This window comes from Brugia malayi (genome assembly GCF_000002995.4).
Source record: "Brugia malayi strain FR3 genome assembly, contig: Bm_v4_ChrX_scaffold_001, whole genome shotgun sequence".
NCBI classification, from domain to species: Eukaryota; Metazoa; Nematoda; class Chromadorea; order Rhabditida; family Onchocercidae; genus Brugia; species Brugia malayi.
The window spans coordinates 22,861,418-22,922,766 of NW_025062479.1; the positions used below are offsets into that span (position 1 = coordinate 22,861,418).

General features: G+C 22.6%; 3 protein-coding genes and 1 non-coding gene across 8 annotated transcripts; 3 read left to right on the forward strand and 1 right to left on the reverse strand.

The window, feature by feature from the left end:
• Positions 1-2,958: 2,958 nt before the first annotated feature.
• On the forward strand, positions 2,959-3,507 carry Bm16201 (the record flags this gene model as incomplete). Its single annotated transcript, XR_006228051.1, has 1 exon — positions 2,959-3,507. It is a non-coding gene; the product is annotated as a Eukaryotic small subunit ribosomal RNA (ribosomal RNA).
• An 18,541-nt stretch (positions 3,508-22,048) lies between these two features.
• On the forward strand, positions 22,049-37,153 carry Bma-tmc-2 (Uncharacterized protein; the record flags this gene model as incomplete). 4 transcript variants are annotated; one of them, XM_043075822.1, is made up of 29 exons in its annotated part: positions 22,049-22,249; positions 22,466-22,548; positions 23,254-23,397; positions 23,649-23,806; positions 24,124-24,230; positions 24,683-24,799; positions 25,998-26,143; positions 26,407-26,557; positions 26,716-26,759; positions 27,291-27,411; positions 27,651-27,766; positions 28,196-28,381; positions 29,511-29,622; positions 30,214-30,456; positions 31,012-31,140; positions 31,264-31,460; positions 31,831-31,941; positions 32,290-32,494; positions 32,750-32,893; positions 33,150-33,223; positions 33,539-33,700; positions 33,947-34,084; positions 34,330-34,407; positions 34,858-34,974; positions 35,289-35,441; positions 35,563-35,697; positions 35,834-36,242; positions 36,394-36,450; positions 36,899-37,153. In XM_043075822.1, the coding sequence occupies 29 exons, from the start codon at positions 22,049-22,051 to the stop codon at positions 37,151-37,153; spliced, it is 4,293 nt and encodes a 1,430-aa protein (XP_042931756.1). The 4 variants fall into 4 exon arrangements, with proteins under 4 accessions (XP_042931756.1, XP_042931755.1, XP_042931757.1 ...); XM_043075821.1 differs by having other exon boundaries at positions 36,929-37,153; XM_043075823.1 differs by lacking the exons at positions 22,049-22,249; positions 22,466-22,548; positions 23,254-23,397; ... (6 more) ...; positions 27,291-27,411; positions 27,651-27,766 and having other exon boundaries at positions 28,245-28,381.
• Positions 37,154-39,134: 1,981 nt separating this feature from the next.
• Positions 39,135-40,333, forward strand: Bm541 (Uncharacterized protein; the record flags this gene model as incomplete). Of its 2 annotated transcripts, XM_043075825.1 has the most annotated exons (3): positions 39,135-39,137; positions 39,791-39,888; positions 40,195-40,333. In XM_043075825.1, the coding sequence occupies 3 exons, from the start codon at positions 39,135-39,137 to the stop codon at positions 40,331-40,333; spliced, it is 240 nt and encodes a 79-aa protein (XP_042931759.1). The 2 variants fall into 2 exon arrangements, with proteins under 2 accessions (XP_042931759.1, XP_042931760.1); XM_043075826.1 differs by lacking the exon at positions 39,135-39,137 and having other exon boundaries at positions 39,813-39,888; positions 40,195-40,232.
• A 5,998-nt stretch (positions 40,334-46,331) lies between these two features.
• Positions 46,332-49,473, reverse strand: Bm3367 (Mechanosensory protein 2, putative; the record flags this gene model as incomplete). Its single annotated transcript, XM_043075827.1, has 8 exons — positions 46,332-46,407; positions 46,698-46,816; positions 47,085-47,219; positions 47,615-47,818; positions 48,186-48,268; positions 48,371-48,443; positions 48,726-48,829; positions 49,395-49,473. 8 exons carry the CDS (start codon positions 49,471-49,473, stop codon positions 46,332-46,334), a joined length of 873 nt encoding a protein of 290 aa, XP_042931761.1.
• Positions 49,474-61,349: the final 11,876 nt, after the last annotated feature.

Genomic DNA, 61,349 nt, shown 5'->3' on the forward strand with positions numbered 1-61,349 from the left:
AAAATTTACTAAAATGTCATAAAGTATGTTTTCTTGCATGCATACGCTATTAGTTATTATAGCAAAATTTTAACTTCAACTTCAAACATGATTTTTTTTTTTTTTTTAAATTTTAAAATTTTATTTGATATAAACACCATGAATAAAATCAATGAATGTGGTAAAATTCAACGGTAACAGAGCAAAATCACCACCAGCAATGAACAGAGTACCTGAAATATCCTTGAAAAATCCTTGTGATTAGAAACTTTTTGCTAATTCCATTTGGTAAATATATTCCATAATTCCTATTACTTCCAAATCCCTGAAACAGTGGATTTCACTACGATTAACCTTCGTTCTGCGATAATTCTCCTCACCTATTATCCACCGTTTTATCCTATAACAATGGGTTACTAACTTTTCAGCATAGCATTTCCATCTAAAGCTATCTTTGAGAATTAAAATTTAATATTCATTAAGTATTCACCAGTTATAGCATACCCTATCATGCGATGAAATCCGGAAACCATTCATGTGATCTATGTAGTTTATATACTGCAAGATGTGAATTGATCGGTCACATCAAAGCACGTTATCGAAAAAAGGTAATTCCACCTCATTCCTGAACTGGAGTTTTGATAGACTGTTGCGGAACACTGGTCGTAAGACCTGTAAAATAAATCCTATTATTATTTCTAGCCTGCTAAAGTTCATTGTTATGTTTGACTTGCATAGAGCCGGGTTAAATATCAAATTAACAAATAATGAATGACTTCCCATCGTGGTTAGAAATGCTAAAACACAACAAATGAAAATTGCGAAGAGTTATTCATCCTAACTTATACAACATAATCATCTATAGCTTTTAGCCAAATTTCAATTTTTTTTGCAATACTTTTCTACTAACTGAATAACTCTAATGGATACCTGAATGTAGCAGAAGCATTCTTCATTTGAAGCAACATTTTCAACTGATGTTGAAAATCTTATAAATGTTTAATCATCAGTTAACTATTGAAATAATCAACAGGTAGAGAAAGTAAAGAATTATTAATAAACAAGGTTTTAGTTAACATTAACTTATGCTTTTCTCCCCATTGATCTTGCACTCACTCCACATTTCAAAAAATGATCTACTTTAAAGGGATGCTGGAGAAGTTTGATGATTTTGACCTTTTTTATACAAATCATTCATTCATTCTCATAATACCACTATGACAAACCAATTATTAAAATAATACCGGGATGATAAATCAATCATTATTACATAACACGAAACTATATCAAATGATTTTTTTGGAAAACTTTAACACAAATTTAATACCATGTGATATATTCATAAACATACACATAACTGACTCATACATATACACCTAACATACACAAAGTGTAAATGCACCTTATGTACAGGAAAGTATACCTGAAGATATATGGCAAATATTAGCCATTCCAATTGGTGACCTCCTCATCCCTCAAATCTAAATCGAGGAACCATTTTAGTAATATTGTGTAACATTCTCAAGACATATAATGTAATATTCTCGAGAGATTTAATAACATCTTTCAAATTATGGCCTTCAATTGGCGTATAAATATGTTCTATTTTAATTTAGGCGAGTAAATATTGCAGGTTGTATGGAATGTTTTGCTCATAACGATGATTCATTGGTGTCGAGGATATATAAAATCCGATTCGGGAATGGGAGATCTCTTGAAATTTTCACTGTAAACATTATTGGGAACAGGTCATATAGTCTGACAGAACTAATATTCTTAAAAATGCAATATAACCTATGACAACTTCATCGCAACTAATCCAGCAAATGCAATCTTCCATAAGATAGTTGCTTATTTGACTCATCATCATCGTTATGAGCAAAACATTCCATACAAACATAATTTGAAAGATGTTATTAAATCTCTCGAGAATGTTACATTATATGTCTTGAGAATGTTATACAATATTACTATAATGGTTCCTCGATTTAGATTTGAGGGATGAGGAGGTCACCAATTGGAATGGCTAATATTTGCCATATATCTTCAGGTATACTTTCCTGTACATAAGGTGCATTTACACTTTGTGTATGTTAGGTGTATATCCATTTTTGTTGAAACAAATTACATAAAATTAATGCTTAAATTTTAAGCTACTGCCAAGTCCAAAACTTATTTCAACTCTAGTGGGAACTACTTCAAGTCATCTACTATCATAAGATTTTACTGAATAATTTTAAGTTTTTGTGCAATTCTGTAGAGAATTGAAAATTTAATTTTTTCTTAAAATTAAATTTTCGTAATAGGATTTTTTATCAAATTTTAATTAAAATATTCATTAAAGTATTACAATAGAAAAATTGCTACATGCCACAATTGTAAATATGCTTGACTTTACCATAACTTTCTGAAATCATATGAAATGATTTTGGGTAAGTTTATATATTATCTTCTTTAATTAACTGTCATAATACAATGAAATAAATGATTTGTAACTTCGAGTCATTGGTTGAAAATGAAATTTAACTAAACTACAATCAGAAAAAACTATCATCATGTTACACGTCATTACCGCTTTCCTGTATACAATGAAAAAATTTCTCAAATACGGAAGCCACTACTCGCACATGTCACATCTTAAATTGTTGACAGTATCATAATACCGCAATCAGAAAATAGCAGCATTGAATAACACAAATCAACTAATCTTATTTATCCATCAAAATAACATTTGTCACTGACATAATTAACTTTATTAGGTAAGTCAAAATTTAATTAAATGTCATGCACATTAGCTAAGCGTAAAATGGAAATTTAAAAATTACTTTTAAATTTTGCTAATAAGCGAAGAAAATCATATATGAATGAAATTTTGAAATATAGATGAATGAATGAAAGAAAACATAGTACAACAATTTTTATGCATGATATAATGCATAATGTTTGTATGTGTTTTCTTATTCTTTTCATACATCTCCCCGATTGATTGATTCTGTCGGCGGTTATATGCTTGTCTCAAAGGCTAAGCCATGCATGTCTAAGTTCAAATAAACCTATAATGGTGAAACCGCGAACGGCTCATTATAACAGCTATAATGTACTTGATGTTGATTATCCAACGTGGATAACTGTGGCAATTCTAGAGCTAATACATGCACCAAAGCTCCGAATTTTAAACGAGCGCATCTATTAGATTAAAACCAATCGGATTATTAATTTTAATCCGTTAATTGGTGACTCTGAATAGCTATGGCTGATCGCATGGTCTTGTACCGGCGACGTATCTATCAAGTGTCTGCCTTATCAACTTTCGATGGTAGTTTATGTGCCTACCCATGGTTGTAACGGGTAACGGAGAATAAGGGTTCGACTCCGGAGAGGGAACCTGAGAAATGGCTACCACATCCAAGGAAGGCAGAGGCACCCACTCTCAGAATGTGGAGGTAGTGACGAAAAATAACGAGACCGTTCTCTTTGAGGATCGTTCTCTCACACAATCATCCAATCATTTATCAATTTTTATCAACTAACTATCATTCTTCCAATCATTTATCAATCGTTATCAACTAAATGCCATTATTCTCAATCATTTATTAATTTTTATCAACTATCTATCCATTTTCCAATCATTTATCAATTAACTATCGTTCTTTTCAATCATTTATTAATTTTTATCAACTAATCATCTATCTTCCAATCATTTATCAATTTTTATCAACTAACTATCATTCATTTCAATCATTCATCAATTTTTATTAACTAACTGTCATTTATTAATTTTTATCAATTAACTATCACTTTTCCAACCATTTATCAAATTTTATCAACTTATTATCATTCTTTTCCATCATTTATTAGTTTCTATCAACTGATCACTTATCTGCCAATCATTTATCAGTTTTTATCAACTAACTATCACTTACGTTATATTTTAAGTAAATAATGAATCAAAAAAAAAAAAAGGACAGAAAAAGCTGAAATTAGAATTACTGTTTGATGGAATGATTTTTCTAATTAGTGAACTTACAATTCCGAATGAATTTAAGAAAATAAAATGGTTGAATCAAACTTAAACTTTCTTAATATTCCTTCCTGATAACTTCCGGAGTATTTCACTTAAGTTTTCCCAATGAATTTCGAACTGTTTTTGAAAAAAAATTTGTTTACTGAGACAAAATAAACATTTTGAGAACATTTTAATGAATATAATAATAGCTTATCACTTAAATTAACTCAAATTTCATCTATTTAAGGTCATGCAATTTTGCATGCCTTGAAATGCAGTTGTGCTGCATGCACGCTGCATAATCTTTTTTTTTAAAGTTTCTCATCTGATTTTTTAACCAAAGAACTACTTCACTTTAATACAATCATTTGCGAAATGTTTTGAAAACGAAAAAAAAACTACTGAATAACTTAAAATGTTTCTTAAATTGTGTTCCATTGATTAATAATCTATGGAACACAATTTAATTGAATTTAATTAAATTATAAAAAATATAATTTATATGTTTCAATAATTAATGAACAAATGGAAAATTGAAAAAAAAATTTTTGAATTGAAAATTATACAATGCATATTTCAAATACAAATTGCAAGAATTTTCCTTTTGTAATAAAACGTTTGAATTTTTATATTTGATAAATTTAAATTTGTTTTTAATCAATTTTGAAAAAAAATAATCTAACTGAATATAAAGAATAAAACTTCTACGATTTAAAGTAAAACTATAATAATTTTTCAAACAACTTAATCAGTTATTGAGTGATTAAAATTTTGATAAAATTTGTGATAGTTTAAAAAATTAATTTTACAAAAGATACCAATGAGAATGGCAGTAAATTATTTGGTTCAAAATATTATTCGACTAATATTTTAACAAAATTCAAAATTGTTTCTACTTTCATTGTCATATTATATATTAAGATTGAATTCAAATTAAATTTAAAAAGAATGAATTAATATTTTTAAAAAATTTTATTAAAGACGGAAAGAAAATGCATATTCATTTCAATGATATGCCACCTTCCAAGACTTTCTCAAAATAATTATTTAAATTTAATTTTGCATAAAACATAATTACTATCAAATTTCAGTATTATTTGTCGTTTAGTCACTTTAATTGTCACTTAAGCTATTTGAATTCAATTCAATTAGTCTTCCAATTATCATTTCGAACTATTTCATTTATCATTCTAATTTGATTGTGGAAAGCTTTAAATTTGATAAATTTTAAATTTTAATCAACGTTTTTTTTTTTGTAAAATGCCTTTGTGAAGTCGTTTTTTGCCATATTATATTATAGCACAGATAAAATTAAATTTTTTTTTTTTAATTTCTTATTTTACTTCAATAATTGAATTTTGAAAAGATTTCTTATTTTCTATCTTTGAGCAGTATATTTCATTTGTTATTAATATTTTAATTGTTGTTAGATTTGTTCCTTATTTACTTGATCCAATTGTTATTACTTTTTTTTTAAATTTTAATTTGATTTTTTTGTGTTGCAGAAGAATTTGAAAGATCGATTAGAATGCAATTATTTTGGATTTATATTTTAATTTTTATTTAGATGTATCTGCATTCATCTCAAAACATATTGAATTTAGTTCGATTTGTATGAATTTTTAAGCAGTTAAATTTTTGTTATAAGTTTACATCGTTTTTGGTTCGTATGAAATTTTGTTACAATTTCAAAAATTTATTTTATCCCAGCAAATCGATGCTGTATTTTTTTTTTTTTTTAATATTTTTTTCAGCACTGAATAAAACATTAATGCATAAATATTAGTTATAAAATACATATTTACAAAAAGTTAACCCATAATCAAGAACCTGTTGTTCACGCATATACGTTTTTCTTACGTCTAAGCAATCACGTTTAACTAATCGTTTCCACTTAATTAATATTTTCATATGCATTGCAGCATTATTATTTATGTTTATGTTTACTGTTTTGCAAACATTATTTATGTTTATGTTTTACTGTCATTTTTCTCTTTTCAAACGCTTATGTATTCATATTTTACTGTTTAAAATTAATTTGAAATTCGAAAATTAACTAAAACTGAAAGTTGTATTAATTTTAAATTGAATGGAAAAACATTGCATAAAAATAATTTAATAAATAATTCAGAAAACGATAAGTTTGAATTTAGGAAAATACAACAATTTTCAAAAATCAATAATGCATACATTCATAAAAGTACTGAAAATACCAAAAAATTGAATAAAACACTTAGAAATGCAAAATGGAACTAAATTTTATTTTATTGCTAGAAAAAGTGGAAAAATAGAGAAAAATGTAAAAAGCTTGACCTTTGAACCTGGCTATAGTTTTCTAATAGATGAAAAAGTCTCATATAAAGAATAAACAAATAGTTTTTGTTTTGCTAAAGTTAAAAGTAATTTGATATAAAAGTTCTTCAACTTTTATATATGATTGTCTTAATTATCCTTTCTATATTCAATAATTTGACAACAAATGAAAGATTAGTATAAATTTGTAAATTGTTTACATTCACATTAATACTGACATTAATACTGCATATTTTATCAAATTATCACTTTTACTATCTTTTATCAAATTATCACTTTTACTATGTTTTATCAACTTATCACTTTTACCTATTTGCCTTTATAATCTATTTCAGTAATATCAAAAAACAAATAAACTTTTCATTTATTAAATCTTAAATAATTATTAATCAATTTTAATTAGTACTGAAAACATCAAAACGACAAGCCAAACGAGACCATTTTTTTTTTTAAATTAATTAAAATTTTGGGTTAATTTGAAAAGTAAAAAAATATATGATTAAATGAATTTATTCCATCAATTAAAACAAGCATTTTTGCCTAAATTGAAAATATTCAATTCCAAATATTTCCATTCAAATATGCAAATTTTAATTCTGAAATTTCAAAATAAATTTAGAAAGTAAAAATACATTCCGTTCATAAAGGTACGAATAAATTTCCAAAAGGATAGAAAAAAGTTTTCGCTGAAAAGTAACAAAGAAATTTGCATTAGAAATTGTATTATTTATTTCTTTTATGAAATTGTGATTTTTAATTCTTTCTATCGTATCAGATGATAACTATCCAAATTAATTAAATATAAGACAAAAGTTAAAAAATTGTAAAAAGTTTCAGAAAAAATCCCAAAAATTTAAAAAAACAAATTCCCTTCAAAAAAAAAAAAAATTATTCTTGCAAAAGTTAATAAAATAAATTTTTTAGCACCGAGAAAAAAAGACCAATTAAAAAAAGCTTACAAGATAAAATAAAATTTCAAATTTTCCAAATAATATTAGATAAAAATAAGTTAGAAAACTGTGCATTTAAAAAGATTTTCGAAATTTATAAAATGAAAAAGAATGTAAATTTAAGTTGAAAAAAAAAAATTAAATTGAAACTTTTTTTAACAGAATAAAAATGTGCAAATAATTGAATTATATGCGCCCAAAATCAAAAATTCCTTCCAAAATGATTTATTCGAGAAAGAATTATTACCGCCAAAGTCTATCAGAAATTTTAGATTAATTAAAACTATTATATTTTCTTTTTAAACATTTAAATTTTATACTTTCACTAAACATTAAACTATTACAAAGTGATCGTAGTACGTTAAGTATTAAAAAAAAAAAAAAGAAAAACTAATTATGCAAAATTTTAGAAAAATAAATTGAATTTAACTAAAGTATTAATCTTCGACGTATTCTTAGCTAAAAAAAAAAAAGTTAAAAATAAAAGTATTGAAATTTGTCTTTAAAAAAAAAAAAAAGAAAAATGTAGTGAAAAATTTAGAAAGGAAATTGAATTGTAAACTTTTTATTGCAAATTTGTTGAAATAAATCTTCGTTTCAAAAAAAGAAAAAAAAAAAAAAAAAAAAAAACTGATTTTGTTGCTAACTGAATGTGAAAGCTTTAAAAATTGTTTGCATAGCAACCGGAAGTAATAAATATATTTTTATGAATTCTCAATTTCTCAATCAATTTCTAATTTTCAAAGTGATAAAATTTAATAATATGATAAGTTAGCTTACATTAAAATGCAAATGTGAAAGTTTAAGTAAATTTGTTGTCATTCTTTCAATTACTGATATTAAAATTTGAATATGAAAAATTATGCATGAATACTAATTAATTAGTATTTCAATTCTTCTATTTTCCATATTTCGTTTCACTTTTTGCTTAATTTAAAATTGTTGTATATTTGTCTATTCCAGCTTATTTCACATTTTTTAATTTAATTTGCTAAAATTTTTTAGATAATCAATGAATTCCGGTTTTTTTTATTTCGTATCGATTTACTTAATTATCTAAAAAATAATGGAAATTAATCTAATGTAAACTTAAATGAATTATAATTAGTAATATCTTTCTTAATGATAATTTTTCCAGTTCTGTCTTTTTTTTTTAAAGTATTTTGGAGAAATTTTGAATTTAAAGTTTCAGATTTTTAATTTTGTTTTTTTTTTGTTTTTTTTGTTTTTTTTTTTTAGTTTTCATAAATTATAAAATCTTTTATATTATTTGAATTTTGTATATTGTTGATAAATTAGTGAAGTAGAAAATTATTACACAAATATTTAGCATAGTTTGAGAATCTTATGTGATCTATTTTAATATAAATTAAAATTATCAAGTTTAAAAGAAGTTAATTGCAAACTTTAAAATGCTAAATAATTATCGTTCATCTTAAAATTAATTAAATTAATAATTTAATTTAATCTGTAATAGATAATATTATTGTTTTACTAACAAAATTATCCCAATTTAATTTGAAAAAAAAGAATTATCTAAATTTAATTTTTTTTTTTGAAAAAAGAGCCATTTAAATAATTTAATAATAAGAAAAATAATTTGTTGAATAATTATATATGAATTATTTCATAAGCGACAATTATTTTTGAAATAAGTTAGAAACTTAAAAAGTTAAAAATATGTCAATTTTCTTGTTGATTAGTAATTAATAAACTGCTTCTAATGAATTACAGTATAATTCAAATTTATCAAATCAAAGTCCAAATTAAAAAATTAAAGTAAATTAGAAGTAAAATTCAAAATTATTCAAATTAAAGTGATAAGTGAATGTTCTCTAAATTATCATAAACAAACTGCAACAAAATTGATAAAAATGATATAGAAAGTTTCATTTTATAATTCAAAAAACAAAAAAAAAAAAAATGCAGTTTTTAAAAAACCAAAATTTTGTTTTAAAAATTTTATAACTTCATTTTATTATTTTAAAAATGGTTTTTTATAATCACATTACAACATAACTTCTCGAATTTCAGAAAATTTCAGAAACAATCGCTAATAATAAATGATATAATGGAAAAAATAAACAAAAGAAAAAATGTTTTGAGAAAAAAAAAAAAAGAAAAAAAAAATTTGTTAAATTTCGTTATCCGTCAGCACTGATAATTTTGATTATCAGTATGGATTAGCTAGTTGCAAATATATTTTAAATATATTCAATATGAATTAATACAGTTCTCAACATCACTTTACTTTTCATTTACATATAAAAGTGCTTATCATAAATTATATTTTTTTTAATTCTACTAAAGCTTATTTGTTCATAACATGACCAATGTTTAATTATCACTTATCATATCATTCATTTTATCATCAATGACCTTTTGTGATCATTAAAAATTTTTAAATTAAAATAAATTCATTTAATACCACAAAAAATTTTTTGCTTCTTCTAACATTAGTAACATTTTTATTTTTGATTACAAACAAAGTTTCTGTTTTTTTTTTTTTTTGAAAATAATTTTAAAAAAAAAATTTGTCATGCAAAAAAATTTTTTTCTTTTTGATTTTTTAAAATGAACCAAACATTATAAAATCATTAATCGTTTGATAATAGCGTAAAGTTATTTCTAAGCTTAATATTTCACTTTTTAAAATCTTTCTGTTCATTTAACAAAAAAATTATTGCTAATTGTTATTTTTCATTCCTTTTTTTTTTCTCTTTTTTTTTTTATGCATTTAAATTACAACAAAAGTACGAAGCATCAAAATTGATTTTACATTATTGAAATGGAATGTTGTTGATAGTAAAATATTTTAAAAAAAAAGAAAACAAAAAAAAAAAAAGCAAAAAAAAAAACAAAAATGCTTTTCATATATTACATGAAATAGAAATTATTTATTTAATTATTATAATTTTACAATTTCAATTATAAATAAAACTTTTAAACTTTGCATATAAAAATTGCTACAAACAATAATAGTTCAATTTATTATTTTATTAATTCTTTTCAGCAATATTTTTCCTACATTTTATCTTAACTTTTTTTTTTTTTTTTCAATTTCAAAAATTTATTTTTCAATGAAGCAAAATGTTGAAGTACATCGTAGAAGTATGTATGATACGTAAGTATTTTTGCCGTTGTAATTTGTTATTTATCTTTTTCTCATTCTTTCATAAATTATTATACTTTTTTCTATTTTGTTTTTTTTTTTTTTTTTTTTTTTTAAATTATTGTTTATTTTAGTTTGAAATTACTTTTGACTTACTAATGTTCAAATATGATAAAATAGAAAATGAAAATGTTGCAGGAAAAAAAGTGAAAAAATTCTATGATATCATTTCTATCTCTGCCGTATCTTTTGCTAATTTCATGTATTTCTCAATCTTTTCCTATCATCGCTTTCGTTTCTTTTGTTTGTTTGTTTATTTGTTTACTTTTCTGCTTTTCAACAGATGTCAAATTCAATCTCTTCATTCTTTTTTTTTGATCAACAAATTGATAAATATGTGTTAAATGTTATAAATAATAAATTTATGAATTTTAGCAATCTTTTTTTCCTTTTTTTTTTTTTTTGCTTCTTCCATTAGCATTATAATTTGTTTCTAAAAATGTTTGATTTCGACTAATTTTTACACTTAGAAATTTTAGTATGGCTTTTAAAAAAAAAATAGGTTTTATAAATATACAAAAAAAGAAAAAGAAAATAAAATAAAAAAGATAGCAAAATAAATTGAGAAGCAATAGCAAATAAAAATAGCAAATTTGCTTTTTTTTTCCTTTCAATCCTCTTGAAATTGCCTTTTTTTTGACATTTGCTATAAAAAGTTAAATTGAAAGTTAAAAAAAAAAAAGTTAAATGTGCAAAAGAAAGAAGCGCAAATGGCATTCTTCGAAAAAGAATTAGTGTATATAGAATCCATTATAGTTTTAAAACATTTTTATCAAAAAACTCCGTTAATATTATGAATTTTATAAAAGCAAAGGTAAATTTTGAAAAGAGAAAAAAAGAACAAACAAATTTAAATTTTATGTCAAATATAATAAACGTTTTTTTTTTTAAAATATTTTACTACTTTTAAATAATAGTTAGCTAGAAATTAAATTGTTTTAATTAAATGTATGATCAACGTTAATATTTTTCGTTTATCTTACAATTTCGACACTTCAAAATGATATTTGTACTGATAATATTTGATAAAATGAACTTGTTATGACTAAATATATGAGTAACTTTGATATTTCTTATTTATTTAAAAATTTAGATACCTAAAATTGATATTTACTTAGATAACTTTTGATAAAATGATTGTTTAAATCAATCCAAAGAGACTGATGTTACATTTTTATACGCAAAATATAACTTTTGAATAGTATGAAAAATTTTTTAAAAATAATAAAAATTTTAAGTTTTGTCATCTCCTCGTTCATTTCTTTTTTTTTTTTTTTTGTCAGTTTTAATCACAAAAGTTTGTTTATTTCTTTTTGCATTTTTTGCATTTAATTGCAAATGAAACAAACGATGTTGACGTGAATAACGTGTTAAGAAAAGCACACGTAAAGATCACGTAAATCATTTTCAGTATAACGTTTATAACATTCTAATGTATACATCCTAATGCAAAAAGCTATACATTTGTTAATCAATAATTTTAAAACTGTTGAAAAAGTGTAACAGTTGGCTAAATTTTCAGCTTTAAAGTTTCTTAACAGATGCTAATCATTAAGGCAAGCTTGATGAGTTTGTCGCTCATTGATAATGCAAAGATGAATAGAAATTGTTGAAATATATGAATTTTTGTTTGAAATATTTTGAGTAATAATAAAATAATCAAATTTAGAAATTTATGCCTTAATTTCTTCGATCATTTTCATTTGTTTACTTCGTTTTATTTTCTTTCTCTTATTTTTGTTTTTTTGTTTTTTGAATTTTTTCCATTTCATTATGATTAATATTGATAAAATTTAATGAATGTAACTAATCTAACTAATTTAAGAAATATAGTTGTATTGAAAAAATTATTGTAAAAAGATTTTATCTGATTAAATTAACACTTACAAAATTATTCCTTCGTTTACCGATCAATCAGAAATGATAAAGCAATTGTCAGCTTAAAGGACTGAATGATGTGCAATAATTTCCACATTTTGTTAATTTCTCTCAAATATTTGTGAATCATTTGAAAGGAATTTTTGAGGAATTTTTGAGGAAATTTCACTAAAGATGAGAAGTGGTAAATGAAATGAAGTAAATAATATCAAATGGTATGGAACAAAAAAGTGAAATATTTAAATTTAAATTACTCTCAATAAATTTATCAATAATAAAAAATAAAAATTTATTATGAAAACAAAATAAATGACTGATGTGATAATGATAGTAATTGTGATTATGATAATGATGATAACAATGATAACGATAATGATGATGAATAAGAAAGATAAAATGATGCATAAAAAGTAATATTACAATTCAAAATATATGATAAGAATTTGTTATTGTGAGAAAAAAAAAGCGATATCTTAATAAGAAATCGACAATACTTTACTTCATTATTTATTTCTAAATCAGAATCATTTAAGAAAATAAACATCCGTAATCATGATTGTGATGATAACGATGGTAATGTTAAGGATAACAGTACGATAAATTAGTAAGTATGGAAATGTTATAGTATGCATTCTTACATTTATATACAATTAATGAATTTTAATATTACTGTAGATTTTACAATAATCTACAGTAACCTCACATAGCTAATTAGACAAAAACTATTTCGGAGTTAACTAGATGAAAGGTATTTCAGGATTTAAAATCCCATTTGTTTGCATTCTTTAACATAATTATTAATTTTGTATTATTTTAACGACAGATATTGTTTACTTTTGTGTAAAAAAAAAATTTAATATTTGGTATTATCAAGTCTTGAAATAAATTTTATATTAACTTTCGATCGTTTTTTTTTTTTTTTTCATAACTTTTACTTATTATATTTATATGCAAAACCATAGTTTACTTTACTTACATGCTTATATCATTTTTTTTTCTCCACCTTCTTTAAGCAATAATTTATTCTCAACTGTTAAAAAATTTCACTTTTTTTTAATACTAACAAGAAATAAATTGATGTAGTTTGCAATTGTATCAGCAGCAACCAATATTAAACTGATAAATGATAATTGCAAAAAAAAAAGGAAACAAACAAACAAACCAAAAAAACAATAGTAGTATTTTAATCATTTTAACTAAAAATAAAATATAAAAGATTGACTTGAAAAAAAAAAAAAAAAAACTTCTCCAAACTATTTTTCAATTATTAATCTAAAAAATTAAATATTATTATAGTATTTTAATATTATAATTTGTTAAATATTATTTTATATTATATTATTATGTTTTTGTACTATAAATATATATATGGAATGGATCAGTTGCTTTCTTCAAAATTTTCCATTCGGTTTGGATAGGAACAGATGATTGATTGATAAGGATTGTTAAGAGTGAAGCCGCTGATTGGGATATTGCGACTTGAATAGATGCTGAACCAACAGCCTTACCTTCACCATCGTTATCATTATCTCATCATCATCATCATTATTATCATCGCCATTATCACTATCATTATCATTATCAAAAGAGACAGGCTGAAGGAGAATTTTGGTTAGAATATAGCCCTCCTTCCTTCATCCTAAAAATTTTACTCCTATGAATTTAGTGAAAGAATGCTGCATGCTACTTTAGAAAACTACTAACTAACTGATTTTTGCTCAACTTTCTTTTATCTCTTTTTGTTTTTCTTTCCTTCTCCCTCTCTCTCTCTCTTTCTCTCCTTTCCCTTTTCCCCTCTTTATTTTTCAATACACTTTTATTGTTTTTTCTTTTTTTTTTTTTTTTTTAATTGTTTGTCGTAATTTTTTAATTGATGGTATCATGCAAGACATTTTGTTAATACGATTGCTACAAATCATTTGTTGCAAAATATTCCATTTCAAATTGTAAACAACTCATATATCTTTTTAATTTAATACATAAAATAATGTTTTTCATTCTCATCAATAATTTAATTCTTTAAATTATCCATTTAATATATTTTCTTTTTAATTATATATATGACTATTTCATAAATTTGATTATTTCACTACAATCGATAGTTTATTAAATTTATTGCATTTTCAATAGCCCTTTTTTTCTTCTGCTATTAAACAATAAATTGAAATGTCCTTTTTTCTTTTTTTTTTTTTCAAAATTAAATAAACGCGTAGTTATATGATATTTAAATCAGTTATATGAAAATTTGTAATTAAGATAATTTGTTATTTCTGAATGATTAAAACTGATTAATTATTAAATTATATAATCACTCATAACTATCACTTAATAATACCTTAGAGATGACAATCCTTTAATGAGATTACACACTAAGCTATTAAAACTATCGTACTTAAAAATTTCTCTTACAGATTACTGTATCTTACTGTAGCCTTCTAGAAATTTAAAAGCGATGCACTGTGGTGAATAAGCATATGATATCAATTTATTTTAATCCAATGGTTAAAATTGATTATTTACTAAATTGTATAACCACTCACGGAGGTGCCAGTCTTTAACGAGATCACATGCTAAGTCATTAAATTATCGTACTTGAAAATTTTCTTTACAGATTACTGTACCCTTTTAGAAATTAAAAAATCCTATTGTATTCTTAACGATGAATGCTAAGAATATCATTTTATTTTAATTTTAATTTTTAATTCAATTTTCGAAGTTTTTCCAAAATAGCCCAATAAGTTGACACAAATTTTTGAATGCTTTTTTAGTTATTGCTATTAGCCATGTCGTTACCTAAAAAAAAAAAAAAAAAAAAAATAAAAAATTGACAAAAAATAAAGTATAAAAATAGAAAAGATGCAAGAAAAAAATTGGAAATAGAAATGTCTCACTTACTGCACTAATTGTTTTGTCATTTTTAGAAACAATTTTAATCCTAAGCATCAACATTTTCATAAAATTTCAATGAATTTTGTAAAATTTTCCTATTGCAATTCAAATAATTTATCTGTATTATATTATTTATCAATTATGACTGTAATTAATTTTTAAAATATACTAATAATATACATTTTTAAAAAATTTTCTGATCAAATAACTTACATTACTTTTTCTTATCACATTGCCCAAAAAGTTTTTGATAACATTTTAACAGAATGTTTCATTTCATTGAATATAAAACGAAAGAAAACACAATAGAAATTATTGCTAACTCTTATCACAATCCATTTTTGTAAATCTTCTTAGATTTTTTTCCTTTTATTATAATAAAATTTCATTTTTAAAATTTTTTCTCATTAATCAAAAATATGCTTTGCTAAGCTAATCGTCTTCTATTTATTTATTATCTAATAATGTTATTATTGTTTATTAATTTGTCATTTGCATGAAATCTTTAAACACTAAGAAATAAATTCAAACTTCTTTTTTTTTTTTTTTTTTGCATTTCAAGAGAACATTTTAAGATTCATTAAGCACATTATCAACAAATGACTTTGATGATACAAGAAATTTTTTGCTTATAACATAAAAGTTATGAAAATGAAATACATTATCACAACTGATAATGATTAGTTGATAACAATCACTGAAAAATTACCCTCTAATACATGAAAAGTTGCCGAAAATTTTTACGTCACCTATCTGACGTCACATTTGTTATACTTTTACTTTCTTATCTTTATCCTTTTTTTTTTTTTGTTTTTGTTTTTAGAACAAACTTTGGCATTTGTTAAAGTATTTGAAGTAAGAAAGAATAAGCAAAATTAAAATTTTTCATAAGCTAATCAGTAATTGGAAATGAAAAGAAAGAAAAAAAAAAAGCTAAGTACTTTTTTTTTGAAATTTTTTTTTTTTTTTCAAAAAGACAATAATAAATGCTTTTTGATTAAAGTGAATAATATCCAATAAAAACATTAAATTGTATTCCAGTAAACGTTTATTTCAATAAACATTTAGCAAAATTAAAATTGCATTCGTTTTTTCTCTTTTTTTTTTTTAAAAAAAAAAAACGAAAAATTTATTTGTAATAATTACTTGATGATTTATTTGAAGTTAATAATTACTTGAAGTTATTTTAGTTTTTAAATTTTATCAAAATTATTATTACATTGGAAAAATTTTTGTGCTAATCAACATTGATCAGATGCATTTAGCATCGGTTAATACAAAGGAATTTTAATTTTTCACTACGATAGCTAATGATCGGCTAACATTTATATATATATATCGAGCATTTAACATTACAAAAGTTTGAGAAATTTAGTTGTGAAGTGTGTATAATTATTCATTTGACCTTTCACCAATTCGGCTACTTCTTTCTTTTTTTTTTTTTTTTTTCAATCATTTCGACACTTTCACTTCCGCTATTAATAGAATGCAGGAAATGATTGGTTTAATCTTTTATAAACAAAAAAAATTTTTTTTTTGTTACAATAATGAAAATAAATTTATTTATTTATTTATTTTTAATAATTAGTATTTTAATTAATAAATAGACTTTTGCTTTTATTATGAAACCGATTTTTTTCTTTTTTAAAATGTAAAATGAAAACTTACTGAGCTCTTCCTATGAGATTAAATAGTAATTTACAATTTAAGTCTAAAAATGTATGAGTATTTTTTTGTAGGAATATTTGATATTAATATGAAAATATAACTTATTAATTAACATAAATGGTATATGACTGATAATTTATTATAATTATAATCATATTTATTCGATTATATGTATATTTATAATTACTTTAATTTGAATTTCAAAAATTTAGATATAAGTATTTATTAAGTAATAATGTTTACTTAAAAAGGAGGTTAAATGTTTCTTTTTTTTTTAATTTTTTTTTTAAAATCTGAACATGAAATGCTGCTGAACTCTTCGTGAGAGAGAATCTAATTTGATTAAATAGTTTTAATGAAAAATATCTCTTCAAAATGAAAAGTTCTGTTGAATTTTATGGCATATTATTATATTTAATCAATAAATAAACTTTTTTCGTCCATCTCTTAAATCTTTCGTTATTAAAAATTACTGATACTTTTACTTTTACGCTTTAAGGTTTTATTATTGCTTTAAAATGACCTCTCTAGCAGATTTAAGATTTTATTATCACTTAAAATTACCTCCCTGACAGATTTAAGATTTTATTATCATTTTAAAATTACCTCTCCAACAGATTTAAAATTTTATTATCACTTTAAAATTATCTCACTAATAGACAAAGATTTGCTTTTTTCTGCAAACAAATTTTCGAAACTCTCCTTTCATAATCTTTATGCTATCTCAAAATGACTTATTAGCACCTTATCATAACTATCATTATCTAATACTCGTTATCAGTATCTTATTATCATTATTATTATCATCATTATCTAATGGATAATGTTCGAAATGCATTTGCAACACATTAATGATATCATATGCTTTATCAACAATATCAATTAAAAATTTATCATTTAAAATTTTCTCACTACAAAAAAAAAAAAAAGAAAAAACTTAATAAATGCAACGATATAATTTAAAAGTATTTAAAATACTATTCAGTTTAGCAATACTTCGAATGCATAATATTTTGCAAGGATACATTAAATTTTTTTTTTTTTTGAAAATAAAAAAAAAGTGTTAAAATTTTTTTTGTTGCAAGTTTATGAGACTTTTAAAATAATGGTACTAATTATCATTTATGATAAATTTAGTGTAATATTTTTGAAACTATTGTTAATTTTTGTTTTTTCTAAAACGAAAAGTTAATTACATTACTAATTTTAGTTTTTTTTTTTTTTATTTTTATTTTTATTTTTCTTTTGTGTCGGATATTTTTTGATGTATTTTTTTTTCCTTTTTATCATTTTAATGATAATAGCTTCTGCCAGATGATTAGAAAAATTTTTCTTTTTTTTGCTCCTTCTCTCTCTTTTTTTTTTCTTTTCGTATATAATGTTAAAAGAATTTTTCTTTTTGATTAGATTCTTTTCATTTTTTCGTTAAATATAACAATTATTCATCGCCAATCATTACTTTTTTAAAAAAAAAAATTCAAAAAATTTAAGATAGTAAAATGTTTGAAATAATTTCACAAAAACGTTATCATTTGAAAAAAAAAAAAACTTTTTATAATTTTTGAAAAAAAGAAGAATTATTATTCAATGTAATTTAGTAGTGATATAATTGCAATTTAGAAAATTTTAAATTAAAAATATATTATTAAAATTATGATTGCTTTATTGCATATTAAATTAAAGTTTAATTAGTATATGTCATTTAGTGCTAAGTATTTTATTAATTTTCTAAATTTTAACATTTATTTATTTAGTTCAAAGAATGAAAACAAATGCTAATCCACCGATTTAGGCTTAAATTACATATGGATTGCAAACTGAATTGCTATCAAATAGTTTAAATGAGATGGAAGAGATAAAATTGATAAATGATTCAGATATAAACAGTTGTCTTCGATCATCAAATGCCATACCTTTTCAAATATTTAGCACTTCTTGACTATATATTTTAATATATTATAATTCAATTTAATTAAAAGATGCATTAATTAATTTTTAATTTTTCACTATTTTATTTCATTTATTAAATAATATCATTATTTTATCTCATATTTGCAATATTGTGTAATAATTGTAGTAATAAGTAATGCATTTGTAAGAAATATGCTAACAAAAAAAAAAAAAAAATAAGTAATTTAAATGATAACGATAGCAGTAAGCAATTAGTGATAATTAATTATACAATGAAAGATAATGATAAGGTACAAAGATTGAATTTTAGTATTTTATTGATAACTTTTAAAATTTTGTATAGATCATTTGTTACAGAGCAAATAGTAATGGATAAAGAAAAAAAAATTCTCTTTGATCGTTAATATATTTTTGTTGAGATGAGCATATGAGCAGTAGAAATTTTAAATTGTAAGCTGAAATATTTAATAAATTGTTAAGATTAATTATGATAATTTCTTCGTCCAAATTTTGTTATTCAATTTGATTTCATTTTGTCACTAATATTTCTATAATTAACTATTCATATTAATTATTCTGTAATAAACAATCAATTTTGTTTTAATTAATTCAAAAAAAAAAAAAAATTACTTCGTTAATTCGTAGATTAAAATTAAAATTATTTAATAATTTGTTGAAATTAATTATGATAATTTCTTTGTCCAAATTTTGTTATTCTATTTGATTTCATTTTGTCATTAATACTTCTGTAATTAACTATTCATATTAATTATTCTGTAATAAACAATCAATTTTGTTTTAATTAATTCAAAAAAAAATTACTTCATTAATTCGTAGATTAAAATTAAAATTAATATTAATAGTGAAATTTTTTTACAGATTTTATTACTATTAGGCATTTTTAAATTCACATAATTTAATGTTTAAATTGAAATCATTTGACAATAATAATAGAAAAAAAAAAATGTCAGTTTTATTTCATCTATTCCTCAATCAAATTTACCTCAAAAAAAAGAAAACATTTTCCATTATAATAATTCATTTGTTCATTTTAAATATTTTTTAAAAAAAAAATGAGTTGAAATGAAATTTTGACCATTGTTTAAATATTTCTTTCAGTCTTCATTATACCTTTTATCTTTTTTTTTTTTTTTCACTTTGTTTTTCTTTTTGTTTTTACTAAACAAAACTCTTGCAAAATGATTAATTAATTTCAGTTGTCAAGATTTTATTTATTGATAAATCACAAAACATTTGCTTTAAATTTAAAATTTCTTATCGTTAATAATTTCTATTATAGTTTATTTTGTTTTTTTTTTTTTATTTTTTGTCTTTTCATAATTAATAATTAGTTCTATGTTTTGGTTAGCAAAAAAATGAGCAAAAGATTTTGCTTATTTATTTTTGTAAATATTTGCTAGACAAATAAACAATGATTATTTATATAACAAAATATTTAATCAGTAAATAATCACATGATATTTTATCATTTAAAGACATAAATGTTTTTAGTTAAAAATTTTCTTTCATTTATATTTTCTTCCTTTTTTTACATTCCTGGACATTTGAAAATTTTTTCATCAATTAATTGATCAGTCAATCGATCGATCAGTTAATCAATCAATCAATCAATTTTTTTTTGCTTCCACAATAATTGAACTTTATGATATCGAAGTGAAGCAATTTGTAAATGTTAAAATAATTTGAAGAAAGTAACATTGAAATGTCTAAACTAAATTACAAAAGAAAAACTAAGAGGGAAAAGGGAGAGAGAGAGGTAGAGAGAGGGCGAGAGAGAGAAAGGAATTTTTATAAAATACACTTTCAACAGTTGGCATTCAAATAACGAAAAAAAAAATAAAATTCATCCTTAGGTCGTATCAACACAAAATAGACAGACAGACAGACACACACACACACACACACACACACAGACATACACATACACTACAATCGCATGGCAGGGTTTTTTTTTTTCAAAATTAATTTCAATTATTAAATATTTGAAATTTAGAACTGAAAAAGAATAAATAATGCAAAATTTATTTTTCAATTCTTTTTGTTATTTTACAAAAAAATTTATAATATTTAGAATAAGTTTTGTAAGAATAAATATGGCATATTTCAAAAAATTGTTCTGCTAGCATTTGCATGACTAAAAATTAAATCAATTTGCATTTTAATTCAATTTAAGCAATTTTGTTAATTTGTTATAAATTATTCAAATTTCATTTTTCTAAACTATATTTATGCTCTAGTGCACAATTACAATATGACATTATTCCTAAAATAATTGCATAATTGTATTATAAAATAATTTCAGGTCGTGCGTGAAATTTTTGACGTAAAATAATTACATAATTGTATTATAAAATAATTCCAGGTCATACGTGAAATTTTTGACGAATAAGCGAAATGAGCATTTTATTAATTTTTAATTGGCCTGTTTGATGCATAACAATACTTTTATGATAACTACTTACATTTATTGTACTGAAAAGCCACTATAAGTTCGATATCACTAAATGATAAAGTGATAATGGATAATGATATCACCAAGTGATAAAATGATAATGGATAATGATATCACCAAATGATAAAGTGATAATGAACAATTATTTGGCAATTTTAAAACTAATTATTGCCTTTTTGGTGGTCGAATTACATTTTATCAGCAATTATTTTACAACAAAAAATAAATGCAAATTTTCAACAATTCTACAGTTCAGGCCATCTTTGCAATTGTTATTTGTTGCCTGAAACTATCCTTCTAAAAGGTTAGTAAATTTTATTAAAATAATTTTATCAAATTTTTATCAAAATTTTATTAAAATGAAAAGATAGAAGGAGAAAATTGAAATGAAATAATATTAGTAATGAAAATTTTGCACTTTTCTTTTCTTAGTTTTTTTTTTTTTTTTGAAATTTTTTTATGAATTTGAAAATTTTCAATTTTCTTGTAAAAATTTTTATTATATATTCAGAAAGTTTATGATGCAAAAAGAGAAAAAAATTTCTTTTTTTGATTAATTGCATAAATGAATAATTAAGGTTAAGAAATTACGTATAAGTGAGACGTGTTCATTTTACGTATAATAATTCAGTGAGACGTGTTTTTTACGTGTAATAATTTAGTGAGACGTGTTCTTTTTACGTATAATAATTCAGTGAGACTGTTTTTTTACGTATAATAATTCAGTGAGACTGTTTTTTTACGTATAATAATTCAGTGAGCGTGTTCTTTTTACGTATAATAATTCAGTGAGACGTGTTAGCCAATCGATGCATCGTTGTTGTACTGAAGCATTAGAAGCTGGCCGGAAGCTTTATCAACAAGCATTGAGAAAGTTTAGAAAAAATGATGCGGAAAATTTCGATTCAGATGAACGTACCGCACTCAGTCAGTCAGCTGAACGTATTCCGGAATCTGTTGATGATGAATCATCGTCTGCTGTACGGCTTTCTCGTCGATCTTCCCTCCTTGTAAAAATTTTGTCACATTGTTTTTTTTTTTTTTTTTTTTTATTAGAATTAGTTTTTAAAAGAAAAGAAAAGAGATGAAATAAAAAATTTAATTAATACTTTACCAAACTTTAATTTATCAATTTTGATAAATAACTGATAAATAAATAAATTTCTAATAAAATTTCTTTTTTTTTTTTCTCAAAAATTATCGATGAATTTTGCATATATTTTTAGGTCGATTTAATTTCACTTTTTCAACGATCTTCTTCGAACACTGTTAAACCAATTCGTCTTCCTGGACAGTTCACTGGAACACAGTTAGTTTTATTCTTTATTTTTTTGTTTTTTACTTATATTTTTTACTCCAATTTTTAATTAATCATAAGCAAATTTTGGTAGTAATAAAAATTAAAAATAATTTAGCACAAATCGTTTCATTAATATAAAATCTCATATATTTGTGTTTTATATTAATTAAACGATTTGTATCAAAATTTATTAATTTTCAAAGTTCAAATTTATTAATTTTTAAAGTTTACAAGAGATTCTGTGATATGTTAAAAGTGTCTAAAACTGATTTCAAATATATTATTGCATATTTAAGAAATCATTGAAAAAATCCAGTAATTGCTATTAAGCCAAAATGTAAACAACTAAAAAAGAAAAACGAACTTAATTAATTAATTCATCAAAATTTAATAAAAATGAATTAATGGATAAAATTTTAGAATGTAGTGTTCCCTTTTCTGTTGCTCTGATATATCATTCAAGTATATTCTAATTTATGATTAATTCATTGAAATTTTAATTTATAATTAATTCATTCAAGTATATTTTAATCTATTATTATTTTAATTTATAATTGCATGCTTGTTGTCAAATTCTTATCAAACTTTTAGCCTCAATTTTTTTTTTTTTTTTTTTTTAATCACTTAAATAGTTATTTTCTTTGAATTTTATAGCATCACAGCCTGAAATGATAATAGAAAATGATTAATATTAAAAAATGAAAATTTTTACAGGGATGAAAATGAGGAAGAGGAAGAAGAAGATCCGAAGCAGATGTCAAAAGGATGGGTACTGGAAACGATACGTCAAAAAAAGGAAGCAATTATCCGTTTACGAAGTCAACCGTGGAGTATGAAGCGGAAAAGACGTGCCCTAAAGTATGCAAAATAAATCATTCATCACTTCTTCATTTGAATTTTTAAAAAAAAAAGATAAACATTACAGTATGGTTGTTTAAAAACAAAAAAAAAAAAAAAATACTTTATAAAGTATAAAATTTATTTTCAATAAAAAATTAAAAATAATCATATTAAATTGTTAAAACATATAAAATAATTAATAAAATTAAATGTCTAAAATTCATTACAGTATATGAATATAAATTTAAATTTTAAAAGAAATTTTTTAGAGTAGCAAGACGATATCTAAAACGTCAACAATCAAAAGTATCACGATGGCATCTGTATAAAGTAGAAGCAACCAGGCAATGGACAGCATTTGGCCGTTGGTGTAGTAATATGAAAATTTATTTAATACCATGGGAAGCAAAAATTAAAACAATCGAGAGTAGGTTAATTTAATTTAATTAATTATTCTAATTAATTAGTTTTTTCTTTATTTTCTAATATATTCTATATTCTAATTAATTATGATTATAATTTTTTTGTTTTCTATCAAAGATTTCTTTTTTGTTGAAATGCTAAAATTAGTAAAATAAATTTTTAGAAAACAACAATTTCCTCCAAGATTTTCACATAAACGATTTAAACAAAGAAGAAACTTCTTGAAACCTTTGAATGCATAGTGAATTTTATATTATTAATTAAATTTTTTGTATTTATTATTTTTGAAGTTTAAATTGATAATTTGCATATTTATTTTAGGTCATTATGGTTCTGTAGTTTCATCTTATTTTACATTCTTACGATGGATTCTTAGTGTAAACATTACTATGACAATAATAATGATGTTGTTTGTTACCATTCCAGAGGTAAGTATACTTTCGATAAATGAATGATATAATAAATTTAAAATGTTAAGGTTTATTTTACTTTTCAAATATAATTCACGTAAGTTTGCTTGAAAAACGTGATCGTAACGTGAACGTGATTAAGCATGCAAACATATCAATAATGAAAGTTTGCTTATTTAAATATGTATGTTTAAACAATTGTGAAGCTGTTTTCTAAAATAAATTCAAGTGCTTTGAACAAAGTTAAAATATTATTAAAATTAACAATTTAAAAGCTGAAAATATAACTTTCTCTTTTTTTTTTTTCCTTTTTGAAAACTTTGTTAAAATTTTATATTACATTAAATTTTTGTCACTAATTTTTTGTAAAAATTTTATGTAAATTAATTTAATAGCAATTATTGCCTATCTAAAATGATAAATTTTATAAAATATTTATTATATTAGCGAAAAAAAAAGGGTTTGTTTAGTGGTTAGCAGATTCTCGAGGTGGTCCAGAACGATTTAATCGAACGTATCATATTAAAGTTATGAAAGAGAAAGATATACCACGAGCTGATGAGTTGAATACTGTTCTTGATTTTAAAGTAAGTATTTTTTATTAAAGTATTCGTTTTTTTTTTTTTTTTTTTTTTTTTTTGTAGACATAAAATCGCTATAAAAGTTAAAAGGAAAAATATTAATTAACAAATTGTCAAAAAAGTATTAATAAAATTAATTACTGAGTTTTGCTAATCTGTCGATGACAAATAAATTTGCATTTTCTACTAAAACTAATTTTCAAAATACTTTCAAAAAATATTTGTCCAATAATATCGTTGTAAAAATCGTTGACAAAAATGTTATGCATGCATTATTGCATTATTATTTTAATAAAATATATTGTTTATTGTTTATAAACTAATGAAATTCATATAGTACTCAATTAGAAAGGAATTAAAATCAAAAGATCACTTTAGATCACTGAAGATTTGCTGATAATTTATTATGATTTATAGGATATTATCACTAAGCTGAACCATTCAAATAATAATAATAATGATAATAACAATAATAATAATAATTATAATGGAATGTAACAGTGTTTAAAAAAAGCAAACTATATATTTTTTAAAAGTTTGAATGACCTGATTGCATATAAATTAGAATAATTGTAAAATGAATTTAACTCTTTTTCTATTTAATGTTATACTAAAATTATAAAATAAAATTATTACTAAAATACTATACTAAAATTATAAAATGAAATTAATACTAAAATACTGTACTAAAATTATAAAATAAAATCATTACTAAAATACTATACTAAAATTATAAAATGAAATTAATATTAAAATACTATACTAAAATTATAAAATGAAATTAATATTAAAATACTATACTAAAATTATAAAATGAAATATTACTAAAATACTATACTAAAATTATAAAATGAAATTAATATTAAAATACTATACTAAAATTATAAAATGAAATTAATATTAAAATACTATACTAAAATTATAAAATGAAATTATTACTAAAATACTGTACTAAAATTATAAAATGAAATTAATACTAAAATACTGTACTAAAATTATAAAATAAAATCATTACTAAAATACTATACTAAAATTATAAAATAAATTAATATTAAAATACTATACTAAAATTATAAAATGAAATTAATATTAAAATACTATACTAAAATTATAAAATAAAATTATTGCTAAAATTTTTTAACGTTATTTACTAGATTTTTTCCCTTTTTTCAAATTTTTCTTTCTTAATTAAATTTCATTTTAGGGCTATTTCGAGTATTCATTGTTATTTTATGGCTACTATAGCAGTGAGACATATTTCGGTGATACGGTGCAATACAGTGTACCTGTTGCATATTTTATTGTAAATTTATTTATTCTCGGTTACAGTTTCTTTATTATCTTACAAAAGTAAGTTTTATACTATTTTAATTTTTTTTTTTAATTTATTTTATTTTTTTTTTTATGCAAATTTATCAAATCAATAGCTTTTTTGTTTTTTAATTTTAACTTTAAAGACAGAATAATTTTCAAAAACTTTATAAAAAATAATTTCTTATATTTTTCATAAATTGTGACCGGAAATAGTTTCATAAACGGTTATAGTGTAAGGAATTTTAATGGATATTTGAATGTAGCAATAGTTTAGAGAAAAATTAAGGAATATTTTTCAGGATGGCATCAAATGCTCGACAAAGTAAGCTTGCCGGTGGTAAAGCGGAACAATATGTATTTAACTGGAAATTATTTGCCGGTTGGGATTACTCAATCGGAAATGCGGAAACTGCTTCGAACTTTGTAATGGCTAATGTTAACAAATTTCGAGTACGTTATATTGCATTTTTGTTTGTTTGTTTTGTTTTAAATTTCTAAAATTACAAATTTTGCATTCTGAATTTAAATTTAATTGAATTTAATGAATTTAGATTAGAATTAATTGTTTGAAATTGGATTTATTTAACTAATTTGAAGTATTTTTGCAGGAAATAATTGCTGAATACAATGTAAACCGTACAAAAAAATTCGAGTAAGTATTTATTAACCAATATTATTCTTTTTTTTCTTTTCACTTATCTTAAGTGAAATACGTGAAATACGTCATTTAATTTATTTGCATTGTATAATATATATTTTTTTTTAATAAATAGCGTATGTTTTGTCTATCTTTCAAAATAACAATAAATATGCTCAATAAAAATTAGAAGAAACGAATGATAAGCAACAAATGATAATCAGAAGGAAATTCTATAGATCAAATGATATCAGTGATAATTTGAATCATATCACTAAACTTTTATTTCATTTGATTTTACAATTTATATTTGCTATGAATCAAAAATTTTCTGATAATCAAGCAATCATTTAAAAAAAAAAAAAATGTGCGATCGTTTAAAAATTTTTTCCTAAAATTACAATTTAAAAAATTTGCAAAAAAAAAAAAAAAATTTCCAATTCTCTAAATAATTAAATTTTATTTTTTTTTTTTCATAAGAAATTTTAATAACAAAAATTATTTTATTAATTTTTTTTTCTTTTTTGTTTTTTTTTTTTTTTATAGCTTTCTTCAATTTACTCTTCGTGTCTTAGCAAATATATTAGTGTTTGCGATGCAAGCTGGATCAGTATGGGCTATTCTTGCTGTTAGTCAAATTACAACAAAGACAAGTTTCATACAGCGGGTATAGGTTTATTTTATGGCTTCTATAAAATTTTCAATTAAAATTAAATTTATAAAATTGAATTAAATAAATTTACATTTTTAATTTTTACAAGTATGAATGATAAAGCAAAAAAAATTCATCCTAATTTTTTATTTATAATAATATTATAAAAGATAATTTCTGTAAATTTTTTTTTTTTTTTTTTTGAAATTTTGAAATTTAAATTATTATCAAATAATTGGTCGAATTCATTTTAGAATGCTGTATCAATAACGGTCTCATTTATCACTTTAACATTTCCAAATTTTTTCGATCTCATCAGTAAAATGGAACGTTATCATCCACGAACTGCTCTTCGACTACAATTAGGAAGGTATCGTATTGTTTGATCAAATTTTATTTATTTTTATCTAAAGTATCAGATGAAAGGATTACTTATACTACAAGTATTACCTATACTATAATCATAAGACTATTACCTATACTACTATAATTTGATCTTAGTTTTGTCCTACAAATCGATTGAATATAATATATCAAAGTTTCGACGTATAATAATACTAAATATTTGCATTAAAGTAAGAATAAAATGTTATATGCTGTTTGTATCTCTTTGATTATTGATAATAATTGATAATTTCAATAGTTTTTCCTATTTTAAATTTTAATTGCTAATAATTTTTTTCATTATCAAAAATTAATTTTTCTTTATTAATTAAAATTATTAGATTTAATAGTGATTGCTTTTTATCAGATTTGTCAGAGTTTTTTTTTTTTTTTTTTATCAGATTAATTATTTCAGGGTTTTATTCCTCTACATATTGAATTATTATACTCTTATTATTTCATTGATGTTCATGTTGAATACAATGGAAAGTCAACGAAACGTTGGTGAACGTCTTATTCCGGTTGCACAGTATTCTTCCGATTATCATCATAACAAGGCACCGGTTTACAACACTTCCTATAATCAATTTATTAAACAACGGTTCATTTTAATTTATATTCATTTTTCTGTTTTTTTTTTTTTTTTTTAACTTAAAATTATTTATATCAAATTTGTATTTAATAAGACTTCATTTATGAACTTCTTTTGATTGAATAATTTTTAAATTATTTAAAAAATATTTTAAGATAATGCATTAGTAAAAATAATTTGAACACTGCAAATAATTTATAACTTTACAATCAATCAATTTTTCATCAGTATGAAGAATAAAGAAAAATGATCGGTAATTTGATCATACAAATGATTTGGCATTGTTATTGTACTTTCTTAATGTAATAAATATATTATTTCGATAATTAAATTATTTTAATGGAAAGTCAACGAAATTAATTAAAAAATTTAAAATTATTTTTATTCAAAAAATAAAATTTAAAAAAGAAATTTCATTTAAAAAAATTATTTTAATATGTTATAATCAAATTATATTAATATCGTATATTATATACTTATATTATGTAATACTTATAACATTATTATGCACTTTCTAAAACTTTCTTTTTGAAATTCACTGAAAACAATGAAATTAAATAATTGAAATGCTATTAATTGAATCTTTCTTTTTTGCTTACATAATAATATAAATATTTATATTATTTATTAACAGCGCTGGTCATCAAATATTATAATTCTTATATTATTATTGTTATTATTAATATGTAATTTCTTAATGTTTTTTTTTTTTTTTTTAAAATTCACTGAAAATAGTGATAATAAATTGAATTATTATTATCAGAACTGATCGTCAAATATTATGTAATACTTATATTCTAATTGTTATTATTAATATTATTATTATTATGTACTTTCTTAATGTTTCTTTTTAAAATTCACTGAAAATAATGATATTAAATAACTGAAATACTATATATTAAATATTTATTATCAGAACTGATCGTCAAATATTACATAATACTTATATTCTAATTATTATTATTATTATTATTATTATTATTATTATTATTATTATTATTATTATTATTATTATTATTATTATTATTATTATTATTATTATTATTATTATTATTATTATTATTATTATGTACTTTCTTAATGTTTCTTTTTAAAATTCACTGAAAATAGTGATAATAAATTGAATATTCATTATCAGAACTGGTCGTCAAGTGGTATTCGATTTTCCATCTGTTGCATCATCACTTTTCAATCGTAGTAAATTCATTGACATTCCAACAACGCCATCTCCTGGCAAATCATGGACAACTGTAAGAACTAATTATATCACAATTATTCTTGATATTATTTGCAAAAAAAAAAATTAGTTTAACTTTTATTATTCTTCCAATTTCATACTTTAGCATTTTTTTTTTTTTTTTTGAAAACTATATATCATAATTATGATTATCATTTATAATTTTGCGAGAATTATCATTGTCATGATTATTATGATTTATAACTGAGTTCTTAACAGTATTAGTTTTTTAGTTTCAATTAAATTTATAATTATGCATAAATTATTCTATCAACAAATGCAGGCGTTTTTTTTTTTTCTTCTTAATGATAAAATATAAAAATAGTTGTATTTTAGTGAGTAATTAAAATAACAGTAATATTTTTATTATAATTACATTGAAATTTTTTTAGCAAGTAAATCTATAAAAAAATAATTGGTTAGTATAGTTATAATGTAATAATTATAGCATTTCTAGCATGATTATACTTATTACTATATCATAATTTTACATTTTTAATATTACTAAATGCTTATTATTTCACATATTATTTTTACCTAAAATACCTAAAATGATTATAATGATTTTTTATCATGATTCTATAAATCATTATCACTTTTCAAGGTTTTTCCAAACTTTGGCCCACTTGGTATCACAAATCCAAAAGCTGTTGTAAGTGAAAATCGACGTGGTATTATGAATGCAAGTACGTTTGTTGCATATCCAATTGGTAACACTGATTGGACAAAAAATATTTCCGCTAAACCAACATTTCTAAATTATTCCACTACCGTACAAGCGGTTTTGTCAGCAGCTCGTTTGTCCACGGATTGGTATGAGGAATGTTGGGAAAATCTTATCGGAGAGGTTTGTCATATTTCTTTTTTTTTTTCGTTGTTATAATTATCATTAAAATTAGGTAAGTTACTTGTTAAAATCATATACTTTAAATTTTTATTAAAAATCATATATTTTAAAATCATTTTCGTTTTTCATTATCATAATTACTATTAAAATTAGGTAAGTAACTTGTTAAAGTCATATTTTTATTAAAATTATATATTTTAAAATCATTTTCTTTTTTTTTTTAAAATCATCTATTATTCTGCTAATTATTATCATTAGTGCATTATCATTATCTTTATTAGTAACTTTTATTTGCATATTATTGCAATATTAAAATGATTATTGATTATTTTAATTGTTACTAATTCTAAATGATATAAATGATTTGGAAAGGTAGTTGAAATGAAAAAATATTCACTGCAGTAAAAGAAATAAAATTTGAATATTTTACAATGATCAAATAAACGAAATAAGATATGGCTTAAATTATAAGTATAGAATAATTAAAAATAAAATAATATTTATTCAAAAATTTCATTTAATTCTAAAAAAAAAAAAAAAAAGAAAAAATTAAAGGAAATAACAAAATTGGTGACAACTGATTTGGTAATGACAATTGCATCCATTTTGGTGATCGATTTTTTTCGAGCTCTTTGGGTTCGATACACCAATATTTGGTGGTTTTGGAATTTGGAAACAACATTTGTGCGTTTTTTTTTTTTCTTTTTATTCTTATCAATATTTAAACAAAAAAAAAAAAAATAAATTATCAATTTTTTAAAAAATTATTTTAAAAAAAAAAATTTTTTTTTTTTATAATAATTTCAGCCAGAATATGGTGAATTTAAAGTTGCTGAAAATGTGTTACATTTGGTAAATAATCAAGGAATGATATGGTTGGGTTTATTTTTTGTTCCTATGCTACCAGCAATTAATAATATTAAATTAATTATTCTAATGTATATTCGAGGTTGGGCTGTGATGACTTGTAATGTGCCAGCTCGGCAAATATTTCGTGCTTCCAGGTATGAAAATTTAATTTAAAATTTAATAAAATTTAAAAAATTATTAATTTACAATAAATACTCAAAAAAAAAAACCATTTTGTCGAAATAATTTGCAAAATTTTATTTTATTTTTTTTTTTTTAAAAAATTTGAATTTGAATTTATGATATATTTTGTTGAATTTTTTTTACTGCAGCAATTAAATATTGTATGATATTCAAAATTTTAATTCTTCCTTTTTACGATATATTTTGTTGAACTTTTTTACTGGAGCAATAAAATATTGTATGAAATTTATAAATTCATAAATTTTAAAATTATATGAATCAATTTATTTTACTTTTTTTTGTAATTTCAAAAATTTCTACTATTATTTTTTTTTTTTTCAGGTCAAGTAATTTTTATTTAATGCTATTATTGCTTATGTTATTTCTTTGTACACTTCCGGTTGGTTATGTAATCGCTTCAAAAAAACCATCTAAAATATGCGGTCCATTTGGGTTTGTTTTAATTCGTTTTCTTTTTTTTTTTTTTTTCCACCAATAATTTTAAAATTTAGGTTTTGTTGATATGATCAGAGATTTAAAAAAAAAAAAAAAAAAAGAAGTGTGAAAAAGAATGTGAAATTGGGCATTTAAAAGATTAAAAAAAAAAAAAAAAAAAAGAATTTGAAATTTAACATCTAAAAACAAATTTTTTTTTTCATTTAAAAATTTGCTACTTTTCTCATTCAAATTTTATTCATTATTTTGAAAATTCTTTTGAAATTCTTCAAATTTAATCAATTAAATTGTTAATGTTTAAAAGTTTTTTGCTATTTTCACAAACTACAAAATTTTTTTTTTTAGAAGTCAAGAACGTTTCTATAGTGTAATTGTTCAATTGCTTGATCGTAATTTAACAAAAGGTCTTGTTGATGCGATCAGATATATGATATCACCGGGTATTGTTATTCCAGTTTTATTACTTCTTCTTTTAACAATATATTTCCTTTTTGCTCTGGTACGTGGTTTACGTGAAGCAAATACGGATCTCACCAAACAATTATTACATGTATGTTTATTACTTTATTACTTATACTTTCATTTTACTCTAGTTTTTTTTGTCCATTTTTTTTACTTGACTATAATGTATCTTTTATTGTTTCAAGTAAAAATTTAAATGTTTTTCATTTTTAAATATATCAAATTACGCTTACATATTCCTTTAGTATCTATTTGAGTAACAAAACAGAAAAAAAAGTTTTTTTTTTTTTTTCTTAACTTTCGACATTTGTTTTATTTCATTTTCAAGACTAAAAATTTTTAGGAAAGAACAGAAGAAAAAAAACGAATTTTCGAATTGGCTGGTGGTGGAAAGAAACGTCAAATTTCTAATAATCAAGAAATTCAACATTCTTCTTTAATTGCCAGTGATAGTAATAATACAACAAATAAAACTAATAATATTTTGGTTAATTTTTTTTTTTTTTTTTGCATTATTTTTTAAGTTATATTTGCATAATTACATTTGATTATTTTATTTTATATTTTTTTGAAGACTATATTTTAAGTTATATTATGTTAGCAATCTTTTATTGCATAGAATGAATACTTATTTTGTATTATATTTAATTTTTTTTTCTTTAATTTGCTTCATTTTAATAGTTTTAAGAAAAAAATAATCAAATAATGTAATCAAAAATCATAAATCAAAATTGAAATTTTAGGAGGATGAAATTTTATCGGATAAATCGCATAAAAGAAGTAATAAGGATTTACACAGTTATGTTCCCTCATTAAAGTAAGTCATAACAAATGCATATGTTATAATAATGCATCAGTGATATGATTAGATGATAAGATCTATCAGAATTATTGATTAAATATTGAACTAAACTTATGCGAATGAATGCTAAATTTATTTATTTATTTAGTAATTTTCTTCTTCAATAAATGCCAAATTTATATTTCATTGACATAATTAGAATTACTTGATAATTCATTCATATTATAACCATTTATTCGATAATGTCCGGAAAATATTAATTTAATATTTATTAATTGACAGTTTATATTTAAATTTAAAAATGTAGCCATCAAAGAAGGCATCATTTAGAAGTGTTAGCGAAGCGGAACATTCGGAATCAGAAGAGGAAGAACCGGAACAGAAACTGAAAAAACATCAAAAAGACGATGAAAAAACCGAAATGATTGAAGTGAAACGTGGTTGGAAGCAAAAAATTATAACTTGGCTTGGTTTAAATAAAAATTCCAATAGGTCAATAAGTTTATATTTTTTTAAAAAAAAAGATCAGTTAGACAAATTTAGTTAAATTACAAAAAAAAAAAAACGGAACAAGTTAAAGTATAACAGAATTAGTTAATAACTACAAAAAAAGGAACAAGTAAAAGTATATAAAGGTGATATTTACTAAATTAAGATTGTATTCATTAAAGAAACTAAAAAAGAATTTATGAAAAATTCGATTAGCAAAATTTTAATTCTCCTTTTTTTTTTTTTAAGAGCAAGAAAAAATCGTCTACGATATAATCAAAATGATATTGAATCCGGAAATGAATCATTCATATGTGCCGGAAAATCAGCAACATCGGATGATCAACGTTCGATGACATCCATTACCGAATCGTGTTTACATAGCTGGTTAAAATAATTTTTTGTTTACTGTTAAAATTATTTGCTTTAATCAGTCATTGATAAAAAAAAAAAAAAAAAAAAGGAATTTCATTTTAAAGATTAGTAATGTTTAATTTTCTTTTTCTTTTAAATTAGCAACCTTATTTTTATTGATTTTTAGAGAGAAAAAGATTGTTTAAAACTTGAAATAATTTTTAATCGATTATTTAATGAATGTTTTATTGGTAATCAAAAATAAATTAATATTTCAGTCCTTCATCAGAAAAATTAATTGGAGAAGATGATAATGAAATAAAAAGTAATCGAAACGGTTTTTTCACTACTAAAAAGTAAAACTGTTATTTATCTTAAATTTTCAAAAAAAAAAAAAATTTAATTTAAAAATTTGGTTTAATCGAAATACTTAGGCTATTAAGTGATTTTTCTAGCTATCAAAATCTTATCATAACAGATTTTGCTGAGCAAACTAAAGTATTAATAAATGCAATAAATAAAATTAGCTAAAAATGTAATAACAATGTTTCGTTCATTGATTTTGCAGCAATTTTATACCTTATTTAATAATTGATAATATTATCAGAAATGATTAAGAATATTTATGATAAACCATTGAATGTTAAATTATTTCCTAAAAAGCTTTTTTTTTTTAAAAAAAAAAAAAGAAATAACGAAGAAGCATTTATGTTATTCATTATCGATGCAAATATTATTGTATCTAAAACATTATTTTTTTTTTTTTTTTTTTTTTTAATAATTTTTTAACATTGCAAAACTTTTAGTAATGGAAAGCAAATTAAAAAGCAAATGGTATTAGAAGATTTATCAGTACCACAATATCATGAAACTTTAATGGAACAGACTGTCTCATTAATTAAACCTGCAAATGATAATAACAGGTAAATTCAAATTCATGCAGACTTATGCTTATCAGCAAAAGACTCTCTATATTATATTATTGTTTCAGTAAATTGATTATTTCTGCTAGCCAATAGTTATTGTTTCAGTAATTTGATTATTTCTGCTTAGATTCATTTTTAATTGTTAAATAAATAAGTAAATCATATGATCTAACATTGCTAATGTTAAAAATCAAATTTATCATATAATTCAGCAACTAAAAAAAAAAAAAATTATCGATTGGAATTATTAACTTATTTAAATCATTCAAAAAATTATATCATTTTGATAATTTCAATGAGAATAATTACAGTCATCAAATCCAAGATCAACAACATCAAAATCACAAATCATTTGCAAACGATGATTCATTCCATCAATCATCAAAAGAAGTTGAAAATCGAGAATATGATGATATGTCAAATGTATCAGATCCACGCTTCTCGTACGCCGATCCATACAGTAGGTAAGAATAATTTGTTCAAAAAAAAAAAAGAAAGAAAAAAAAGAAAGAAAGAGGAATTTCTTTTATGTCTGAATTGAAATGATTTATTAAGAAAAATTAATTAATTAAATTATTATTTTAGTTATACAAATGCAATGATGTCACCATTAATGGAAATGCAAACATTATCACCGACAATATATTCTGAAAGTGAAATAGAAGCAGAAGATGAATTTAATGAAATTACTGGTACTCTAAAACTGGAAGAACATAATAGGTAAGAAAAAAGAATTTAAATTTTGAAAAGTGAAAATTTAAATTTTGCACTTATACATATCTTTATCTAAAAAAAAAAAAAAAAAAAAAAAAAGATTCGTCAATCTTTGTGCAACAGATATTCTGAAATTTTGCAGGAACGACGAAGAAAATAGATATGGCAAATTAAAATCAGATTTAAGACAAAAAGTAGGACAAGATGAAATTGCCCAAGAATTGAAGCCAAATGATACAAGTATTGTTGTCCATCCGGAAATACATATTTCGGCAGCGATATCCGATACTAATACGGAATGTAAAAAGAAATTAAATGATGGAAATCGAAATTTGCCAATGAGTAAAATCAATCCGCAAATTAAATTGGGTAAAGTGGAAGCACGAGTTTTTCTTCATGAAGCAAAACCGAAATGGCATCATTCGGAAGTGCTAGAAAGACCTCAGTTATCAAGTGATTCAGAATCTCGAATGGTTGTTGTTGGTGATGATCCAAGATTGTACTATACTGATTCAGAATGTGTCACATCACATGGAAAGCATTTCCAAAGGGTAAAATTTATTTCATATAAAAATTAACTTTCATTAATATTTTATTGTGTACCTTTTTTTTTTCTGCTGAAAAATATTGATATAATTTAATTACATTTGTTTTTTTTTTTTTTTTTTTTTTTTTTTTTTTTTTTAAGAATTCAAATTTCAGCACAAAAAACCAATCCATTATGCTATACCATATTATGCACGAGCATCAAATACTCAGGTATTTTAATTTCAAAAAATATTTATTTTATTAAATAAAATAAATTAGAATATTTTTGATTCAACTGATGAGATGATATATTAGAAAGATTGATTAAGTGTACAAGAATATCATAATTTAAAGAATGAATTTTTTACTTTTCGGTCATGAAATTTTGATCGAATTCAAAAAAAGTATACCTGGTTGAGCTTTTTAAATTGCCTAGTTATACATAAATTTCTTAATTAAAGAATTTACCTGTTTTAATAGAATATAACTTTCTTAATTAAAGAATTTACCTGTTTTAATAGAATATAACTTTCTTAATTAAAGAATTTATTCGTTTAATAGAATATCTAATCCTTTCAAATTTAATCATTTTAATAAGACCTTTTAATTTTACTACACTCATTTTCATTCCTTAAAAAAGGAAAAAAAAAAAAAAGCTTTTTTCTAATGATAATTTCAGGAAGCTGTTCAAACTGATACCTTATTGCAGCAATTTTTGATGCGAGTAAATATTAGTGAAGATCGTTCCGGTATACTGCCGAATCGTTCACCACTATCCCATCAATCTTTGCCATTATCATCGTTATCAACATCAAAACAACATCCGACACATGCGACACAATCTACAATGAATGAAGTTCAACATACCTTAAATCGACGACAGCTGTCACCTAGTGAAACAGCTCGAATTCATTGTAAACATACTCTTGTATAGCGGTTATATTTTAGGAAAATTTTAAATTATATTTTCATTCTTTCATTTTTTTTTTTTTATTTTGATAATAGAAAAGAAAAATTATTCAATAATTGATTAAATGAATAAGTTGCAATAAAGAAATACACAATTTCAAACGATAATGTACGTAAACTAAAGTTTGAATGTTTAATTTTTCTTTTTTTCCATTTGTAAATAAAAATGAACGTTTTTTTACAAAAATTTTTCGTTTTTATTATTTTATTTTATATTTGCATTTCACATCGATGAAATTAATTCTGTTAGATTTTATTATGTTTTTGTAACTGTACAAAAAATTCAAATGCATTTTATTATAATTATTAAAAAAATTATGCAAAAGAGTGAAAAAAGTAATAGGAAATTATTATGTTGCGTTTTTATAAAATTTTTTCCAAAGTATTCGATTTTCTTTGCTTTTTTTGGAAGTGATAAAATTTTCGATTGTTTAAAATGCAAAAGTTTTTTTTTTCCCTCAAAAGTGAAACAATGAAATATTTATTCAAATTTATTGTTAAATTTAATTATTTAAAGATTTGCAAGAATTATAAAAAAAAAACAATACTAATCAAATGCTCTAAACAGTGCTGTTAACATTATTATTTAACATATGAAAGTAGCAAAAGATATTTTTTTTTCAAAATATAATTAAGTTATTCATTGCCTAAATGATTTTATATTTTTTGCAAAATGTTAATTTCCAGTAGGGACATATATATTTAAATTTAATCCCATATTATGATATAAATTTATTATGGTTAACTCTGTTCAAGTTGTAAATTAAAGGTTTAAATTTTTTTTTCCTTTTTGTCACCTCTTTTTTACACATACTTATTTGCATGTTTTCTTGTTTCTTATCATTATTTCTTATCATAATTTTGTTTTCCAACTTTCTTTCTCTCTTTACTGCCATAAAATTTATTAATGTACTAAATTGAATTTGGTGGTAAATTTTGTTTTTAACTTTTCTACAATTAATTAAAAGTAACAAAAACGGCAACTTATCACAATTTTTCTCACAATTTGTTCCATCTTTGTTTACCTTTATCATATCATAAAAATCTTATTGTAACAATTTTTTCACCTTATCATAAGGATTTTTTTTCTTTTTATCACTTTGTTAATAGTTTTTTTTCTTTTTGCTCGTATCATAAAAAACTTATAATAAATAAAATTTTCATTACAAAAACTTTTTCCTTTTATCATGAAGAGGAACAGGAAATACTGATAGTTACTATTAAAAAATTATTCTTAAGGTGAAATTTTTTTTTTTTTTTTGTTACTTTTACTATATTTTTCTTTAAATCCTTATCATAAAGAAATGGTAAAGATTTCAGATACTACTGAAATGAAAAAAATTCATATCATTTCTAATAGATTTTACAAACTAATCAATTACATTTAACACAAATTTTAGGAAATTATTTATCAAGAGTAATCAGTTATCAGTGTTATTAATGGCTACTATATAAATAATACCGTGCTAAATAATATTTTGCCAAAAATTAATCTAAATTTCAATATGTAAATAAAATATTATTACCATAAAACAAAAAATAAAAACAAGAAATGAAAATTTTGCTAGCAAAATGATCATACTAAATGATATATGATTAAATATTTTTAGTATTTAAATTATACAATTTAAATTTCATCCATAAAATTTGAATCAATTTCTGAGTTATGACTCAGCATGAAGAGTATTGTAGAAGATGTCACGAGTTCAATAATGTTTTATTGATTTTATGTCTAACTAAAGATTTTGAAATCAATTATTGAAAACCGGCTGACAAGTCATGAAGAGAAACAGGAAAAAGAAAGAGAGAGGAAGAATGAGAGAGGGAGGGACAGAGAAAGAGGAGAGACAAATTTTGTCACATACAGCTTTCATCTTTTTGTAATATTGGTAATAGCTTTTTACCGCTATTATTATTATTGTTCAAGCTTCATTATCTAATTAACAATGGTAAATTTTGTTTTTATTTTTGCATTTTTTTTTAAGAATTAGAAATTTAATTAAATTTCTATAATTTATTGTTGTGCAGTTTCACACATTTTCTTATAATTTTTCACTTCTGATTCAATTTATTACAATTACAATTAGTTGGTAAAGTTGTTTTTCATGTAAATAAAAAAAAAACCGATAAATAAAACTTTCTGTACTAATAGCTTCATAAGTATGTATGGCATCATTTCATCACTTTTGCTTTTTAATTAATTTATTAAGTATCAATTTTTTTCCTAACTTAGAAGTAAAAATAAAAAAATAAATAAAATGTAAATAAATAAGTTATGGAGAAACGATATACTTTATTCCATAATTTCTATTTTTAATCTATTTACTCAAAAAAAAAAAGAAAAAGTTATTACAATTCACCTCACAACTTTTATGTGTGCTTTAAAGTCATTTCATTAGTTTGTTGATTTTTTTTTTTTTTTTTTTGAAATTTAAATCTGAATTTAAAATGTTACTCTAATTCTATTGAAATTTTGGGACAGCAATAATAAAAGAGGCGATTTAGAGTAAAATTAAAAATTTTTAACACTTACTATGTGCATATATATTCAATGTATTACCAGATTTGCAGTGCATTATTTAATTTAATCAATTTTTTGTAGCAAACTTTTCACGGTCAACCTTATGGACCCTATCCGGCAGGTCAGTGTTATCCGTGTTCGCCAGCCCCAGGCTATTATTGTCCACAGCCATGTTATCAGTAAATTTTGTTTCATTTATAACAGTGTAAAATATTGTTGATCTTAACATAAGGATTAAAATGTTTATTTATTTTTTCAAAAAATAAAAATTCTGATTAGTCATTAAATTTGAATAATTTATCATTAATCCATGTAAAAAATAAAAATTGCTTATGCACTTTTTTTTACTAGAAATTCAGAAGAAAAATTTAATTATAATAAAAATCGAACAAATGGTGCCTATTTAATGAAAATGATATAACTAATAAACAATATCAAGAGTTTTGAATTTTCACTCATAATGATTTTATTTTCATATATTTTAGTGAAAGACCAAGATATCCCGGATGTTCCGGTTGGTTAATGGCATTAATTGCGTTATGTTGTGGATGTTTTATTGGAGAGCATTTTGATACAGATTGTTGCTGTTGTTTTATTCCATGTCCACCGTGTCATAGATATTAAAAATGATGGAAATGAATCTTTTGATATTGAAAATTATCCGAACAAATGCTTGTGAATATGTCCATTTCTTTTTTTACTTCATTATATATATATATATTTAATTTAATTATAATTAAGTATTGCCTCAGTTAATTTCGGTTTTCTTTTTTACACTTTTTTTTAAGCAATTTTCCTATTATTTGGCATATTGTTAATGTTAGTTTTAGCTATATCAAGCAATATTATTTAATATCAAATATATTGATAATTGCTTGATGACTTCACGGCTTCTAACGATAATAATTATAGTGCTGTTAATTTGATGATAAAGGTGATGACGATGAAGAAGGATGATAACAATCAATTTAATGATGATAAAAGAACATACACGAAATATTAATCTGCTGGATGGAAGATTATGATAATTAGGTTCTCCGCTCTGTCAGTGATATTGTAGTTGATGATGCATGATAAAAGAAATTGCTAAATCTTTCATATTTCTGAAATCTTTTATGAGTTGTATTCCTCCCTTGTTCAATAATATACATGGAATCCTCTACAATTTCCGAAATTGTTTCCGGAATATGCCTTACCTGGCTATTTTCTTTAAAATGTTGTTAATTGCTTTCTCCTGGACACTGAATCATTTGCCTTGAACCATACTGCAAGCTTTTTCTTTTTTTGTTTAAATTAAAATTAATAAATTTTTAGCATAAAATGATATGAAACTCTTTGGAATAGCTCGTATTTGTTCAACAAATTTTAATCGACTGAATTAAACACCATTATCGGATTACAAAGTGATTAATTTGAAAAATAATCTGGAAGTGACTATTAAACTTATTAGATAAAACTAAAAAATCAAAATCGATGAACACAACATATAATTTTTGATCGTAAATAGAAAAACCGAAGTCAGTTCAAACATATCCTTTTAGTACATTCTTTTAAATTTTAGAAGAGAGATAAAGACAGAGATCGGGAGAATCAAATTCTTTTAGAAGCTTTAATATGTCCTTGCAACAATACTTTTTACAAAGCAAGAATAAACATTAAACATGTCTTTGCTTTAGTTACCAGTTACAAGCCAATTACAAACCACTTACAAACCAATTACAAACCACTTACAAACCAATTACAAACCGCTCACAAACCACTTACAAACCAATTACAAACCGCCCACAAACCACTTACAAACCAATTACAAACCAATTCCAAACCAATTACAAACCGCTCACAAACCAATTACAAACCGCTCACAAACCAATTACAAACCGCTCACAAACCACTTACAAACCAATTACAAACCACTTACAAACCAGTTACAAACCACTTACAAACCACTTACAAACCAATTACAAACCACTTACAAACCAATTACAAACCAATTACAAACCACTTACAAACCAATTACAAACCACTTACAAACCAATTACAAACCACCTACAAACCAATTACAAACCAATTACAAACCAATTACAAACCAATTACAAACCAATTACAAACCACTTACAAACCAATTCCAAACCAATTACAAACCAATTAGAAACCAATTACAAACCAATTACAAACCACTTACAAACCAATTACAAACAAACCACTTACAAACCAATTACAAACCACTTACAAACCAATTACAAACCGCTCACAAACCAATTACAAACCAATTACAAACCAATTACAAACCACTTACAAACCAATTCCAAACCAATTACAAACCACTTACAAACCAATTCCAAACCAATTACAAACCAATTAGAAACCAATTACAAACCGCCCACAAACCACTTACAAACCAATTACAAACCACTTACAAACCAATTACAAACCACTTACAAACCACTTACAAACCAATTACAAACCACTTACAAACCAATTCCGAACCAATTACAAACCACTTACAAACCAGTTACAAACCGATTACAAACCACTCACAAATGAATTATAAACCACTCACAAATGAATTACAAACCACTTAAAAATCAATTGCAAACCACTCACAAACCAATTATAAACCACCTACAAACCATTTACACACCACTTATAAACCGCCTAAAACCTGTTTTATTTCATGTAATTGAAAATAAAAACAAAAGTTTTTTGTGCTAATTACATTTCAGGATATTAGCGAACTATTCAAACTATACAAAATGGACAAATGCGTTAAAAAGGAAGTTGAAAAAGTAGAAAAAAACTGCAACCCAAAACAATTTTCGTTAATTTTTTTTGGATAAAGTTTTGGCTAGACATTTCTGGAAAATATTTGCATTGCACTGAGAATGACTCAATAAATAATGCTTTCGCTTTCTCTATTGTGATAAATTCACTGCAGCCAGGTTGATGGATAGATCATTTACTACATTATGCTTCAACAGAAAAAAGTCGATAGAACAGAGTTAAATAATACATAAAATTTGCTAAATTGATGGGTTAAATAAACGATATTCACAAAAGATTGTTTTAAATTACAATTAAAGGCAAGCGAAGAGAACACATAGTTGGATATTCATATAAAACATATTTTGTCATTTCTTCGCTATTTATTGTTTTTAATTTTTGAAGACTAAGAATTGTGCAGATTTATAGCGCGGATCAAGTAGTTGAAGTAATGACATGTTCATAGATCGCAAAACGATAACTTCTGACTCAGCATTTCATAGTAATATTGACTGTTTTTTTTTTGAACAGCTTCATTAATATTTGAAATTTATTTTTTTTTTATACACTGCTTTATTTATAAAAAGTGTTTTTTAGATTTTAGATGAGAAATACTAATTTAAAATGCCAATAAACTGATTAAATAATGGGACAATCACATTATTTTACCAATTTCACTAGAGCAAAAAAATGAGCAAGAATGCTATATCAGTAAGGATACAGCAATTCAAAAACAAACCTAAAGATCCGCATGAATTGTAAATTATCCTTTGAATCTATAGAATCAGCAGTTTTTGCTTAACTGATATCCTTTGCAGCTTAGCAACTAGTAAATCGATTTGCATGTAACTAGGTCAACAGCTTTTTGTTAGACCAATTACAGGTCAACCTCATATTGTAAATTATATTTGTTTACGCATATTGCTTCCTGATACTTATTGAAGGGGCATTGTGTATTTTTTACCAAGAACCACAGCAGTTAAATTTCAATTCTTTTTATCAACTTATTGTACTATTGTTTCTATTTATAAAGGAATTATTATATTCCTCTGTTACCCCACTTATTTTTTTATCTACATCCAACAAATCTCTCTGCAATCAAAATATTAATTAAAATTTCAAATTTTCCACGACATTTTTGTGCTGGGATGATTATCCAGCAATGCTGGAAAAATATTGGAATTGCTAAAATCTTATAGAATTTGTTTAAGGATAGTAATTGACAAGTACCGAACAAATTATATGAACTACCACAAATAACAACATGTACTCGTTGTGTATTTTTAAGATGAAATTTCAGTTTAGCTTAGCTGTACTACTAATACAGTGATTAAATTTTTGCAATTAAATTTTTTGGAGTGCAATTAAATTTTGAAAAAACAAGACGAAACTAAAATGTGTACATATTTGTGCTAATTCATATAACATCTAAAAATTAGCGTTGACCAGGTTTTTGGATAAATTATATTCAATGGCCTGATCAATTTCCCAAAATGCATTATCTGTCAAAAATATATTAACCTTGTTGCTAATAAGCCTTATTATTTTTGAAATATAATATTGTAACATATGGTCCAATAGACTACTACCATTTTTTACAGAATTATTAGTAAATCTCGACTCTATATTATTAGGTTTTATTTCATCTGTAGTCTTGCAAAACTTGCAATATCAGTTTCAATAATTCTCGTTATCTTGATATCTGTATTAAAAAAGTTTATATTTAGTTTATATTTATTGTATTCATACAGATTTAGATTTCAGAAAGAGTTAGGAGTAATTATAAAATCAACACTGTTAACAGTGCAGAGAGTGGATTCTTTTATTATGATACGCATGATATCAATTACTTTAACACACTTGACAAATGTTTTATCAAAGCAATTAATTTACCTGATATTAATCTTTTTAAATTGATTATCAACTGATTAGATATGCACTGCACTTTTTTTTTATACTTTGTAAAGGATAACAGTTTCTATCATTCCTTTTCTTGTCTTCTAACAAACTCAAAACAATTTTTTTTTTTGTTTTTTTGATGTACAAGATGATTATTCAGAACAATGAGAAATTGATTGGTACAAAAAGTACTTTGTTGATTTGTTGCTTCTCGTGGAGTTTTAGATATTTACTCTTTGAATAATCATTTTGTATATCAAAAAAGAAACAAAAAAACGATTAAAAAAAAAAAAATGTTATTTTGGGTTTGTTAGAAGAGAAGGAAAGAACCGATAATATTCGATTTAATTAGAGTTATCCGGAAGTTTATATGAAGGAAATATAAAACAGAAATATCTTTTATTATCACAACAAATAACATTTCGTTTTTGTTTATTTCAAAATAATTCTTGCTATTATATGAATGTAAACAAGTCTGACTGACATGAAATGCATTTTCATACTATTAAAATATTCGTTCACTCAAAACTTATTCCGCCTAAGTGTAAACTGAGCTAGCATTAATTAAATTTTCAGAACAATAAGCGTAACGACCTCCTATTAATATACTTAGTTTAGGATGAACACGCCGCACTTTAAGGTTCAAAATAAATACAAGTTACTATCGAATGAAAGATATCTATTGTTGATTAATTCAAACGATGAATTCAAAAGTTTGTCAAAATGATATTTTAACAGTTCATTGTTACGAAAGTAAGTATTCATTGCATCGATTAAAATTTAGATACATTCTTTCACTAAAGACAAAACTCTCATTTTGTGGTAAGATAATTAGGAATTAAGTGAAGTACAAAAAAAATTTCTATTTTCTTTATAGTATTACTTTAGCATAGCTCTCATTATATCTGCTTATCATTACATTTATCACTACATATGAATGCAATGACAAAGAATATTATCAGTTCGGTAATGCTTGAAATTGGATGAAAGTGCGATTGCACAATGATAGGTATTGTAGATCAGGCATCACTCAGGGATTATATGGATTAACACAAATAGAAATATCACTGTTTGTTCTGTTCATATTGCCAGTCTTCGTTAAAACATTTATCAGTGATAAGATGTGATATGGATTTGACATATCCGTGACACTGAAAAGTGGATCTTCTGATTTATAGATAGTTATTTATGAATGTATGTATGTAAGCATGTGTATACGTTTGTAACTTACGTGTATCCACGTATGCTTATGCGTATGTATATGTGTATATATAATTTACGTCTTCCAGTGATACGAATTATCCTCTCATTAATTAATAATGAAGCGGCAGTTGCACACGAGGACACAGTTAACAATTGCACTGCTTTTCAATTACGACATCTGCGCAGATCTATTTTCTCCTTCTCAAAATCATTTTCTAAAAGTGAAATCAATTTATTTTTTTCTGCAAAAAAAATTGTACATTTTCATCAATCCTTTTATTTCAAAATTAATTTCTCCAAAATCTTATTTTAAAACTAAAACAGCTAATACTAGAAGAAGCACTTTTTTATTGTTCACTTTTTATCAAACCATATATTATTATCAGAGTTAACAGATTCAAATCACATACTATCATGGTTTATGCAATGATAGAAAAAAGATATTAATGTTAAAACATACTCTTGAATGAGGCAATAACATGTTAAATTCGATTTTTGACTAATTATTATGTCATACAAATTCTTTTTTTTTACAAAATATATTATATATTGCTGAACTTTGTTAATATAATACAAAAATTAATTAACCATCAATCATTCAATGATCACAAAGTAAGTATTATTTAGAAGAAATGAAGAAGAAAATAGAGAAAAAATGTTGATCAGTAATGTTTACATAATAAAAATGAAAGTAATAATAATAACAATAGTTAATAATAATGACAATAATAATAATAATAATAAATAGTAAATAATACACTTATGAATGATGTGGTATAAATAATTGAAGAAGTTCTATTGGAAATGGGAATATTACTGTTGAATTTTTCTCGGCACTGCAAAATATAGTTTTAAATGAGAGGAAAATGAAAGAAATAAAATAAACAATAATTAATGTGTTTATGCAAAAATTACATAAACATAAATCATTTTATATACTAAATAATTGCTAAATGTGCATAATATAACTGCTTGTATCATACTAAATATATCATACATCATAAATATATCATACATCATTTTAAAATGAAGTTTTAAAACTTGGAAAATTTGAAAAGATTAAACAACTCTTTGATTGATTTATTATATTAAGAAATTTTAAATAACTTGAAGTTAAAAATTAAACCTGATAGAATTGAGAGTTTGAAGATAACGTAATTGAATTGCACATGGTGATTCAGCAATCATATTTGCAGCTTCATTAAGAGATTCTGAAGCTTTCTTCTCACCTTCCGCTGCTATCACCTTCAAAAACAGTAATCAAACTAAGTAAGTTATATGATTATTTTTGATATTTTGCATTACTAAATATTGAATTTGATTATCGAATTACTGGTATTGCAGTATAATTAATTAAGTTGGATGAATAGAAATGCATTGAAATGAATTACGATAAACTCATGTTAAGGTGAGATCAAGTAATTAAGTACTCTCAAATTCAGAACTAATGATTTGTGTACTATTCAGATATTTTTAGATAATTTTAATTTAACTATTATTTCTGTTTGCATACCTTAGCACGTGCTTCACGTGCAGCTTCAGCTTCAGCGGCCATAACACGTTGTAATTGCACAGGTAGACGAACATCTTTCACTTCAACCCGTTCCACTCGAACACCCCATGGACCGGTTGCCTCATCCAAAGTATTCTGGAAAATATGATCAATATTTTAATTAATTTCACTTTATTGAAAAAATTTTTTTTCCTCAATTTATAATTTATAAATATTATTTCCACGAACATTTTGTTTTAAACATTTTGCTGAAATATCTTTCATGAAAAAATCCAATTAAAAGATATAACATCGAAGTGCAAAAAATGAAAATAACTAAGTTAACAAAAATTAAAACCAACTCAATTATCAACAATCAAACTTATCGATTAAATTAAACAAATCACTATTTTATTCTTAAAATTCATTTTTCTTTTTTTAGTGCAAAAAAATTATATTTTATTTCAAATTTTCAACTTTTAGCATTCAATTGATAGAAGTAAAAATGATTTTTTTTTTTATTTTCATATTTAAATGAATGAATAACTTACTTGCATTTGCATAGAAATAGCTTCTCGATCGCTGAGCATTTCAGCTAAAGTTTTTGTACCAAGTATATTCCTAAGTGTTGTTTGTGCTAATAATTTAGTGGAACGACCAGCATCCTCAACATTTGTTACGGATACAGTGGCATTCGAAATACGGAAATATATGACTGCATCTACAGCTACTGTCACCGAATCGCGTGACAAAATCTAAATTTTATTGTTATTTTATAAGATGAATTCTTGAACAGGAAAAATTAAGCAAGTAAAAAAAAAAAAAAATTTCTTTAATTTGAAAAAAATGAAAAAATTGTTGAAATTTCAACATTTTTGATAAATGATTATAAAAAGGAATTCAATTAAAAGATACGTAATGCTATTAAGAAAAGATATGCTTTGTTTGATGAAAAATTTAATCTAACATTTTAATGCTATCAATAAATTATTACATTGTTATGCTAGCGACTCAATTAAACATAATTAAAAACATACAAATCTTTTTGAGTTATGAATTAAATGAAAGAAAAAAGGAAGTAAATTATTATAATAAAATTAAAATAAATAAGTAAAAAAATACCTCCTGTGGTGGTACATCAAATGATACAACACGTAAATCCACTTTCCTGTAGGAATCAATGCATGGCAAAATAAAAAATAAGCCTATAAGAAGCATATATAAATATTATAAAATATTTCCGAGTGCAAATATAAATTTAAAAAAATAAAAATTTTTCTAAAAAAAAAAAAAAATAATAATAATACCAGGTCCTCGAGCTTTACCAGTCATTAATCTTCCCAAACGAAATATCACTGCTCGTTCATATTCTTGTACAACCTGAAATAATTTCACTGAAAATATTACTTATTATGCTAATCATACATATAAAAAAATTCATAAATGATAAAATGATAAATTAGAGAAAAAACCGATCAAAATTTTGAATTTTTTTCAAAAATTATTTTTTATCTCTCGTTACATTCCTCTTTCGCTATGTCTCTTTTTATCTTCTACTTTTGACCTTGTTGTCATCTACTTTTTCTTTTTAAAATTATTTTTAAAATTCATGAAAAAAATTTTTTAATTGTAAGAAATCAGTAATTAATCTAAATTTGAAACCTTAATACAAGCGCAAGCTGAAAATGGTAGCGTTAAAAAGACGACAATATATGCCACAATTATAAGTATCCAACCACAAATGCCAAGTTCGAGTTTGATAGTAGCTGGAATCATTTACAAATATTTTGAATTAAAATTGTTTATAATGGAAAAAACAAAGTAAAAAAATAGTAAACAATGACCTTTAAACTAATAAATGTTGAAAAAAAATTGTTAAAAATTTATGAAATTTTGAATTTGCAAAAAAAAAAAAAAGCTGAATTGATAAAATATAATAGTGGAAAGACAAAATTTTAAATTATGATAAGTTGCAAAAATAAAATGAAACAATTAAATTCAATTTGCTTCTTATTGCTTTTTATGTAAAATAACGAATGAATAAAATGAATGAGAAATTAATAAGCAAATACAGTAAGAAATGATAAGAAATGCAGATAAGGAAATTTATTTAAAAAAAAAAAAGAAATAAGGCAATTATTGAATTAATTAATAAGCACTAATCATATAAACAAATTAATCATATAAGTAAACATTAATGAAAGTCTTCAATTTCAAAACATCAAAATATATCCGTTAAATTATTTATTCAGTTCAAATATTCTAAAATGAATAATTAATTAGGAAGTTGGAAGAATGTGATAACTTGATAACTTAAATGTGATAACTTACGTTCGAACGAAAATGATAAGCGCTTTGGTCGTGGAGTATTTGCGGCACGATGCCTAAGGGACATATTATGTTGAAGCATTTTAATTTTTCTTTTGAAGTTTTCAGAAGATGAAATAAAATACAATGTTGCGTGAATTTCACATATTTCTTAATCCTTTTATCATCATTTTACTTCCGTAAAATTTGAACGGATCAGGAAATATGCATCAGAAAATGTAGTCGTTTTGATCTGTGTCTATAAATAATTTAATCAATCAAATGATAATGAAATTAGCACTATATTGAGAAGCGGAAATTATTGTTACACAAATATTTACAATTATTCAATAATTTTTTTTTTTAATCAATAAAACAATTATAAATTACATTTTTACGTCATTGTTCAGATTTTTGCTTTAGTTATTTTGAAACATTTCAACAAACAAAATAGTTTAAAAAAATTTCAGAAAAAAACAAAAAAAGAAATTATTTGAAAAAAAAAAAAAAACGAAAATTGAAAATATTAGTTTTGTTTATTAGAATATGAGCTATTTTTTTTAACTTATCTTTCTAAAAATGATAAATAATTGATCATAATTACTAAATATCCATTCTATCTCTTCTAATTTATAATTATCGTCAAAAAAATCCATATTTTTCCCAATCTTTCATCTTACAAACAAAAATATGTGCGTGCGGTAATTTTGCCCACACAACAAAAGCGCCAACTTATTTGTGAAGGAGTGGAATATTGACATATATTAATTACTCAATGGATATTTCAATGACTAATTATTCAATGATGTCATGAAAACAACAATCTATGGCAATTTGAAATAGATTGGTTAAACTGATAAGAGTTATTACGATCAATGAAGTTTAAGTTAAGAAGCAATGATAACTTATCACTATTGTCATACTATATATTTTTTCCTTTCTTATGCATTGCTAATTGTATTTTCGCAATAAAAGACAGACAATAATAAATGATTATTGATTAAATTAAAATTAAAAGTAAAGTTAAATTAAAAGTAAAAAGAAAATCTTTTGGAAAATTTTTCTAAAAAAAAAAAAAAAAATATTTAAAAAAAAGGCAAGAAAAATTGAATGAATAGCATATTATCCCATAGGAATTTCATTTCTCCCTCCATCTATCTCTTCCCTCTAATTTATTTCATTTGCGCTCTTTAATTTGCGCCATTCCTTTCCTAAACCATTTAGATGATAATATTTATTTTTATTTATTTATTTTATTTTTTTTTTAGAGAAAAATTAGTCTAAATTATGCAATAGCAGATTGAACTAGTAATTATTGATTAAAATTAATCATAAGATAAAGTGTAAATTTCAAGCGGAATGAAAATTAGATGTAAACAGAATAGTTTGTGTAGTAATTAAGTAAATAAATTTTGAATAAATAAACCATTAAAATAAAATAATTGTTACCTTGCACAAGCTTTTTCAAAATAACATTCATTATTACTTAGTATGAAATGAGTTTTAGTACTACAAATATCATTATTTTCTTAACGATGAATAGTTTAATTTAGTTAATTAGTTGAAAAATTTTTTCTAATTCATATTTATCATTCTTACAGGCCTAGACTTACTTATTTACTTCATTTACCTTACTTTCAATTTATTTACTTCGTTTAGATCACGTCAATTTAACTTTATCTAATTCTTTGCAACAACAGTTGATTTGATCTATCATCGGCCTATTCTCATCAGTCATTTGTCAAATTATTCTTCTCCTGGGATTTCGACAGAATCTCAAAAAAAAAAAAAAAAAAAAGCAAAAGAAAGAAACAGTTTTACAATCGTTTTATTTCTAAATTTTCTCTTTATACAACTCTTATCTAATAAATTTGACAATATTTTTTTTTTTTTAAATTTTTTTTAGCAAAAAATTTTGAAATAAATTTTAATTACTTCATAATTTGTAAAATTGTTGCAATTATTTGAAATTATTCAAAAAACAAAAATGAATTAAAATCATTAGCTTTTTTTTTCTGAATTTTTATATATTTGTAAAATAAAAAAGCAATTTGATATAAAAAATTATAAACGTTCTACCAAAATTTGAGTTATCAACACCGATAGGTAAGTAAAACTTTAAAATTCATAACACACAAAAAAAAAAAAATTAATGTTATTAAATTACAGCGTTGACGTTTTGCGTTATTTGGTGTAAATTAAGAAAAGGAAACTTCATGTGGAGTTTTAATTTTTTTATTGAAATGAATTAAATATATAACCGAATTAAACTGAAATGAATTAAGCATAAAATTTAATAATTCGTGAATTTCAATTCTTGAGTAACTGAAATAAATTAAATACAAAATTTAACAATTCCTGAATTTCTATCAATTAATTGATTCACAACATATGCAAAGCTATTAATTTAATGCTTATTTGAAATTTAAACTTTAAAAAAAGTTCAAAAGTTAACTATAAAGCAGTATCTGAGGAATTCAGTTTTATTTACTTATAACTTTATTTAGTTCATTGACGAATAACTTTAATTAGTGCTAATTTCTTTTTAGATCATTCATTGATATATAAGTTAAATATTTGTATTTCACTATTTCATGCATTTATTGTTTCATTTAATTATGTTAAATTCATCTCAAAAATGAAATCATAAATAAATGTAAAATTTTGTTAGCTATTAATTTATCACAAAACTATAAAATTCTGCTAATAATTTTAATACTTTCTGCTAAATTCTGCTAATAATTTTAATACTTTGAGCAAAGAATGCGAGACAGAAAGATTATGAGAAAAATAAATTTAATTCTGACATCAAAAATAAATCATTTCACTCCTCTGACAGTAAATATCTTGACAAATTTCTGACAGATGTATTTTTTCATTTTTTTATTTTTTGTCATTTTATTTTATTTATTTATTTGTCATTAAAGTTCTTCTCTTCCTGCCATATAAAATAAAAAATTATGGTAGTAAAATTGCTAAATAAAATAAAAATTTTTATTGGTATCTTCAAACATTATAATTTCAATATATTGATGTAATGTGAAAAAATAAAAAATAAAAAAACACTATAAAATTACTATTTCAATAAAATTTCTTGGAAGAGAGAGAGAGGGAGAGAGAGAGAAAAAAAGAAGGAAAATTTTACTATACTAAAAAATTTCAATATATTTTAAATAAATAATAAAAATTTTTTTTTTCACTTTTTTTTTTTTTAAAGAAAATTTTAAAATCATGAAAATTTCAGTGGCAAAAAAGTGGTAGGAAAAAAAAAAAGAAATAAGTATAAAGAAGAAGAGAGAAAAAAAAAAATGATTAATTGAAAATGATGTAGTTCAGGAAATTTTATTAGCTTCTTGAATTAGCTGAAGAGGATAAAATGAAATCGAATCAACTAATAATATTTGTTACAGAGAGAAAGAAAGAAAGAAAGAAAGAAAGAAGAGAGAGAGAGAGAGAGAGGGAGAAAAAAAATGAAAAATAAGGAAAGGTTTTAAATTTATTCTTTGATCAATTTGATGAAAAAAAAAAAAGCAGTAATTTATAGTCAATTATTTTTTTTTTTTATACGACAACCATATGAATTACATATCATAAATTTTTACCATAAAATATTTAAAGTTTTTTTTTTTTTGTTTTTATTTTTTTATTTTTTTTAAATTTTAAAAAGATTAGAAGAATGATTGAATGAAATGAGAATGTTTTGTTGAATGAAAAGATGAAACTTTTTCGTGTTTATCAAATCAATTAAACTTATTTTTCGAAATAATTTATCATGATGAAGAATTTGACGAAATAATAAAATTAAATGAAAAATGATAGCATAAATTTAAAGTATTTTAAAGTTTAACAATGTGTGTGTGTGTGTATGTATGTGTATGTGTTTTGCAACAAATATTAAAATGATAAACAATAACTGATAAAATGCTTTTTTTTTTTTTTTTTTTTGATTGCTTCTCCAAGTTTTAAATCATTTTTCTTAATTAAAGTAACATACTAAAGAGAAACCACTTTCGAGAGACCATTTTTTATTATATTTTTAAAAGTTTAAATCCAAAAATATTTAGAATTTAAAGTCTTAAATTCTAATTAGAAGTATTTGATGTGTCATACAAATGATCCAATATACATCTTCCAGTTGTCACATAAACATATGTATGACGGAAATGTCACATCAAATAAGCATATTGGACAAAAAAAAAAAAAAAAAAAAAAAGCAATCGAGAAATATAAATTTTAATTTACTTTTAATTAGCTGTTTGAATGTTGAAAAAAATGCAAAGAAAAATTTGCTAAATAAATAAAAAGCAAAACAATTGATGAGCATTTAGAAATATCACTTTTGACAAGTTTGATTTACTTTTTCTAATTGAAACAAAACCAACTGTTTGAATATTTGTAAATTGTGCTTTTTTGTTTTTTGTTTTTTTTTTTTTTTTCGCTTTTCTTCTACAAAAATTTTTTGTCAAAAAATTCTCGAATTTTTTTCTTTTCTTTGTTTAAAATTTGAATTGAACAGATGAACTTGTTATCTAATTTGTGCAAAAAAAAATTGAAAAAAATTTTTAAATCTTTTGAAATTTATTGCCAAATTGTCAAAACAAAAAACAAAAAAACACTTCCTTTAAGTTAATTTTGAAATACTGAATCTAAATTTAGTTCATTTGTTTAGTTTCTCAGAATTTTGTTAGATCAATCAAGATTTGAAGAAGGAAGTAACTGATTGAGTACTATTCAAATATGAATTAAATAAATTCCATTTCGAAGAATTTTATTTTTTCAAATTTATACAAATTTAGATTAAAGAAATTATAGCAGTTTGATATGCACAATCAATAAATAGTGATTATTTTTCAGCAAATACTAATTAAAAGTTAATTAATTGATTGAGATTAATTTATCATAAATGTAGATTTTTTATGTCTCTTAAATTTTCATCTAAATATACAATAATTATTTTTCATTTAAAATGCTGTCAATGAAATTACTAATTGGTCAAATTGCCAAATGAAAATTTAACTAATTTTGATGACTAAATGCAACTAAGTATAAAATATTAAATTAGGCAATTAAAATTCGGAGAAAAAGAAATTATAAATGCATTAAGTTCGAGAATTGAAAATTTTTTGAAAGAATTAGCAAATCATAATTTTGTCATTTTCAAAACTTTTATGATTACAACAAATTTGAAAATTCTTTTTAATAAATATAATTTAAAAAAAAAAAAAAATTCAAATTTGTAAAAAGAAAGAGAGAGAGAGAGAGAGAAAAAAAAAAAGGAACAAAATGAAAAATAAAACGATTGAGTGAAATATATGTATGTGTATGCAAAAGGCTTCGATATTGAAGCAAATGATGTATTCGACTTCAAATGGCTATTTAAGCCATCATTTTAAATTAAGAAAATATTTTCAATCCTTGAAAAACTCTTTTCTCTCTCTCTCTCTTCCTCTCTCTCCCTCTCCCTTTCCCTCTTCACTTTTTTCTTTTAAATAAGAAAAGAATGATTAGAAATGAAATTAATCTCTTTCATTTGATAATAATGTAATACACATAAATAATAGCTAATTTAATTTTAATCTGATGATAATCAATCAATAATAGATCACAAAATATTATGATACTCAATAATTGATCACTTAATTCAGTTTTTCTTATCTTCTTTCTTTATTTCTCCCTCTCTCTCTCTCATTTATGAACTTTTACTTATTATTTAAAGTGAAAAAAAAAGAAAAATAAAAAATGGAAGAGAGATGAAGAAAGGGAAGAAAAAAAAGTATTTGAAAAGTAATAATAATTAAATTTTTTCTTTGGCTCTAAAAATAAATTTATCGAAAAAGAAGCGAAAAATTTTCTTTTTTTTTCCATCAAATTTCTATTTTCTATGCTTTTGATTCAAAATAAACATATCATTTCGAATTAATCGCTTTTTTTTTCTTTTTTTTTCTTTTTGAATATAGCAAATAAAAAAAACAAAATTTAATGTCTTGAAGTTCTCTTTTTTTTTTTTTTTTAAACTAATCTTTTTAACCTTTTGAACTAATCTTCTTAACCTTTTTGACTTTATTTTACTAAAAGAAATAGATCAATATATATTTATTGAATTATTTATTCGATGACAACAAAATTTAAAGCTTTTTTTGAAATCATTTATTAATATCTGAATTTTTGGTAATTTTTCTTAAGTAAAAAAAAAAAAAAAATTATGAAAAAAAGAAGATATAAAGATAAAAAAGTAAAAGAAAAAACTGAAAATTAAAAGATAAATCTGAAAAAAGTTAATTTAAAAAAAAAAAAAGAAGTTAAACTTATCTGCACTGTTTCATTTATTGTTGTCATGCATTCATCAAAAATAATCGTTAATTTTTTTAAATTTTCATTAAAAGCTTCAATTCATCCATAACTCTTTCATCTTCTTATTAATTAATTTGATAATGCGAATTTTTCATTTTTTTTTTTTTCAATTTTATTGACAAAACAAAAAGTTGTTGAGAATTTAATAAATATATGTGTATTAAAACTTACTTATAAATTAAACAAACAAACAAAAAAAAAAAAAGTTGTATGTAACTTTATAAATTTTCAAATTAAATGTGTAAATTTTGTTAAAATACAAAATTTCAATTACATTAAAAAATTTTTTTCATCAAATATTATCATAGTTTAGTAAATAACTGATACGGAAATGATTGATTACATATATTTAATAACTTTTGATTAATCATTCATTTCATTTTTGCTCATTTCAGTTATTTGCACGGAAATGATAATAATAAAAAGAAGCCATAGAGTGTAATATTTCATTGGAATTCAAAATCTAACATCTGTTAAACTTTTTTAATTACTAATTTCACTTACTTTAATTAAATCAATAATTTGTTTGCTCTTCGATGTTTCATTTTAATTCACACCAATAATTTCATAGCATTTTAGAAATGTAACATTTTTATAAAATAAATGAAATGAAATAACATAAAAAATATAATATTAATTAATGCAAAAATAATTTGTCTATTTCTTAATTTTTGAGATTGTTTGAGCAAAATATGCAAAATGTAATAAATACTAATTGAATAGCAATTAACTGCACTGTAATTAATGCAATAACAAAAAATAAAAGTATGAAAGATAATTTAAAAAAAAAAAAATATTTAAGTTTACATAGCAATTTATTGATGCATTAATTAAGAAAAATTATATTATGTTAGATAATTTATTGATTTATTTAAAATTCAAAAAAAAAAAAAAAAAAAAAACAAAGTTTTAAATTTATTTGAAATTCGAATAAAAACTATTAAAATGAATGAGATATGTGTTTTTTTTTTCTTTTTGTATTTCAATAAATGAAAATATTTGAAGAAAAAAATTGAGCCTTTGAATGCGTAATTTAAATAACGAAATTTGAGCAAAGTAAGTTACAACAATTTAAAATGATCATGATGATTAATACACGTAGAGAAAAGTAAAAGGCCAAAATGACTGGGCCAATGAATGATGATGAAAGTGTGGCCTGGGAGTTATGTTGCCATTCACTTAAAGTTGCTGTCTCAAATGATAGTTTGGCCCTAAAATGAATGAAAGACAATTTCTAAACTTATTCCCCAAAACAAAAGAAAAAAAAAAGAGTATTATAATTGCGGCAATTTTTCATTGTTATCGTAAACAGCTGAAATAAATAGCCAAGGAAATTTTTGAACTCAAAATTTTATTTTAATTATTAGAATTATGAGAGAGAGGGAAAGAGTTAAATTTTCATTTTGTAAAATATCCATTTGAAATTTTAGCACAACAACAAATATTAATTTAGTTCAAATTTCAACCAAAAATTATGTATTTAAAAAAAAAAAAAAATTTTTAATAGAGCTTTAAATTTTATATATATTCTATTGCTTTCTTTCTCATCTCTGTCTTTTTATAATTTCTTAATTTAAATTATTACATTTATTGTTGAGTTTTGAGTTTAAATTTTATAATGACTTTTTTTTTAATAATAATTTAAGTTTTAAATTTTATAATAAATTTCACATTAATTTCATAAATGATTTTTGATGAGTTGTACATAATGTAAACTTATAAGTTAAAAATTTTTTTTTAAATTACTTATTTATTCTTATCCATTGAAAACTTTTTGCTTATCATTTTTCAGTTTTCCTTGAATAATATTTCATGCATTCGCAATAATTTGCAATTTATGACATTTATTAGAGATGTTATTAGTCATAAGATTTAGTAAACAAAAAATAAATAAAAGATTAGTAAACAAAAAATAAATAAAAGCAAAAGACTTATTCTGAGATCAGTAATTAACATTATTATTAGAAACTCGTACTGATTATTTCTTAATTATATTTAGTCAATTTTTGAAAAAAAAAAAAAAAAAGACTTCATTTGGTATTTAAAAATTTTGAGTGCTTCATAATTCTCTGTGAATTTTTCGTTAAATGAGAAATTATGATTTGTTGAACTTTGTTTTAGAATATGATAAATCGGAAAGTTCAGATGGAATTACAGGAAACTAAACGATATCTGAGAAATGAAAATGAGATTTTCCGGATCAGGTATATGAATTTAAATGAATTTGATGATTCATTTATAAAATAATTGTTCTCAGTTATTGTACCACTACTGCTATTACTATTATTATTAAATCATAGAATGAAATTCTTTTTTTCTTCTTTTAATTCTTGCCAAATTGGGACATATATAAAATTTCATCTGAATCTAATCGTATGTCTTAATTTGTTATCTTCGAATAATTTTTTTTTTTTTCTCCTCTTCCTCCACCTCCTTTCTCTCTCTCTCTCTCTCTCTCTCTCTCTCTCTCTCTCCTTCCTATTTCTTAAATGGAAATGCAAATATAATTATTGTATTTGAGAAAATGAATTGAAGAAAGTGACGTAATTTTTAACGGAAAGACGAAAAGTAATATTGCCAGTTCATAAATAGTAGAAAATCAAATTTAAAAGCAAAAATTCTCTCAATAATTGAGATTTTTGCTAGAGGCAAATCAACTTTTTACATCTTTTTTTCCTCTTTTTTTTTTTTTTTTTGGATATTCTCATATAAATATTTGTTTGAAGTATTATGAATGAGTTAATTTTGAATTTATAACGAGAAAAAGTTTAATAATAGAATTTTTCCTTCAAAATATAATAATCGCATTAGGAAATATTTGAAAAAAAAAAAAAAAACTTATTAATCTTAAAAATGAATATACTTAAAATATGAGCGAGAAAAGAACACTGTTACAGATAATTTTTGCAAAAAAAAAAAAAAAAAAGAAAAATTACTTCTCAACAAGAAAACGAAACTATTTAAGAAAATCAAAGTATTCAAAAAAAAGATGAAAAAGATTGTAAGAAAAAAACTTGTCCAAAAAAAAAAAAAAAAAAGAAATTTTTGATAAAAAAATAGGCAACAAAATTAATGGATATGAAATGAATGTTTCATTTGAAATTACTAATAAATAAATATTAATAAATTTAATTATTAATAAATATTTTCAGCTATACATTTGTTATAAAATTACATTTTAATTAATGCACATTTGTAATTTGCAGTTATTGGGAATAATTTAATAAATGTTTCAATCTGAGTAAACAAAAAAAAAAAAAAAAAAAAAAAAAAAAGGAATAGCATCGTTTCATATTATAATGAATTATAAGAAAATAACATTTCTTTGAGAAAACTTTTTTGTAAGATCTATACAGTAATTTATTATAGTATGAAATCAAAATACAGTATACATGAAATAAAAACAAATTTTCAAATCAGCAATTATTTAAAATTTAAAAATGAATTTATTCAAGTAAACATATTGTAGCCTTTTTCAAGAAAAAAAGAATCGCGTCGTTTCATATTATAATGAATTATAGGAAAATAACATTTCTCTGAGAAAACTTTTTTGTAAGATTTATACAGTAATTTATTACAGTATGAAATCAAAATACAGTATGCATGAGGTAAAAACAAATTTGCAAATCAACAATTATTTAAAATTTAAAAATGAATTTATTCAAGCAAATATATTGTAGTATTTTTTCAAAAAAAAGTAATAATAACGCTTATCTCATTATGTTGAACAATTATATTACATTTGTGCTGTTTATGCTTTTTGTGATAACAAATTTTACATCAAACAATAATTATTACTCAGCAAGTAATAATTATCATTTGCTAGTACAATAGTAAATTTCATCAAAAAATTGACATTCTCGATGGATTAAAATTTCTAAATAAAAGTATGAAGTCTGCTTTAATAAATATGAACCCATTTAGATTATTAATATTTTTTTTATTCGTTATTAGGACTTACAAAAAAATTAATAAATTTCAAAAAATTTTAAATCACGACGTAAAAAAAAAAAAGAGAAAAAAAGTAGCAGAATGAAAGTTACGTTGGATTTGATTTAAAAAAAAATTAAAAGAAGATTTAAAAAAAAAAAAAAAAAATAAAAAAAATGAGTGGAAGAAAATGAGCGAAAAAATAAAATAAGGAACAATTGTATGATTGAAATGGGTTATAATTTATAACAAAACAAATTAATCAATCTTAAATTATTTTAACTTAGAAATTAAATCCGAAATTTTAATTTTCAAAATTTCTTTCTACTAAGAGAAAAATTTTCTCATTTTTGTTGATTAGTTTGCTGCTAAATTTCAGTTTTTCATTCTGTTAAATTGTATTGTACTTTAAAAACTATAATTGTCAAATTTCATTCTGTCAAACTTTTTTTTTTTTTCGTAATACAAATAAATTTATCAATTCTTGCTAAATATAAACCTTAATAATGAGTATAGCTTCATTTTTTTTTTTGACAAAAATAGTAGTAAAATAAATTTCAAAAGTTCAATTCATCATCAAACATAATTGGAATTGAAAGTAATTTGAAAATTAAAATATCAATAAAAGTAAACATATATAACTAAAAAAAAAAAAAGGAAAAAGTCAAATACTTTGTCATTTTGTTATCAAAGTGACAATTTTATTCAGTAATAAAAAATTATAAATTTCCCAAATATCTTATCAAATATTGATCTTATCACTGTTTGATATGCTATCATTTTCGAGAGCACAAATTAAGGAGCTGAGCAATTATGTGTAAGCAATATTAACTAAAATGTCACTTATAACTTCCTGAATTCCAGTTAGTCTCGAATACTACCAAATTATGAGAAATTTAAAAATCATATTAAATCTATCAAAATCATTTTTAAAAGCAAATTTTAGCCTTATTTTATTTTATTAATTTTTTTTCCCTCATTTTTCTTTTCTTTTGAAGCGTCAAATAAATATTTTCATAATTTTAAAATCAATATAAAAACTTAATTGAATACCAAATTTCATAATTTTAAAATCACTAACAAAAAAAAAAAAAGAAAAACGATTTTAAAATTAAAATTTAAAATTACTAAAGGAAAAATATTTTCATTTTATTAATTTTGTTTTGTTAATTTTTTTCTTTTTCTTTTGAAGCGAACATAGCATTAACATTTCAAGAACTAATCTTTTTGTAATCTTTGCTCTTCAAACAAATTCATCGATTATTTCGCTTTGTTTTTTAAATGATATCGTAGTAAACAATTAAATATTTACAATGATTTTTTGTAAAATAATTTTTATAATTTTTAGAAAAAATAAATTCATACAAAAAAAAAAAAAAAAAAAACATTTAGATGAAATGTCCTGCATTCGTGATAAGTTTGATTTTTACATTAAATTTATCACTGATTACTATAATTATCACAAGAATATTACATGATAGATGAATGTTTTCATGACTGTTGCAAACTATAATGATGACACCATGTGACATTCGGACAGATGGTGGTGAAATATGAATTGTCTCATTTAAGACTTCATTTGAAGTATTACTCGATGTTACTCTAACTTAAGTACAAGCAGTTCAGATTAAATTAAAATCTCTCATAAATTTGTTGCTATCACTATTTCTTTTGATTTTTTTTTCAACTAAAATGGCA